We start from the raw sequence: 72089 nt of genomic DNA, 5'->3' as shown, positions 1-72089 counted from the left end.
CTCAGAAAATGTTCCTGGAGCCACTCTGTAGCAATTCTGGACGTGTGGGGTGTCGCATTGTCCTGTTGGAATTGACCAAGTCCGTCGGAGTGCACAATGGACATGAATAGATGCAGGTGATCAGACAGGATGCTTATGTACATGTCACCTTTCAGAATCGTATCTAGACGTATTAGGGGTCTTATATGGCTTCAACTGCACACGCCTCACACCATTACAAAGCCTCCACCAGCTTGAACTGTTCCCTGCTGACATGCAGGGTCCATGGATTCATCAAGTTGTCTCCATACCCGTGCACGACCATCTGCTCGATACAATTTGAAGCGAGACTCGTCCGACTAGGCAACATGTTTCCAGTCCTCGCTCGGGCGAGGCGTAAAGCTTTGTGTCGTGCAGTCATCAAGGACACTCGAGTGGGCCTTCGGCCACGAAAGCTCTTATCTATGATGTTTCGTTGAATGTTTCGCACACTGACACTTGTTGCTGGCCCAGCATTGAAATCTGCAGCAATTTGCGGTAGGGTTGCACTTTCGTCACGTTGAATGATTCTCTTCAGCCGTCGTTGGTCCCATTCTTGCAGGATCTTTTTCCGACCGCAGCAATGTCGGAGATTCGATGTTTTATCAGATTCCTGATATTCATAATGCACTCGTGAAATGGTCGCACGGGAAAATCCCCACTTCATCGCTACCTCGGAGATGCTGTGTACCACCGTTCGTGCGCCGAGTATAACACCACGTTCAAACTCACTTAAGGGGCTCCGGAACGCCCTATACTTGCAATGTTAAAATAACGCTTATAAATTACATCCTTCCTCACAAAGTATTTGAGGTAGGAAGTTGAACTTTTTACAGATTATTTATTGGAATATGGGCTACACCTTAACACAGGGATTTTACAAAATTTTAGTTTAGTTATTGAAGATGATTTTTTTTTCAATTGTAATGAAAATTCACAACATTTTTTTTGCAATTTTTTTATTTATATATTCAAAAATATACAGTTTTTTGGAAAAAGGCTGTGTTAAATTATGCAGAAGGTACTGTGTAACATTTACTGAAAGTTTGAAACAAATATGTTTGGAAGATCCTTAGAAAACATGTAATTAGTATGAGAAAATAAAAGTTTTGGGAATCGAGCGACAAAGATTGGATTAACTTTTTAGTGCATTCCAGGTCCATAGGATGGATTATCTTCATCCTCTGCAAACTCCTCCTCCAGCTTCCTCTTGTTCCTCCTCCTGTTTACTCTTGCTTGTATTTCTAGACTCTTTACAGCCCTGTCTGCAGCCCGAAGGCGTTCCTTGTCTAAAGCAAGCATCGCTCGTACCATGTTGGAACCTATCTTCATTCCCATATTTCTAAATACCTTGCACCTTACAATGTTGCCATCATTGAAAGTCGCAACAGCAACTTTACTTTTACTCATTATTATACTTCAACAAAACAGAGACTCAAGAAACAGAATTAATTACGAATATTTTCGAGATAACGACAGAGTAAATAAACATGAAACAATCGACAATCACACCAGCGATATATATTGAACCATCACAGGTTAGCCACAACACATACTTTATCTCACATCACTAAAATGTACCTGATGAACACGGACGTTAATAACACCATCTGACAGCAGTTTAACAGCGCCACAGTGGGTCACGCCCATGTAGAACACATTTCAAAAAAAATTTAAAAATAGTTGTAGTCTTCGGAATTGAATAAATTATATATCTATTAAAAGGTAATAGTCTGCAGATTCAGAAAACGCAAAAAAGTAAAAATTTAACTTTTCATGATTTTGAGCCTTTCCGGAGCCCCTTAAATCTTGGTAACCTGCCACTGTGGCAGCAGTAACCGATCTAACAACTGCGCCAGACATTTGTTGTCTGCGGCGCGAGATTAGCCGAGCGGTCCAAGGCGCTGCAGTCATGGACTGTGCGGCTGATCCCGGCGGAGGTTCGAGTCGTCCCTCGGGCATGGCCCTGTGTGTTTGTCCTTAGGATAATTTAGGTTAAATAGTGTGTACGCTTAGGGACTGATGACCCTAGCAGTTAAGTCCCATAAGATTAAAAAAAAAAAAAAACCTTGTTGTCTTATATAGGCGTTGCCGACCGCAGCGCCGTATTCTGCGTGTTTACATGTCTCTGTATTTGGATACACATGCCTATACCAGTTTCTTTGTCGTTTCAGTGTATATGTTCACTCGCAGTCTCTGGATACGCCTTCATTACGTTTGGTACCGTAAACGTAATATAAAACACCCTTTACTACAGAGTAGCTTGCCACTGGAAGTTCTTTCTTTGGACACACAGCTGGCGTGAGCGCAGTAGATTGTAACAGTGTCGTGTAGAGAGAGGAGATTTGCAGCGATTTATTGCACGTAGTGACATTTGCACAGATATCTTCGCACGAGAAATAGTAGCGTTTGCACTGGTCTTAATTGCAGTCTGCTGTGTGCAGGTCGAGCGAGGTTTGAGCCCGGAACGTAACAGGTTCTGCGAGAGACTGCCCGCGGGCTGGAGGTGGGCGAGTGCACCGCGCCGAGGAAAGGTCAAGTGATTTTTGGCTGCGCAGGTGAGCCGTGGGCCCGGCGCGACGCTATTTGAAGAGTGTAATGACCATCGATCCGGAAGGAGTCGCCTCGCCTCGCCCGCCGCGCCGTCCCGGCCGGGCTGCAGGGAGAGGCTGCAGCGGCGCGCCCCCAGTCGATAGCCCGGGCCACGCGCCGGCCGGGCGTACTTACACCGGCGGCGGCGGCTGCTGTCCCGTCCTGGAGGTCGGCCGGCACGGCGCAGAGGCGCGCTCCCATTGGCCGGCCGCCTCGGTAACGAGGTCTCCCGAGGCCCGCCTGCAGTCCGCTGCAAGTGCCTCCGCGCTCCTGGGACAGGCGAGCGCGGGCAGCCGCGCTGGGGCCCCGCACTGCGTCCCGCGCGTCGTGTGCTGCTGCCCGGAAGCGGGACGTGGAGTACATGCGGGCAGTCGCGCTGTCACGGACTCACGAGGGTAGGCCGGGAAGTTCTTGGATTGCACATAGATACAGATCCAGAGGGGACACGCCCTACCTTCCGAAAATTCGAAAACGCTGTGCTAACCACTGATGCAAAAATATTACGATTGTATTTAAACATTATATATATATATATATATATTTTATTTTTATTATTATTAACCCATAAGCGTTCATAATATTTTTTGTGAGAAAAGTGATTCGTGTTACTAAGAGTAACTAAAAAGTATGACCACACTGATTTGTATTGTTCTCTGTACACACATTGAAAATATGAACTGGTGCACAAACGCATATGGAATACCACATCATATTTTCTAGAATGAAAGGATAGAAACATTTTTCACGTAAGGTTACATTACATTTTGTGCACCTGCGAGTTGTGTGTGATTAACAGAGCCGGTCGCTGTGGTCGAGCGGTTCTAGGTTCGAATCCTGTCTCGGGCATGGATGTGTGTCATGTCCTTAGGTTAGTTAGGTTTAAGTAGTTCTAAGTCTAGGGGACTGATGACCTCAGATGTTAAGTCCCACAGTGCTCAGAGCCATCATATGATTAACAGAGAGCACATCTCGAACATTTGGTTTGAGGAACAATGTGTGTGTGAAATCTTATGGGAATTAATTGCTAAGGTCATCAGTCCCTAAGCTGACACACTACTTAACCTAAATTATGCTAACGACAAACACACACACACACCCATGCCCGAGGGAGGACTCGAACCTCCGCCGGGACCCGCCGTACAGTCTGTGACTGCAGCGCCCAGACCGCTCGGCGAATCTCGCTCGGCTGAGGGACAATAAAATGACTTTTTTCATCGAAGCGAATCGCCAAAGAAACACTCCTAGCAACTGGAGTGACACTCGATCCCACCTTACATTTCTGTTTCCCATATTTTTGTAAGAGATATCTTGCTACGCACTTAAACCGCGTGAGTGTGAGGCAGACACCTACATGCACATGCGGGGAAGAAGGTTCCCCAGAACACACTGTCTTTTTCTGCGGGAAATACTCGAACAATACACACACACACTACATTTGGACTACACAGATACAGACATAGATATACACACAACAATAAGGGACGAAGAACAATGGGCACAATTAAACGTACTGACAAACAGTATTTCAAAAACGACACATGAAGAGTACATGCGGACACGACGTAACAGACATGCCTACGCGCAACGTAACAACAAGCTCCAGACGGTGGACAGCGATACCCACAGTGACAGCGAAAATAGTGACAATGAGCAGGAAAAGGAGGAGGAAGCCGAGATGTGACAGTAAATAAGCATAAGGTGCTGGCGATCTAGCCAAGAAATTACCAAATAGTACGAAGGCTTGCACGACCGGATGACATATCTTCTGGTAAACCTTCCGGGATGTAAGGTCGTGGTCCATGAAACTCTTCAGCTCCTAACGTTTCGTCCAGAGCTGCGCTGGATATCTTCAGAGGGGTGTTTCTCCTCCGGTGAGTCTTGCCGAGTCTTGCCGACAGTCGGCAAGACTCACCGGAGGGGAAACACCTCTCTGAAGATGTCCAGCGCAGCTCTGGACGAAACGTTAGGAGCTGAAGAGTTTCATGGACCACGACCTTACATCCCGGAAGGTTTACCAGAAAATAAATTACCAAATGCTGTACAGGGATGGGCACCTAAAGTAGTTGATACATACGATTTGTAATAAATAGGATAAGCAATATTATTTCTGTACTAATAACTATTTGTATGTATGTGTGTGTGTGTGTGTGTGTGTGTGTGTGTGTGTGTGTTTCTGTGTGTGTGCGACTGGCGGTCAACGGCTCAGCCGACCGGAGTGCCCGTGCGGTTCAAGGCGCTACAGTCTGGAGCCGAGCGACCGCTACGGTCGCAGGTTCGAATCCTGCCTCGGGCATGGGTGTGTGTGATGTCCTTAGGTTAGTTAGGTTTAATTAGTTCTAAGTTCTAGGCGACTGATGACCTCAGAAGTTTAGTCGCATAATGCTCAGAGCCATTTGAACAATTTTTTTCAACGGCACGAAGAAACCATTCCGAGGTATTAACCGTCAGTCACATTCGGTGATGGTACTAACAAATCTCTCCTCTATACTATCATCTTTTTGTATTCTTCTAAAAAAACAAAAAACAGATTATTTATATTTCAACCTTAAACTATTGTTATTGAAAAGCATCATTCTTTGTAAATGTTGTACATAAAACAAAAGAAAAGAAAACTGTAAAAAGATAAAAAACGAAAATTGTAATATGTGCGATCTGTTTTAAACATCAGGTAACAGGTCTATAATTTGGCAATAAAATACGCTTCTTCTAAACGCGAGATTTCCAGAATGTCTGTACAATAGCCACGCATTTTTACTTGCTACATGTAAACCTGCCCCCCCCCCTGCCAAAAAAAAAAAAAAAAAAAAAAAAAAAACTGGACGCCATCAGTTCTTGGATCTGATAATTGTCTTGCAATAGCTCAATAATTTTCGTCCACTCCGTCTATTCCACCCATATTGTAATTGTAAGGTTTCATTACATGTGATTAAGGAACAACAATTTTCTTTTTGAGTGCAGCAGAATGTTTTTGAACTTTGTAACTGTGATTTACAGCTTTACAGTTTGACACTGCTATGACTACAGAGTTGTCCTTCCAGCGACAAACAAGTTAACTGTGAATTTTCGTCACACATTTCATAAGATCCTCTTTGTTCCTGCTTCGTTGCAGCTACACTTTTCAGTGAGCAATTTTCAGTTCTGTTGCTTCCAAAGGTTCCACTTATAACAGTAACAATTTCAGTAAATTGCTCAATTATTTTCAAGGACATGAGGTAGTTTCCTGCAAAGGAATAATGGGGCAAAGTGATACCACAACCATCTTTACATAGTAATTCGTTGAACTGTAATAGGTTCCCCTGTCCCAAACCACAATCTTCTTTGTATTTATTTCGCGATTCCTTTGATTACTGATAAACCTCAAAATTTACAAGGTATCGTAGTCTGAAGTTATGGCACCATATTTTGTATCCAAACATATAGATTTGTTCCCAGTGAATTGCATGGTGTCATGCCGCCACAGCTTTCTTTCTCCCATACAACACATTCAAGAAAACAGTTTCTGGCGTGGTCTAAGTAGGGCTGAGTCTGTTGTTCTTATTGTCATTTAGTTCCAAATTCCGCTTGATAACTTCAGAATGTTTTCTTCCCACTTCCTGACATAGCATAGTTGGGTAGGGGTCTACTAATCGTCGGCAGTTCAAAAGTATGGCAATTAATGGCACCCCATAGGGAAATAGCAGCAAGGGACAGGACACCAGGTGCACTCAATGTCTATCTCTGGAGGCCTCATTCAACAGTCATTAAGGGAACAGGGTACAACCAACTGCAGACTGTGACGCACGATGCTACAAATGATGCCTGTGGTCTAAGCTCCGAGGTCATACTTGGGTCATTTCAGCGACTAGCAGAGAAGGTTGAGAAGCCCAGCTCACAATTTGCAGCATTTTCCTCAGAGCTGACCGTGCCCTTTGCTTCTGAGTCGAGTGGAAGGTCTTTGAAGGTACGGTGACAAACTAGGTTGCGACTTTCTGGACTTGCGCCATGGAGTTGAGAACTGTAGGGTCCTCCCCCCCCCCCCCCCCTCAATGGGTCAGGTGCACACTACACATCGGAGGCTGCTACAGGTGTCTGACTGTGTGTTAGTTGCACAGAAGGTTGTCTTAGATTAGGCGACTCTCCATCCAAGCTGGACAACATTAGCTGTAGGAAACCCAGAAGCATCAGAGTAAGATTGAAAGAAATACCTCCCACAGATGAAAGTATTAAAATCCTAATGATAAACTGCCACAGCATTCTCAACAAACTGTCAGGGTTTGAAGCGGTCATGAAATCCAAATAATCTCACATTGTACTAGCTACAGAAAGTTGGTTGAAACCTGAAAGTGACAGCAGTGAGATTTTTGGGAAAAATTTAAGTGTATATCGAAAGGATAGGCAAATGGGAATCGGAAGTGGTGTATGTGTCGCTATAGGCAAGAAACTCATATCCATCAAGGTACAAACTGAAGCTGCACGTGAGTTTGTTTGGTCAAGGAGTGGGCATAAAATGATAATTTGATGTTCTATCGTCCACCAGCCTCATCTCCTGATGATGTAACCGAAAACTTCAGAGAAACCTTCCAGTAGTACGTAAATTCCACAGTCATACTGTAAATATTGATGGAGGCTTTAATCTTCCAGCAGTTACTTGGGAAAATTACAGTTTTGTTAGTAGCGAGCGTGATAAACATTACTAAATGCCTTCTCTGACAACTGCCTAGAACGGATAGTAAGGAACACCACTCATGATAGAAATATATTGGATCTAACGGCGTCAAATAGACCTGACCTCTTTGAGGATGTCTACATCGAAATTGGTATCAGTGACCATGCTTCATTTGAGGTAACAATGATTACCAGAGCCGGCTGGTTCGGCCGAGCAGTTCTAGGAGCTTCAGCCTGAAACCGCGCTACCGCTACGGTCGCAGGTTCGAATCCTGCCTCGGGCATGGATGTGTGTAATGTCCTTAGGTTAGTTAGGTTTAAGTAGTTCTACGTTCTAGGGGACTGATGACCTCAGATGTTAAGTCCCATAGCGCTCAGAGCCATTTGAACCATTTTGATTACCAGAGTACAAAGGACAAATAAAACAAACAGAAAGATATATATGTTCAGTAAAACAGATAAAAAATCGGTAGTGTCATATCTTAATGAGGAATTTCCAGCGCAGGGCATGAGCACGTAAAGGAACTAAGACTCAAATTTAAAATAACAGTTAACCTTGAGTATGTACCCAATAGAAGGATTCATAATGGGAGGGAACCTCCGTGATATACATTCACTGTAAAGAACAGAGATTACTGCATAATAAGTGTAAAACGAAGTGTAGGGCTATAGGTAGAGAGATACTGAATGAAACGCGTTTGGCTGTCAAGAGAGCAATGTGTGACACCTTCAATGACTGCCGTAGCAGAACATTGTCACATGATCTTTCATGAAATTTTGGTCATGTGTAAAGGCTGCTAGTGACACCAATGTTGGTGTCCAGTCCCTAACGGATGAGATAGTAGCTGAAAGTGAGGGTAGGAAATCAAAAGCTGAAATGCTTAACTCCGCTTTCAAATGTTCCTTTACAAAGGGAAACCCAGGAGAACTGCCGCCATTTAATCCTCCTACCACTGAAAAGATGAGTCAAATCAATATTAGTGTCAGTGCTGTTGAGAAACGGCTGAAGTCGCTACAATTAAAGAAAGCTCCAGGCGCCGATGGAATCCGTATCAGATTCTATACCGAATCAGCGATTGAGTTAGCCGCTCTTCTACAATCTTACGTCGATCCCTCTAGCAAAAAAACGTGTCCAGTTCTTGGAAAAAGGCACAGGTCACGCCCGTCTACAAGAATGGTAGTAAAAGTGATCCACAAATCTACTGTCCAATATCCTTGACATCGATTTATCGTAGAATCTTACAACATATTCTGAGCTCAACAGAATTGTTCAGAATTACCTCCTCAATGGGAAGCAGTATGGATTCCGGAAACACAGATCATGGAAATCCAACCCGTGCTTTTCTCACATGACTCACTGAAAGCTTTGGATCAAGACCATCAGTTAGATGCAGTATTTCTTAATTTCAGAAAAGCATTTGACTCAATACCACACCCGCGCTTATTGTCAGAAATCCTATCATATGGGATATCAATTGAATTTTGTAACTGGTTTGAGGACTTTTTGGTAGGGAGGACACAGCATGTTATCTTGGATGGAGAATCGTCGTGAGATGTAGAAGTAACTTTGGGTGTGCCCCAGGAAAGTGCGTTGGGACCCGTGCTGTTCATGTTGCATACTGATGGTCTTGCAGACAATATTAATAATGACATCAGGCTTTTACCAGATGATGCAGTTATATATAATGAAGTACTATCTAAAAGGAGCTGCATAAATATTCAAACAGATCTTGATAAGATTTCAAAGTGGTGCAAAGATTGGCAACTTCCTTTAGGTGTTAATAAATATAAAACAGTGCACTTCACAAAACGGAGTAACGTAGGATCCTATAACTATAATATCAGCCAGTTACTGTTGGAATCGGCTAACTCATACAAATACCTGGGCGTAACACTCTGTTGGGATATGAAATGGAATGACCACATAAGTTCAGTCGTGGGTAAAGCAGGTAGTAGACTTGGGTTTATTAGTAGAATACTGGGGAAGTGCAATCAGTCTACAAAGGAGATTGCTTATAAGTCACTAGTACCATCAGTTCTTGAATATTGCTCAAGTGTGTAAGACCCGTACCAATTAGGACTAACCGGTGGTATTGAACGTATACAGAAATGGGCTGCACGAAAGGTCGCACGTTTTTTTAATCCGTGGTAGAATGTCACAGAGGTACTGAAGGAACTGAACTGGGAGACACTTGAAGGTAGACGTAAACTATCCGGAGTAAGTCTGTTAACAAAGATTCCAAAATGATGACTGTAGGAATAAACTACAATCCTCACGTATTGCTCACATAGGGATCGTAAGATTCTTCCAGCAATATATTTACCTTTTGTTGTAATGATGTGCAGCCATTTTTCTCTGTGAAACGAAATAATTGTCTGATCCTTGAAAACAATCACACACTACAACAGTTCACCAGTGCAACCATTCTGATCGCGTAGTGTCATATCTCCGCTATACTGAGACAACAGGAGGAAGTAATACCAACATTAATTTGTTTCCAAGGAGTAAACAACGGAAACAATACAGTATGGTGCATAAAAGCACCATGAAGCGCGAATGGCTGAAACACCGCTTCCATAATCAAATGGTTGGCGTCGCGGATTCGATTCTCGCATCTTCTCAGATTTTTCCGTGTTTTGCAGGTTGGAACGGGGTCCACACAACCTTGTGAGGCCAAATGAGGATCTGCTTGAATAAATAAGTAGTGGCATCGTTCGGTTTCCTTTACTAGCAATAACGGATGGAGGAATCGGCGACTTGCCGACCGCAAGTCTCACGATCATAGAGCGTTCCTCCTACTGTCTTGGCGGCCAGTCGTAATATACTTAAGCCCTAATCCTAGAGTTGCGTGAGTTTTTATTATTATTAAAATCCTAGACACGTGTGGCACATTAAATTAAAGTGTAAGACTAACTTATATTTTGTGAGGAGGATGGAGAAAGAGGGAGTGAGAGAAAGAGAGAGAGAGACTAAAAGACAGTGACAACCCGCCGCCCCCGTCCCTTCTTTCTCCTTACCAAACCCTCACCCCCTAAGAATGGGAACCTGAATCTATACTTGATTGCACAGAGATGGCACTTATGTCAGTTAGACTCATGGCCATTAAAACTGCAACACTACGGAGCAAAGTCAACATAAGCACATATCAAACTGGAATGACGTGTACTACATGGTTGGGTATTCAAATGATCAGCATTTCCGTGCACACAAAGTAAACCCGATCTGTGTTATGTATACATCACGGGGTTTCCCATTCAGAAGTCGCATTTGAATATTTGTTGTTTGTGAGAAGATTGTGATATACCTCGTGTAAAAAGGAGAAACGTCTAACTGCAATGGAAATCGGTAACGACATAGTGTTTGCACGGTCGTGCAGGGCGATGTAGCCAAGCCGCGTTGCTTGAGTCGGGAAATGCGTTTACTTGCGGGAAGACCAGGGTCCACAAGGCCACTGCGACGGCGTAGGAGCAACACGAAACATCAGTACTTTGTTATTTGCTGTCCTTCCTGCTGTTGCAACTTCAATGGCCAGCAGTGTATATTTTGATATTTGTTATCATGGTACATATGACACGGCAACGTAAATGCTAACCTCCACATGGAAACATTTTAACCACCGTAGGCTGTTTTATTCCTTTAATGCAAATACATGTAAATTAAATTACCGGCCAATTTCAGCCTTAGGATATTATCAGGTATCTGCAATATAATACCAAAAACACAGTAAGTAAGTAGGTAAGACATATTACAGGACAACATTAGCTTGGGTCTTAAAATTGTGTTTAACTTACCTACATCATATTGGTGTTTGTGTGTCACGTTTAAAAAATGTTTGTTGCCATCCATCCACCCATACATACGTATTTCGAATGTTGCAGATATAGCCTTTCACATACCAATCAGCTTACAAGAGGAACGTTCACAACACGTCATATAGACAAAAACCTTACAAACAGGTGGCTTACTCATCCTTGTACACTCGTTCAGCACCATACCATCTGCTTTTCTGCACTCATACATACACACAACGGTTACAAATGCATCAGCAAAAGAGGATGCTAAGACCTGTCACTTTGCAAAGTTACTGTCAGAGGGAGTTGCTACTGTAGAAAACAGTCCTTACTTTTCATCACAGACCCATTTCACATCGATCTGTGAACTAACAAAATTATTGAAAATGCTGTTAAAATTGTTTACAATACTGTCAAATACTGAAATGATTTACATCCGTCATTGCTATATAAAAAGTGCTCTCACGCGTTCATTTTCCTAAAATGAAGCATTAAAATTAATAATTTTCGCATTAATAATTTTGATATTTTACTGCAGACATCTCATAATGGCCCAAAGCCGAAATTGGACGGTAATATAATTTATGTGCATGATGCATTAAAGGAATAAAACTGACAGCCTACTGTTGTTAAAATGATTCCATCACTTAGACGAAATAATGAAGCTGTGGACCCGAACATGATGAAATTGTTGGCTACACAGCTTTGTTCACACAGTTTTTGTATGTAGTGAGTTTTGCCTGTGTTAGCGTAGAAAGATAAAGTGTAATATCGTGCTGTCATAAGACTCCTTTAAATATTAATCGCCAAGAAAAATTGCCCTGAAAGTTGAGAAGTGTTTTTAGAAGACTGAAGACATGTTTCATGCAGTTAAGAAATGGATCACACAATTCTAAAGTGGATGCTGATTACAGCAGCATTATAATCTTCTCAAATAAAGTTTTGCATCAGTTGTAAGTCTGCGGACATGCTTGCATTTAGATTAATGGGGAGAAGTGAAAGACAGAATAAGGGTTGTGAATGTAAACGAAATAATTACACTGTGATATAACAACAAAACGATAACAAAAAAGGACAGTCTCTTCGAAAGTGCCCATCTTTGCACGCGTAAACAATCTAAATCTGCTGCTTGGTAATATGCAGTATCGTCATACCTCACGCCTTGCATTAAAGCATGATCTGATTGACAGGGTGAACAGCAATTTACGGCTTTTTGCTGAAGACGCTGTGGTATGCGAGAAAGTATAGTCGTTGAGAGACTGTAAGGGGGTAGAAAATGACTTAGAAAGAATTTGTTGGTGTTGTGAGGAATGGCAGCTTGTTCCAAATGTAGAAAAATGTAAGTTAATGCGGAAGGGAAAAAATCCGTTAACGTTGTTAATGCGGATACGGGAAAAAATCCGTTAACATTCAAATACAGCATTAATAGCGAGTTGCTTCACACAGCTCCGTCGACAAAATAGATAGGGGTAAGATTACAAATCGATATGAAATGGAATTAGCGTGTCAGGTTGATAGTTGGGAAAGCGATTGCTCAACTGAAATTTTTTGGGAGAATTTTGGGGAAACGTAGCTCATCTATAAGAAGAAGGTGTGTAGAACGCTAGTGCTACCCATTTGTGAGCACTGGTCGAGTGTTTTGGACACCCACCAGATGGGATTAAAGAAAGACATCGAAGCAGTACTGAGGCGTGCTGCTAGGTATGTTACCGGTAGGTTCGTTCAGCACGTATGTGTTACGGAAATGCTTCGTGAACTCAAATGGGAATGCCTGGAGGGATTACAGAAATTTAAAGGACCGGCATTTGAGGCCGACTGCAGATCGTTCTAGTGACGCCAACGTAAGGACTACGAAGAGAAGATGACGGAAATTCGTATGGAAGCTTATAGACAATCGTTTTTCCCTTGCTCTATTTAGGAGTGGAACGGGAGAGAAAATGACCAGTAATGGAATGCTTCACTTTCTGCCATGCACCATACGTTGACTTGCGGAGTTTTTATGTAGTTGTAGATGTAAATGTAGCTGGTTCCTCTTTAGAATGCTATCTATAAGGTCCTCGAGATGTTCATGCTAAAGCCTGTTTCACTCTACGACGGGGCGTCGTGTGCCCAGTGTGTGAAGAGGTTTCCTGTGCAGCCGTGAATCCGAATGGGAGGGGAGGGGCCGCGGAAGGGCCTTGAGAATTCAAACCCATCCTACCCAAAAAAAGTAGAAAAAATTACCTAACTTTCGGAGAATAAAGTAGCATGAAAAATAAGTCCAGATACTGGAAAGAAATTACAGAGATCACAAACTATATTTAGTTTTCAGTTGATTGCATGAACATCTGATCACACAGCTGGGCTTGTGGCCTGAGCATACTGCACAGAACATTCCATCCATTCTTCAGGTCTTAGAGTTCATTTGGAAGCTGGCTGATGAGCGAGATGGCGCAGAGGTTAGCACACTGGACTCGCATTCGGGAGCATGACGGTTCAGATTCTCATCCAACCATCCAGGTTTAGGCCTTCCATAATTTCCCTAATTTGATCCCGGCAATTGCCAGGATGTGTCCTCTAACACAAGGACAAGCCTGAGTTCCTTCCTCATCCATCAGTAATCCGAGTTTGCGTTTCGTGTCTAATGACCTCGCTGTTGATGTGACGCTAAACTCTAATCTCACCCCCCACCCCACCCCCCACCCCCTCTGTCGGAAGTTTGTCATACTTACTCTCATTAACAAATCCGCACGGTCCGTTAGGGCACAGCTTAGCATGTTCACTAAGGTGAGGCAGAAAGACCCTTCAGTAGGAATGAATCACAGAAGACTGACTTCCCGAAGATAGGTAGAAAAGATTGAATGAAACAGTATTCCTTTCATATGAAATGCGTGAGCCAATTCTACATGCTACTTGCATCAAAATTAGAGTGCGATTTTGTCTTTCAAAGATTGACAACAAGGTAAATCGGTATGAAAACGTTTACGGATGATATGGAATCATGGTGACTAGGTGTACGGTGCTCTAGGTAATTGTCATTTCTTTCCTTTATTAACACGGTGATGGGTTCAACGGGCTGTGAAACTTTCAGGTGCGCATGTGAATAAAGAGCGCATTGGATTTGATGCGGCAAGCGGGGAACACAATGGCCAAACTGGACCAGCCAGGAGCAGGAACCGGCCACCTGGGTGGTGAATTCTTAGAAGGGAGGCCGGAGCGCCCGTCCCATGGGGCGGCAAGCTATTGTCCACCTAGACGACTGTACAGTCCAATGTCCGGTAGGCGAACAGTGCGGCGCCAAGTGCAGGGGGCGGGGGCAACTTTCCGTGTTTTGTGGACCTCCTTTGAGGTGCTACAGGAAACAAAGTCTAGCCTCGTAGCAGCTCTTTCTTCATTTTTCAACCCTTGAGGCGCGATGTTAATGGCATGGGCGGGACAAAGTGCAGTTGGAGCTATAGTGTGTCAATCAAGAGCTCAGCTCTGAGGTCAGTGTTTTTTGGTAGTAGATGACATGTTCATGCTGAGATTGGCGCCTAAAGGAGACGCGTATTTTGGCGGGATTCTGTAGTTGGAGGGAATCCTCATGATTAGGCTGCAGTCCTTCTTAATTTTGCAGTTGGCAAGTAGCACTAGTAGCCGGGAAGGAGTTAGGAGGGCGTAAGTGAACACCACGAGAGAAGGCGCAAGGCATTTGGACGTAGAGTGTCTGCATGAACTTTAGATTTCGATGTGGAAGTTTCCGCATAGCCTTGTACTTTGGTCATGGAGGTGTCTGGACAGAATCGGTAGACGGTAGCTATCGAGAACGGATCAATTGTGTGTTGCATGGCGATTGGGCCTGCGACAGAGTGCTGGCGACGACGTCTACATGAAGGGCCAGCACTACTGCAGTGCACAGCGCCGTACGGCGCAATGCAAAAGTACTCACGGTGAGACTAATTCACAGCGCCGGTGTAATACGTCAACTCGATTTCACACTTGTGACATCCAAGATGATCGCCTGTCTCAAGTTCATTGATTGTGTATGAATGTATGGACTTCTGCGATAATCACCTACTTCCAGTCACTGTTTCAATCAGGAATTTGCAGGGCTCGTTGCTACTCACTTAAAATTTCACCTGAGTATAGAAATAGAATTGTCACAACTTTCCTAGTTGAATTTATATGTCGTTAATTGATGTGTTTGTGAATAAATTTGAGTATTTAACAACCTAGATGCAATGAACCTGGACTGAGGGAGATACTTTCCATCTAGTAAGTCAAATGCAAATTAATTATTCCAGTCAGATAGCGACAATCACATTTAGATTTATGCAAATTCCTCACTTTAAGATCTATGACGAGGGTTGTAATTTCGCGCTCTCCGCCCACCTGTACGCGAAACTGAAATTTAAAGGTAAGATCTTAATGGAGTGACCTGCCCGCAATTAGTTTTAAGGGGTTTGGAATATAACCACGACCGGTGTTTGGCAATTTACATACCTGTCCAGGCACGAGCTGCAGACTTGGGTTCTCAAATGTACTGTTAAATGTAATACTATAACAATAGTGAGTGCAGACTAATGTCGTACATTTTGTCACTTATGAAATTGTCCAAGTTGTTCGGTTTTGTTGCATCTATTTCTCAAATTTTTGGATGTATGCTTTTCAAACGCCGTATTTATGTAACAAGTGAATCACAAATTCTTGAAAATTATGCTAAAAAGATATGATATGTGCTGATGCAAACAAATTATTGTTTTTATATGAGGGCATGCTGGAAAGTAATGCCTCCGAAATTTTTACGTTAAATGCTTAAAGCCTTTTAAATAAAGGAAATGTTATTAATATTCTACATCTTTTTTCTTGATGCCTACATATTTTCAGCCCTCTTCCGCTAGAGGTCTCTCAACAGCATGCTGTAATCGAGTTTCGAATTCGAATAGTTCGTCCTTCAATATGACAATGCCAGACCGCACTCGTGCACTGCGACATCTATAACGATACAACGCCTTGAGTTCACTGTTACCGATTATCCTGCATGAAGGTCAACTGCCCTTGAAACTTAAAGAACACCTGTAATAAGATTACTTTGATAATGATGAAGCAGTGGAAGGAAAGGTAGGTTGTAGCTCCATCAACACACATTCTGCAGTGATGGTATCAACAAACTGTTCTCTCGTTGGGAGGGATGTGTCTGCTGCCACGTTGAGAAATAAATATGTCGACATGAAGAATAAAGTTCTGCGATGTTAATAACATTTGTTTTATTCAAAACGCCTCAAGAGCTTCCACATTAAAAATTCGGAGGCATTACTTTTGAGTGCACTCCCATACTAATATTATTATTATTATTGTATTACATTCTTACAAATTTTAGTGTAATTAAACAATTATTTTTATTATTACACAAGCCATTTTATATGTTTTATTGTTATTATAATTATTATCGTAGTTGTATTAGGCAGATTAAAAATGGGCGCGACGGCAAGCTATATCGTGACCCCCAAGAGTGAACCTTGGAACCACACCTGTTTCTGCGATGATCCATTGCAGATTTCACCTGATTCGAAGATTGCTCGTTCGGGTTCATTTCAGCAGATTGGCAGACGACTCCATATAGTTCATTCCTGCCTCCTGGCAAAAGTAGATAACGAGTAGATGAGCGGGGACTGATGGTGCATTCTCGTCGTGAAAGACGAATCCAGCACCAAAATGGTGACCACAAGACTGGACAGTAGTGATACTGCACACATCGAAAATTACCCTCGACAACGAAAGTATGAAGCATTAAAGCTGTAATATTTTCATTTCACATCTTTCCCGACTTGGATGCGTCTATCACAAGATTTTCTGCGTAGAAAATTGTGCTTTTGGCACATGGTTCAAAATGTCAGGTTGATTCTTGAAGATATACATATAGTTCAGGCAGCAATGAACCATCCAGACTAATTATGGGAATTATAATGCATGAAATTGTGAGTAGTGTTGTGGACTGTACAGTCCCCTCTGTATGGTTTTCCCCTTTGAATGGCAGTGTTCTTTTAGCACCGGACTGATCTGCTTTGTAAACGTAAGATTCACTAAAACTAGCGACCATACGCTTTGGATTCTTAATAAAAGTTTCTATCATTTCGGTTAGAGTCACTTCATTTTCCACCCGTTTCTCAATACAAATTTTGCTGTTTTTCTTGCCAAAATTTTATGTGATTATTTGAAGTGAATAATTCAACTTTGAGAAGTGGTTAATTCTTTAGCACCTATCGCGTTGGTAATATCTAATGCCCAATGACGAAAAGTTGTATCACTGACAGTAAATTACTTTTGTCTATGAGAGAGAACGAGTGATCCTCTCACTATTCTTCATATTCAAGGCTACTCTTTAATGTTGATTTTACACCCAAGACAACAATTTTGTGAGACGCCAGGAAGTTATCAGTATGAGCAGGCATTGATGGGAGCATGTACATTGTTAATGCATGCAGGATACTTATGGTGGATCTCCTTCAAATAGCATTTTCCTGGAGTTGAGAACGAGCAGGCAGTTTGGTCGTTTAACAGTATCTTGCAGTGGACGTTTGGGTGTTCGAAGCCATGTGCAGCTATTAGGTAAAGGAACATCTCACAGCACTTACCGGGGAAAGAATGCTGGTCCAAGAATTTCTCGCACTGGTGTGTAAACAATGCTTTTGGCTGAAGAGGCGGAAAAGCAACCTACCTGGACGTACCTGTTATAAACGTAAGTGCCTCTAGCCACTGCAGCGGCAGGGGTGAGAGGGAAATCTAGGTCACTTGACCAGGACGTTCTGTAGGTGTCATAAACGCACTTTCTGTAAAGGGAAGGCTGCCATAAGAACTAGCGAGTTTCCATGTTCACTGTGGACCAGACACTATCAAGGGAGCCACCAAACAATGTCGTCCCTCTGCCTGCACAGTTTTTTGGGGAAGCTTCAGGCCTTTGAAACAATTTTAGAATGAACGCAACATCTATGGCTGCTCTGAAATGGTCTTTATTAGGACACAAAACCACTTAGTTTAAACGAGGCCCCTGGTCGGATGCGCTATAATGTTCAGGCTGTCCAGCTAATGATCTCTGTGATAAATCTGTAGTTCACTTTAGTGCTAAACAGAAACTCAAAAACTGTCTAAAGTGACTGAGGGGAAAAAAACGTTGGGAGCACAACGACTTCTCTCTGCGAGGGAATTTGCGAGTCAGGGGTTGGCTGCTCCTCCAGAAAAGAGAAGAATATTCTTAACTCTGATTAGGATTGACTGTTGGGTAGAGCAGACGAGTTGGGAGACATGGAATTCGTGGAGCCCTATGACTAGCACGAATCCCTTCTGGGGACATTTGAGTGAGTGCTTTGATGGAGTTCACCAAGGTTTGATGGAAAGTGAGAAGTGGAGAAACTTGGTCTTCTGATTCAGACTCTGGTCTGGAAGTATCCTGGTCGTGACTCTTGTTGTAAGAGGGTTGTACTTGGGACAGTTGTCCTGAGCGTGACTTTGCACTAGCATTGGATTTGACTGGGGAGCCTGTGGTGAGAACGTAGCTGTACCAATAGTTTAGACCTCAGTCATCTCGGACAAGTCGCTGTGCTGAGGGCAGTTTTATTCGTGGCAGATTTGTCGCCTTGACGTTTGATCTAATTGTGGGCGCTAACTTATAAGTGAATCAAATTGGTACATGGTATGACCAGCGAACAGGAGTATCACAGGCTGGAATCTGCCAAGATTTCAGGGTTCCATTAGAAAGTAATTCCGATTTGTCTAACAGATCGCCAGCCATGACTTTGCATATTTCGTACCCGCGATAACGAACTGAAGACACAGCACATCGCTGCTCTGCAGACGTTTGAACCACGATTGTCATCTAAGACAGCACTGCACTTCGAGAAAGGAGTATAGTATTGCTGCTCCTGATTATTGGGGCAAACAATATCACAGTCTCATCACTTGTTCTCAGCTGCATCAGTGTAGTACAATTTGTGGATAGAATACATCCATCAAAATCTCTTCAGTGTTACATAATTTCAGATTGCGCTGTCCATGTTTTGAGCCAGAGTAAATAGTTCAATTAGACAAACCTTAGTCTCTGCCGTCCAGTCGCCACCCAGTGGTGTGTTCACTGTTTCTTGCATCTATTTGTGTTGCCAAAGTACATGTTTTATTTGTCGTCAGCATAACGTGTATTGTTTTCCCAATTTTTAATCAAGAAACGTGTGACATAGCTTTTATAAAAGATTAATCCTTTGTTGATATATTCATCAGCCATCAGCGATTGACTACAATACTGACAGGACCACCATTTCATTAATACTATTTCAGGATTCAAGTTCATTTAGATTCTGATAAATGTGTTAACCTCTACTGTAACCTAACAACAAACACAGTCAATCGCAAAATCAGTTTAGTAGATGCATGGTACAGGTAGTCAAGTGGAAGACTTACTAGTTAAAGTGATTGCTATCAGGGTGTAAACTCACAATAGCCGTAGCCTTTCAAATCATACCGCAAGTGCAGTGTAGTCTTGCACCTGACTTCGATAAGTAGATCTAAAATTCGCTAATTAACTCTCTCTTAATTTCAAGTCGACTCTTACGTCGTTCAACGTCTTCCTGGTCTCACATACGCAATTCACATTTATTTTGAACAGTACGGAAACGTATCTTTCTTACCACTTTCATTGAGCCAACACATCATCGCTTTTTCTTTGTCTGATAAGGTAAATTTAGTTTCTGGTGTTGCTTTCGGCGATAATTGATGATTATACGCGACACTCTCACTCGATGAGTCTTCACGAGTACAACTTTCTTATTATCTTCATCGTCTGTGGATTCTTAGTCTGTGATATCAAGTGTTTCAGTCGTTTGTAGCCCAATGTCTGCGCTATTTACATGCCCGTCTAGAAGTTTAACTACCATTTCACTCATCATTTAGTCTTAAGCGTGTTGCCTGTTGATTGCTTCATTTGGGGTCTGTTGTGTATCTCCGTAAGAAGCAGGAAAACATTTACAGGTTTCGCCATCACCGTTGAGGGGAGACCGAATGTTTAGCGTAAAGTGGCTTGCGGAGTATACAGGGTGTTACAAAAAGGTACGGCCAGACTTTCAGGAAACATTCCTCACACGCAAAGAAAGAAAATATGTTATGTGGACGTGTGTACGGAAACGCTTACTTTCCATGTTAGAGCTCATTTTATTGCTTCTCTTCAAATCACATTAATCATGGAATGGAAACACACAGCAACAGAACGTACCAGCGTGGCTTCAAACACTTTGTTACAGGAAATGTTCAAAATGTCCTTCTTTAGCGAGGATACATGCATCCATCCTCCGTTGCATGGAATCCCTGATGCGCTGATGCAGCCCTGGAGAATGGCGTATTGTATCACAGCCGTCCACAATACGAGCACGAAGAGTCTCTACATTTGGTACCGGGGTTGCGTAGACAAGAGCTTTCAAATGTCCTCGTAAATGAAAGTCAAGAGGGTTGAGGTCAGGAGAGAGTGGAGGCCATGGAATTGGTCCGCCTCTACCAATTCATCGGTCACCGAATCTTTTGATGAGAAGCGTACGAACACTTCGACTGAAATGTGCAGGAGATCCATCGTGCATGAACCACATGTTGTGTCGTACTTGTAAAGGCACATGTTCTGGCAGCACAGGTAGAGTATCCCGTATGATATCATGGCGGTGAATCGAGGAAGTACAGTACATACTGACGAAACTAAAATGAGCTCTAACATGGAAATTAAGCGTTTCCGGACACATTTCCACATAACATCTTTTCTTTATTTGTGTTTGAGGAAAAGTTTCCTGAAAGTTTGGCCGTACCTTTTTGTAACACCCTGTAGATGCAAATGTACAGAATATCTTTCACAACTCGAACTAGCGTCAGGATGATATGTTCCGAAATGCGTACCAGAAATTAAAAGAAAGAGCTTCCCAAAGAAGCGAATATTAGTCTACCTTTTTCACCGAAACCTTGCAGCGATATTTTTCTTTAGTGAACGTTGCGACAAGGCGGCCGCACGTCTCGACCATGCCCGCAACGCTCACCAGACCAACTGCTGACGACTCACTGCAAGCGCCAAGCTAGAAAAATACCCGTTTAGGTGATTGCCAGATCATGTCAGCAGCTACAATTCTGCATGCTGACCTTTTTCACAGTTATTTAACAGCGGCAAAAAGAAAAATCAGTGTGTGTTTCGGCATGAGAAGTCTGTCCATTCCCTTGTTAGTCCCTGTTTTATTAGACTGTCAGCACGTCTGTGTCATTGTAGTTTACACGTCTTCTCGCTTTCAAATTTTACCTATTAAGTGTCATTCAGTTTGTGGCCAGTAATAGCAAACAAACGATGCCGTTAAATTCATTTTTGAAAGCATGTTCTAGAAATTTGCAGTTTAGTAGGCAGTTCTGATGGTATTAATGGGCTTATAAACTAATGCCTCCTACATTAGTTAATGAAAAAGACCGCATTGTGAATACCGGATTGATCTCCATAGCCTACACCGTGTAAAATGGAAATATATTTAATAATGATATCCCAACCTCTGTAACATGTAGACGCGTCTTAAACAGCCATTTCACATATACACTCCTGGAAATTGAAATAAGAACACCGTGAATTCATTGTCCCAGGAAGGGGAAACTTTATTGACACATTCCTGGGGTCAGATACATCACATGATCACACTGACAGAACCACAGGCACATAGACGCAGGCAACAGAGCGTGCACAATGTCGGCACTAGTACAGTGTATATCCACCTTTCGCAGCAATGCAGGCTGCTATTCTCCCATGGAGACGATCGTAGAGATGCTGGATGTAGTCCTGTGGAACGGCTTGCCATGCCATTTCCACCTGGCGCCTCAGTTGGACCAGCGTTCGTGCTGGACGTGCAGACCGCGTGAGACGACGCTTCATCCAGTCCCAAACATGCTCAATGGGGGACAGATCCGGAGATCTTGCTGGCCAGGGTAGTTGACTTACACCTTCTAGAGCACGTTGGGTGGCACGGGATACATGCGGACGTGCATTGTCCTGCTGGAACAGCAAGTTCCCTTGCCGGTCTAGGAATGGTAGAACGATGGGTTCGATGACGGTTTGGATGTACCGTGCACTATTCAGTGTCCCCTCGACGATCACCAGTGGTGTACGGCCAGTGTAGGAGATCGCTCCCCACACCATGATGCCGGGTGTTGGCCCTGTGTGCCTCGGTCGTATGCAGTCCTGGTTGTGGTGCTCACCTGCACGGCGCCAAACACGCATACGACCATCATTGGCACCAAGGCAGAAGCGACTCTCATCGCTGAAGACGACACGTCTCCATTCGTCCCTCCATTCACGCCTGTCGCGACACCACTGGAGGCGGGCTGCACGATGTTGGGGCGTGAGCGGAAGACAGCCTAACGGTGTGCGGGACCGTAGCCCAACTTCATGGAGACGGTTGCGAATGGTCCTCGCCGATACCCCAGGAGCAACAGCGTCCCTAATTTGCTAGGAAGTGGCGGTGCGGTCCCCTACGGCACTGCGTAGGATCCTACGGTCTTGGCGTGCATCCGTGCGTCGCTGCGGTCCGGTCCCAGATCGACGGGCACGTGCACCTTCCGCCGACCACTGGCGACAACATCGATGTACTGTGGAGACCTCACGCCCCACGTGTTGAGCAATTCGGCGGTACGTCCACCCGGCCTCCCGCATGCCCACTATACGCCCTCGCTCAAAGTCCGTCAACTGCACATACGGTTCACGTCCACGCTGTCGCGGCATGCTACCAGTGTTAAAGACTGCGATGGAGCTCCGTATGCCACGGCAAACTGGCTGACACTGACGGCGGCGGTGCACAAATGCTGCGCAGCTAGCGCCATTCGACGGCCAACACCGCGGTTCCTGGTGTGTCCGCTGTGCCGTGCGTGTGATAGTTGCTTGTACAGCCCTCTCGCAGTGTCCGGAGCAAGTATGGTGGGTCTGACACACCGGTGTCAATGTGTTCTTTTTTCCATTTCCAGGAGTGTATTTTAATAATGCTTTAATTAACAGCATTTGGTTTTACACTTGGCGTTGACACTAAATTATTTAATATTTTCGCCACGCGGGTTTAGCCGAGCGGTCTTGGCGCTGCAGTCATGGACTGTACGGCTGGTCCCGGCGGAGGTTCGAGTCATCCCTCGGGCATGGGTGTGTGTGTTTGTCATTAGGATAATTTAGGTTAAGTAGTGTGTACGCTTAGGGACTGATGACCTTAGCAGTTAAGTCCCATAAGATTTCACACTCATTTGAACATTTTTTTTTTCAATACTAGCCTATTTCCTGCATTTCCCAGATTATCTCTTGCCAGGACCTCTCTGTGTCAGTTTTCCAGGAATAACTGGTGTCATTTTATTTTTGAATTTGTGAGATACCATTAATAATACTAGGGTGCCATGCAACAAGTGCTTTTATTTATTCATTCACCCATCATACAGGAGATGAAATGATTTCACATACAGTCATGCACGTAACTGTGCATAATAAGGAAAATTATGTATGAACAGAGGGTACATAAGTATAATAATCAAGGTCCATCAAAATTTAAAACCTTGTAGAATGGAAGTGTTGTAATGTGGTAAGATTTGTGTTTTTCAAAAACCATCAAGTTTACGGAATATCTGTGCCAAAGTTTTAATGTAATTGAGGAAAACGATGAAGGTCTACTCGCTGGTGAGAAACAACCATCGCGATCCATTTTCTATCTTGAGCCTTTTTCTTCTCCTTTCATCTTTCATCTTACGATGCTGCAGCTTCACGTTTATAGCTTTCCAGCAATGCTTGCCAGAGTCATTCATCCGCAGACCTCTTATATTGTTTAGTAATTAAGCAAAAACTGATATAAAATTGAGCCATACTGTACATCCAAGCAGGCTGGAAAGATTTGTTCTCTGTGAGTTGAGTAGAAATACCCATGTGTTACTGTCACTGACATGGGCTTAACGTTATTTCTTAAATGAAATGAATGAATCATAAACATCAGAGAATGAAGATTAATATTCCAGTCCCGTGCAAAATACAAATGCAAGGAAAAGGAAAGTGTTGGAGGGTATTTCTGATTCTTCAAAAAGATTAATGGCCTTGAGTCACGTTAGAGGTGACAATTGTAAGTGCTTACGATTGAGATGTTTTACATTTATAGAAAGGAACAGATTAATGAAAGAATTCAACCAAATGTCTTCCTGTGACACACAAAACTCACCTGACTGGCTTTATTAGCGTAAGTCCTGTGATGCGAAGAAAATCAAAGAATAGTCCAGATGAAGCTACATGTCATGATTTTTCCTATGTCTATACGGCATTTAATGATGGAGAAATTCTGGATGCACAGGCATGTCAGTCAGCATTCTTGACATTATATGACTACTACGATGAACGTACATGTGGAGACCAGAAGTAAACATAACTCTAGACCAAACAAACTTAAAGGAAAAACAGTATCTAAAGTGCACCCTAAAATACAACCACTGAGGGGCTGCAAATCACATTATAGCATTCATGATGGTAAATGTTTATATTTACAAGAAGAACATATCATTCGGAAATTACACCTGTTACAGAGTAAACGCTTATATTTTCTAGAAGAACTTATTCCCCTTTGTCATACAAATAATATCGACTGATTTTTGTGACTGACCACAACATATATTTTGTGCACCTCACAACTGACACATGTTCAGTGAGTTGCAAATGCAGAGCCGACTGTTATAAACTTGATTTATAGATAAACAACGAGAAAAGTTCAACTCAGATACGAACTTTAAACAAGCAGCAACAACATTCACGACATAAAATGAACTAATTAAGAGGAAAGCAGACAAGTTTTGCGAGATTAAACATTCCGAAGTCTGACGTACGGAAAACTTGTGATTAAGAAAGCAATCTGTATGCATTACAAAAAGAATCTTTGGCTACTTAATATTTCAACCAATGAAGCGTATTACCACAGGTAGCTGTCATTTTGTTCATTCACTATTCATTTACTTTATTCTGGAAAATAAACTATCTGAAGTTAATGTTTTGGGACAAAGAAGAAGACGGATGTCAGCTTCACGTTTTTGACGTCATGACACTCCCCACCCCGCGTATTTTTACCTCAGTGTATAGCACTTTACATTTCAAAGATTGAATTTAAGTTTATCGTGAGTTTTTATCAGAATCTTAAAGAAAGGAAAATATTGAATATTTGAAACTTTTACCTGTAAAAGGAACCATTATAAAAAGTAAGTAAATAAAAGAAAGTACACAACGTAAAAAACACTTACCTTGTTTGATAATATAGCAGAGTCGTGAAATTATATCGCTGACTTTGCAATTAGGTAGATATTTGCCTTCTTGATAGATAAATCGTAGAGCAAAAGATAGGGAATAATGTGTTTAATTTATGTAAATGAAGAAAGTAAGTAACAAGTTAATTTCTGTATCAAACTTCTGTCTAGGATAATAATATCGTTTGACAACAATGTTCTAAAGCGCTTATTGCGGAAAGATTGAGCGAAAGTAAATACGAGTAAAAGTCGTAGATATAATTATTCATATGGTTAAGCGTAAGTGACGTAAAATATCGGTTTTATGAGATGTAAATGATTTATAAATTCATTTATTTGGCCATTACATGGGAATTCTAAGCTCATAGTCGAGCATATGTATTAGTGAATCTGTTATTTGATTTCTGCATGTGAAGTGTACAGCAATCAACTAAGAGTTGTGATCTCTTGAACTATGTAGACTATTGGACAGCGTATTTCAGAATTGTTGTAACCTACTGGTTCATTAGAATTATCAACCAGTGTAGGTAATACTACAATTTTAAAATATAAATTCAGATGAATATGCAGTCTGTGCTTATAGGATTTACGACATTTGCCTAAACTGTGTCAGCCCATATTACATTTACTCATTAGACACAGAATGTAAGCACCTCAGAGTTATTTTGTAGTATACGCGCAAGCAATCTCGTAAAAGCAACCTGGAATTTCTTTAATATACGTATAAGTCAGACGTTTGTATGCTTAAGATTGCCTGTACTTGCAGTAATTACAGTTTGTATTGGGAAGAAGGGTTTTCGACAGGAACAGGACTTACTACTCTTCTCAACGGTACCCCTTATATCATATAATCTTGAGGCAGTGTGGTAGCATGAATTTTATTGAAGCCTCCGTATTCGTTGACATGTATCGCGAAGTTGAGAAACGATACACACTTAGATCCATAGCTGCAAGTTTAATACGTCAATAACCCCTGCTTAAGGCAGAGTATTTCATCCCAGCTTTGAATCGGAATAAAATGAACGGGATAAGTTTCGATAATATGGTTCTTGAGTTAACCCAAAGAAAGGTAAAAGACAACAGAGGAAGAGGATAATAATTCGTAAAAGGTCAGATATACTCAAACGTAATATTATGAGCTCTATACTAATACAAGACAACATAAGGGGCATTCAATAAGTGAGGCAACACATTTTTTTCTGAAAACAGGTTGGTTTTATTCAGGATTCTAGTACACCATATTAATCCCCACTCACTTGGCTACAAAACCATATTTTTCTACACAATCTTCATTCAATGAGATGGCCTCAAGTCGCCTTACCAGGAGAGCCTGTATTCCAGCGAGGTACCGCCTTACTGGTAGACGTCGGATCCAAGGTCTTTCTGCATCAATACCTCCCCATCATCAATGTACTGCTTCCAGCGGAGTGCGTTCTTCATTGCACCAAATAGATGGAACTCGGAAATGCGAGATCCAGGGTGTAGTGTGGATGAGGAAGAACAGTTCAGTGAACTTCTCACGGGTGCGTAGACTTGTGTAAGCCCTTGCGTTGTCATGGAGAAGTCTATTTGTTATTTTTGTGCCAGCGAGCACACTGAAGCCGTTTCTTCAGTTTCCTGAAGGTATCACAATACACTTCAGAGTTTATCGTTGCACCTTGAGGAAAGACATCAAACAGAATAACCTTTCTAGAGTCCTAGAAGACCGTTGCTATGACTTTACTGAGGGCTTTGAACTTTTTCTTCGGAGGATGGGTGGTGTAGCGCCACTCCATGGATTACCGTTTTGTTTACAATTAGAAGTGATGAACCCATGTTTCCTCTCCTGTGACGATGTTAGGCGTAAAACTTTCACGATCAGCCTCTTAACGCACAAGCAATTTCGCACACATGGTTCTTAGTTACTATTAACGGTCTTCTGTTTGGTGGCAAGGAAACCAGCAGGCACACAACTTTGAGTACCCCAACTGGTGGACGAATGTGGCAGCACCACCAACACAGACGTCCAGTTGAGCAGCGAGGTATTTGTGATCCTACGACCTCCGTGAATGAGTGCGTCCGGTGCAGATAGCCGGCACGCAAGAGATCGGACAGGTTTCGATGATAACAGACGCGTCGCCCAATAACTCACCGTGCTTTTGTTCACTGCCAAGTCTCTGTAGACATTCTGCAAGCACCCACATATATCTACGATTCTTTGGCTTTCCGCCGAAAGAAACTCAATGACAGCTCTGCTCGGAATGCACCTCCGTTAAAGGCTAACTACAGCGTTGTCACCGATCGGAAATTCATGGAAGTATAGGGGTTGAAAAGGGAATATTCCGCGATATCCCACAATAAATTTCACATTTTTTCAACCGAAATCGACGGAGAAAATATGTGTTCATTACTTATTCAACACCCGTCGTACTTCGGTACACCAAAATGTAATGCAACGGACATTATGTTCCCTTTTGATATAACAGATAAAAAAGGATCACAGCATACTATACACTGAGCTACAAAGTTCATGGGATACTTCCTGAAATCGTGTCAGATCTTCTTTTGCCCGGCATAGTGAAGCACCTCAGGGTGGCTTGTACTGAACAAGTCGTTGGAAGTCCCCTGCAGAACTTTTGAGTCCTACCGCCTCTATAGCGGTCCAACAAATGCGAAAGAGTTGCCGGCACGGGATTTTATGCTCGAACTGACCCGTTGTTTATGTTCCATAAATGTTCGATGCGATCCATTTTGGGCCATCTGGGTGGCCGAATCATTGGCTCATTGTCGAGAATGTTCTTCAAATCAATCGTTAACAATTATGTCCCAGTGAAATCGCGCATTGTCATCCACAAAAGTTCAATCGTTATTTAGGAACATCAAGTCCATGAACTGCTGCAAATTGTCAACGACCGGTTCAGTTGGACGACAGGACCCAGTCCATTCCATGTAAACTCAGTCCACACCATTATGAAACCACCATCGTCTTGAACATTACCTTGTTCACAACTTGGCTCATGACTTCATCGAGTCTACGCCACTCTCTAACCCTACAGTCAGCTCTTACCAACTGAAATCGGGACTCATTTGACCACGCTACGATTCTTCAGTCGTCTTGGGTCCAACTGATATGGTCACGAGCCCAGGAGAGACGCTGCGGGCGATATCGTGCTGTTAGCAAAGGTACTCGCGTAGTTCGTCTGCTGCCACAGCTCATTAACGACAAATTTCACCGCACTGCGCTAACAGATACGTTCGTCGTACGTCCCACACAGATTTCTGTCGTTATTTCACGCAGTGTCGCTTATATGTTAGCAGTGACAATTCTACGCAAACGCCGCTGCTCTTGGTCGTTAAGTGAAGGTCATCGGCCACTGCATTGAACGTGGTGAGATGTAATGCCTGAAATTTGGTATTCTCCGCACACTCTTGACACTGTGAATATCGAAATATTGAATTCCCTAACGATTTCCGAAATGGAATGTCCTATGCGTCTAGCTCCAACTATCAACATGAGTTCAAAGTCTGTGGCCGTGCGGTTCTAGGCGCTTCAGTCTGGAATCGCGTGACCGCTACGGTCGCAGGTTCGAATCCTACGTCGGGCATGGACGTGTGTTCTAAGGGAACTGATGACCACAGATGTTAAGTCCCATAGTGCTCAGAGCCAGCCAATTCCCGGCCATAATCACGTCGGACACTTTTTCACATGTATCACCTGAGTACAAACGACGGCTCAGCTAATACAATGACCTTTTATACCTAGTGTACACGATACTACCACCATCTGTATACGTGCATGTCGTTATCCCATGACTTTTGTCACTATAGCGTAATTTATTTCCGGAACGTAGATTTATGAGTGGAAGAACATTGAGATAATTCACTTGAAATCTTAGGTAACTGAAAAAGCGCATAATTAATCACCATGTGTTCTAATTAACTTGAAAGTGCTTTGCGTAGCAGAATAATTTAATTGTTCAAAAATGGTTCAAATGGCTCTAAGCACTACGGGACTTGAACATCTGAGGTCATCAGTCCCCTAGACTTAGAACTACATAAACGTAGGATTCGAACCTACCACCGTAGCAGTCGCGTGGTTCCGAACTGAAGCGCCTAGAACCACTAGACCACAGCGGCCGGCATTTTATTGTTCATTTTTAAATTTTTTAAAAGTTCTTCCAGGCTAGCTCAGAACAGAGGTGGTTGTCTCTGGGCCGGTGTCCCAAAAGGAATGTCAACAAGACGTAGCGCCAATGAACATATACCAAGGCAAGAGGCGAGCATTGCCATACAACCTCAGGCCGACGAAGGCAGAAATGCAATCGTTGCCGTGCTACATAACAAGTCACTGTGAAGAAACGCTACATAGCTTCATCACCCGACCACCACTCAAACGCAGGCAGAAAGAAAGGAGCTCGGCGACCCAGAATAATTACCACAGCGAAGCAAAGAGTGCTTACGGGTCCGACACACGGGCGAAAATGTGCTCATACATCCGTAGCCGCAGTCATAGGCTCGGGTCCGGCCCTTTAAATAACAAGGCTTTCGGAGCTCAAAGGCACATTCAGTCGTGTTGCCATTCTATCCATGTCACTAGAACCAGAGTTTCAGTGAAACCACGAAAGCTGATCAGTGATGGTCTGCATGCTACTTTCTTGCAGAATTTAACCGTCTTTACGTAGAAGCTGAAATAAATTGAATGCTAAACATTTGTTGATACACTTTAAGTGGTAATGTAAGATCTTGTTAGAAGTATTTGTGATCATTAATGGACGATACGTCTCTCGAATACAGCAGTAGCAAATAACTACCAGTGGTACTTTGTGTAACGCACGCACACACAGGGAGAAAGACAGAGAGAATAACGGTAGCACTGTTTGTATTCTTTGAGCGATGTGGTAGTCACTGCAGTGTCGTCCACTCTGTTAGCTCACGACAGCACAATAGCGAAATACAGTAAATTTGTATTTATACCGCTCTCTTGATCTGACGTAAACACATTGCTGTTTATATACTGGTGAGGCCAACAATTCGTCTTATCCAGTAAGAGCTAGGCTAGTCAGATATAATGTGTAATCATGTTAAAAATTCTTAGGTTATTCGTTGTAGAATGTAAAGAACAATCATATCGAGACGGAGCTATTCATACCACATATAATATTTAACACCTGTATAGTTTTCTGCAAATCTTTTACCTTTGGTCCTACCAATTGCTACAATTTTATGCCATCTGTGAGGTGATTTCGTGAGAGAGTTGGCCTACCTAGCTTCCAAACCCGTACCAACAGTGCGAGAGTGTACCAATGTTTGCAGGCCAGAGCCGTACCGATAGTCGTTACTAGAGACCAGATCATATGCATTCGCATGTTGCATATGCATTTGCATAATGGTTCTGTTTCACCGGTTATTGCATATTTTAACGATGCATATTTTCGCCCTATGTTTCCAATACTTTCAAAATTTAGACAGACGGTCTCTAGCTCTATCTAGTTTTGATGTCTCACAGATTGACAGCGACCTAGAACTGCGTGCAATCACTAACCGAGAGGCCACTGCGCAGCGAAACCACCCTGCGGCCGTGCCCCCGGTTAATTCCCTACGCTGTCATTTCGTACACGTCGGCAACAATGAAATATGCTACGCTAACTTTTAGTTGCACGTCCATTGTTCCAGTTTAGCTTTATATTTACTTGTACACAGTTGAACGTGTTCACAACGTGTAGTGAATAATGTGTTGCGCGCCATGCCGCCCAAAAAAAAAAAAGAAACGTCGTTCCGTGGATAGCTGAGCATCCTGGACCATTTACATGTGACGAAATTGTTTTATACTGTCGAGTTCGCTAGAAAAGAGTTTCGTGCAAAAAAAAAAAAAAAGTTTCAAGTAGACCAGCATGTCAATACAAGTCTTCATATCGCAGGAATGCAGAAGAAAGGACCACGACAACTTCTGACAACAGCAAATTGCAGTAGCAGGGATTTGTGCAAAGGCAACTAAAAAAGTCGGTTTAACATAGATCTATTTGAAGAATTCATTGCAAGCAATATTCTCTTCACAAGCTTATAAACCCTATCCTCAAAGGCTTCCTGCGAAAATATTGCTTAATCAAAATATAATTGATGAAGCAACATCGCGTAAAAACTACGTACCGACAATTTACGTAAATTTTCTGGAAGAAATACGCAATGAATTCAAGGACAGCATTATCTGGATTTCAGTTGATGAAACTACAGACACTTGCGGGCGTTAGCTTGCAAATGTAATTTTTGGTGCTTTAAGAGCCTTCTTCTTCCTATTTAGCGGCCTGCAAAGAACTTGAAAAAGTAAATCATTCTACGATCGCCAGATTTGTGAATGAGGGTATTAGAAAAATATTTGCAGAATCTTTTCCAGATGGAAGGGTGTTTGTGTTTATTCTAGATGCTGCTCCCTATATGATCAAAGCAGGAAAGGCCCTCCAGGAAAGGCCTTCCAGTATTTTATCCCAATTTGATTGATGTGATGTGCTTTGGTCATGGAGTACATCGCCTTACTGAAGAAGTACGTTCCACGTTTGTGAATGTAAATAAACTGATTTCATCCACAAAGAAAGTGTTTTTAAAGGCTCCTGCTCGCATCAAGACCGACAAAGAAAAGCTACCAGACGTGCCTTTATCTCCCGAACCAGTGGTAACTCGTTGGGGTACATGGGTCGAAGCTGTGTTGTTTTACAATGAACGTTTCGAGGCCTTAGGAGGTGTAATAAACGACTTCGATAATGTGGAGGGTTTGTCAGTTTTCCAATGCAAGGAAGCTTTTAATGATTCTGGTATTAAAAAAGACATTACTGTGTTTGGCACTAATTTTTCCCATATACCTGCAAGTACTAAAAAGTTTGAAACTAAAGGTTTGACGTTGAATGAATCTATTCGTTAATGAATAAAACTATTCTAGTGAACTCCTCATTGCCGGAGGTATTCCCAAGAAAACTTAAAGAAAAGTTTGAAAACATTTCAAACAATAACTTTGAACCGTTGTGCCAAATTGATAGTTTTATTAATGAGGTGGGTGAACTTTAACCAGAAACCATAAGTGCCAAAATAGCACTCAAATTCAAATACTGCCCAGTTACCTCAGTTGATGTGGAACGGTCCTTTTCTGCTTATAAAAATGTTTTGAGTGATGAAGACACAATCTTACTATCGAAAAGTTGGATCAGTACTTGGTCGTTTATGTTTACAATAGTAGAGAAATGTAAAATAGATTGTAAATGATGTTTTTGTCCAATAGTATTAATTAAAAGTTAATGCTGTTAAAAAAATTAGTGATAGTATGTTGTTTTTTAAATAAAATATTACGGAGTTTTTTAACGTGCCCCTCTGTGCAATATATCTCGAAGTTGGTCCTGTACATATCGATTGTTTCGCTGCTTCTCACTCGCATCGCATCCGTTTGTTACCGACAACAACAGCAAAGAAGGAACAATTCTAGAAACATGGTATGCGTCCCCATTGTGGGAAGTTTTAGAAAGTAATCCGAGAAAGGTCCCCTTCCTAACCTGTACCAGAAAGTATTCAGAAAATGATATCAGGGAGGGCGGTCTCCCTCGTAATTGATACGCTCAGGTTCGACTTTGAGATACAGTACACACAATAAGTAGCATGATTTTTTTAATTATTTGATCTCTAATATTTCGTCACTTTTCGTACATTTTTAAAGTATTTTTCATGCATATTTGCTTGCATGTTTTAAGATTTTTATTATGTACACAATCCGGTCTCTAGTCATTACAAATTCTCCTTCTGAAACAAAACGCGTCCATAGAGGACAGCTGACAAAGATGCATTTTATTACACGTAGTATTTTCGATATTTTGTAAATAGATTTAACAATGGTAGACTATCTATCTAAGCAACGAAACTGGTCAAGTGTTGAACATCGCTCACGGTGATTTCTAATGTAAAATTTCGCGTTGGAACGTATCAGTCGGCATCTAGACCTCGATGGAGTCACATCTCCTATAGTTCGGGAGTGATTCGTAAAGCATGATTTATGATTTGAACAGGGCAATGTTTCTGTATGTCTTAAGGGCGTATTAAATGCCACAATAAAAAAAACGGCACCATGTAATTTCTTGATGAGGTGCTTTGAAAAAGACACGACAGATTCTCTTTCCACTTTTCGTCCGATCCATTCTTAGGCTCCGCTCCCATGACTTTGTCGTTGACGATATTTTAAGTTTTAATCTTGTTTGGTTCCTACAGTTTGTTACGTAACAATGATCACCACCATGCTACAAAGCCACGTTGAGTGTTTCATGCAAGTGCTATTCTGTGCGTAGCAAGCCTATGAAAATTAAACGAAGAAGGAGTATAAAATGAGGGTTGATTGATTTCCTTGGCACACAAACTTAAATTTCTCAATTTAACCACAAAACATAGTGCAACATTCACAGATATTCTAGACAGAGATTAGGCAACTACGTAACGTAGAACATAAGATATGGTCTTTAACACACCATTTTCGTTGTGAAACTTCTCCTGGGATATGTTTGTCAACTGAGGTAGCACCGTGAAGTTCCATTTCACCAAAATGGATAAAGTGGGACACAAATCACACAAGTTTTGCTCTTTCGACGAAATTCAAATCGCATAAGTGGTGAGAACAGCGAGATGGCACCTGTCCACAACTTTCTTGCCTGTTCTAACGGGATTGATCATATTGGTTCAAATGGCTCTAAGCACTATGGGACTTAACTTCTGAGGTCTTCTGAGGTCATCAGTCCCCTAGAACTACTTAAACCTAACTAACCTAAGGACATCACACACATCGTTGCCCGAGGCAGGATTCGAACCTGCGACCGTAGCGGTCTCGTGGTTCCGGACTGTAGCGCCTAGAACCGCTTGACCACTCCGGCCGGCTTGATCGTATTCTGAGGAAGCACAGTGCGATGTAAATTTTTCGATCAGCTTAAGATTAGGGCTCTTGGAACTGTAAAGTATGACATTTGTGTATGTAAGGCTGGCGTATACGGTGTGCAGCTGTGGCATGTAAAACGAAGGTCAAACCATCAGGACGAAGGCAGACCGGTGAACAGCACATAGGCGTCACACATATCTGCAATTGCAGAACATTGCCTTCGTATCGGTTGTCTGGTGGAGTATAACAACAAAGAGATTCTGGCGTGGACTTCACTTACTGGTACAGTGTTGTTAAGGAAGCTGGTGAGATTAATTTAGCAAGTAACCTTACCAATAGAGCTGGAGGTTTTTCCTCAAATTCTACCTGAAATCCCACTGTCTCGTTGGTCGAACAACAAAGAGAGAAGAGTTAGGGCTACTTGCCATTTTTTCAATCCAGTCTTCTAACTGGTTTCATGCGCCCCGCCGCGAATTTGTTTCGTCCGTCATAGGTTACATCGATTCCAAGGCAGCAAAATTGGATTACTTGTCACGTACTTTGCGATCACCAATTTTGATATTAAGTTTGTCGGTACTCTCATCTCTGCTACTTGTATCTGCTTTTTTCTATTTTACTCCCAGTCCATATTTTGTGCTCATTAAACTGTTCATTCAGTTAAAAAAATTACGTAATTCTTCATTTTAAGTGAGGATAGCAATGTCATCAGCGAATCTTATTTATAATAGCCTTTCACCGCGAATTCTTATTTCACTTTTGAATCGTCCTTTATTTCCGTCATTACTTCTTCGATGTATTCATTGAACAGCAAGGGCAAAAGTCTGCACCCTTCTCTTACCATCTTTTTAATCCGAGTACTACCTTCTGAAAACAAGGGGAAACTACAGCCGTAATTTTTCCCAAGGGCTTGCAGCTTTACTGCATGGCTATATGATGATGGCGCCTTCTTGGGTAAAATGTTCCGGAGGTAAAATAGTCCCCCATTCGGATCTCCGGGCGGGGACTACTCAAGAGGACGTCGTTATCAGGAGAAAGAAAAATTGTGTAACCTATCAATAATAAAATGTGACTAATCTCTCAATAATAAAAAATGTGACTCACTTATAATCTTTCAATAATTGACTGTGTGAATTTAAACTGGTAAATTTTAGACGTCAGCAGCGCTGCGTCATGGCCCTGAAAGATCATTCTGAATAAAAAATGAAAATTCTTACCTCAGTAAGGTCGTCGGATAACGCATATATATATATATATATATATATATATATATATATATATATATATATATATATCTGCTACTATAAGAAATTTTTCTGGCCCAGCCCAGTGCAATGCTGGCCGATAGATTTGTCATGTATAAAAAGAAACAACTGATTTTTCTTTACAATAATCGGGATGGCCATGGATGGAGAAATTAGTGAATTCTTTAAATTGAGATGAATGATTGTCAAAAGTTACTTTTCATGAGAAAGATTATTATTAACAGATTCTTTTTTAAAACATTTACATGGGACTTGATATAACAATACTACATATGCGCGACGCTGCTTTTACCTTATACTACAACGCTCAGGTTCCGCCATCGCTCCACACGACCGGCCCAGCCAACTTCACACACCAGACTGCTCGCTACTACTACTACTACTAACACAGTTCCTACTGCAGTCAACACTGCTCTTTGGTCTGAGATTCTCTTATAGCTTACATATCGCAGGCAGTGTGTGAGCAATCCATCGAAATTACATCTGCTCGAGTGCACTAGCAACAAATTCCTTAATCATGGACCTCTTACATAACCCTCCACTGGGGGGGGGGGGGGGGGGGCAAAAATTTGGCAGCGATGGCGAGTCAATTGGACTTGCCATGAGCAACAAATTTTTTTATAGTCTATTTAGTTACTAATTCTACAGTCACAGAAGTATATACATTATTGATAAGTGCAGAACATATTAAGAAAACACAAAATGTATACGCAATGAGTACAAAATATAATAACAAATATCATAAAGTGCACACACACTGTAAAAGTCTTTAGCATTTTACAAGAACTGGATACATTAAGAAAAGAAATAAAGTGCACACACACTGTATATGTCTTTATCACTTTACAAGAATTTAAATGCACTGTATAAGTCTTTACCATTTTACAAGAACTAGGAAAGGAATGGGAAGGATTGCATCATGGTTATAGCACAGTAGGTTGCACGTAGCTGTAATGAAAGTCCATATCTTTCTACAGAAGCACAACACCAAGTGAGGCAATCTGAATTTCTCTTCCCTGAAGTATTTATCAGTGTAGCCAAGACACTGATATGTTGTATTAACATTCAATGTTATCATTTTGGTAGTACATTAGGTACACCAAACAGTAAGACCATAATAACATCTCCATCGCTCAAGGTGGTGGACAGCTTGATATGTCAACACCACATTCTTGTAGAATCCATACTCTTACAGCAACGTAGAATTAGTGTGAAAACCAAATATAGTGCTCCATGATCATGAGGATGGACAGGACAAACGGATATTGCAGTAATTACTGGTAATTAGGTCAGAAGGTGAAGTACACATTAAGTCTTATGCTAGTCATCATTCAGAATTACACTAGTGTATCAACCGATCTGAATAATTATTGGCATTCATTGGCTATTTACACAGCATTTAAGTAGTATATATATGGAGTATTACAGAACATTATTCATAAGACATCTCATTACAGTAATCATTGGCATTCATTGGCTACTTACTAAAAATGTAGTAAGTATTGAGTATTACTAAACACTATTCATAACTCATCTCTTTGCAGTAATTAATGGCATTCATTTATGGAGTATAACAAAATATTATTAAGAAATCATATCATTGCAGTAATTATTGGCATTGCATTAATGAATAAGTCATCTCATTAAAAGCATTTTTTAAGCATTATTCGGAAGTCATCATTCAAAACAAGAGTTAAATATTGGCGTAGCATTTATGAATAAGTCATCTCATTACAGTAATCAGTGGCATTCATTGTCCACTTACAAAGCATTTTTTGTGCATTATTCAGAAGTCATCATTCAAAACAAGAGTTAATTATTGGCATAGCATTTATGCACAAGTCATCATACTACAGTAATTCATTGTCATCATAAGTCATCTCGTTACAGTAATTATTCGCATCATGTCATCTCATTACAGTGACCATTGGCACAGCATTTATGCATTATTACAAAACATCATTCAGTATTACTCAGAACTCATCATTCAAGTGACATAGGAAATATTTAAAATGTAACACACTGTAACTATTACTAAAGGTCTGTAGTCCAATAATACATAGATATAATGGATTCAATACATCAGAGAAATTCGCATTATATTTAGGACTAGAAATATATCTTAAACTGGTAGCATTATTTAGTTGTATACTAGTAATAGTTGGGACTGGTAATATTTTTTTTATAGCAATGCATTGCGTTGGGATCGATAGTAAATTGCTGGGGCATGAAAATATTTGCTTTTGACTTATTGCTGGAAATAAGGATTAATAACGTCATTCAGCATGAGTCAGCTGTAGCAAGGTTATGAAACAAGTACAGTATATGTCATCACATTCATAAATGATAGACACAACTGGTTAAAAAATGCAAGTACTAGAACAGGTTTAATAACTAACTGCTTATGGCATATTAATATCATGAAAAGCTGCTCCTGGAAAAATTACAAATGGGTTATTGAGCTGAAAGAAAAAATGTATATTATGCTGAAAAGTAGTGAACTTCAAATTAACAGGTAATGAAACGTGTACTCAATATGTATGTACTTTAGCTGTCTTTCCCAAAACATTCACTCATTGTACAATGCGACATAAAACATACTGTCAAAAGGAACTACAACACATACTTAAATAACTACTTAGCATATCTTAACTAACAGAAAATATATAAACTTCATGATCATCTTCATCTGCAAAGAAAAACTTCATTATTCATCATCATATTACCATTCTCCTCATACAACTATTCATTATCATTCAGTACTTCATATAGTGAAACGTCCCCTTTGAAAAATTGTACGCGACTGTGCTTAAACTGACACACAATATTTTTTAGCGCAACGCAATCTGACTTTCAAAAATCCCTACAAAAGAATGGCCCTGACTAACATTAACCTATACCTTTCACAAATCACTTACCTCACAAAAATCTTCGTCACTCGAACTACTGCAATACGGCGAGCGCCACTACTGCCAGCTAAATAAAAGATTCAAACTACTGAAGGCTCTAACTACTGATAGGCATAGTTAGCAAATGAAAGATTTTAATAGAGAACAAACAATGTATTTACCTTAATAATCATAATATATATGCCATCCAGTGATACAAATTTCACATCTCCGCCATTTCTCTCCCCACATCCACCACTGCTGGCGGCTCACCTCCAACTGCGCAACACTACGCGCTGTTCACATCCAGCTGCCGCTGCCCAACACTACAATGCCAGACAACAATGCAAACTAGCTACAGACTGCACACAGCACAGCCAGTGATTTTCATACCGAGCGCTACGTAACGTTGCCGATAAGAAAACATAAACAGCCTACTTACATAGCCCCCATGCTCCCCACAAAAAATTTTACAAATTGTTTTGGGCAGTGGCCAATAATGATTTGATAAAATTTTTCATAATTACAATAACAAAGAAATCAAATGCACACACTTATTGATACAATGTTGGTCAAAAGCTAAAATTTTCTCACAGTCCATAAAGATAGTCCTGATCATTCATCATAATAGGAATTACAGTTTTTTTCACAAAGTCTCATTAGTAAAAGAAATTGCACACAGAAGTAGTGGATTTCCATGCAGTCTTGAAGAAGTAGTGTTGTCCTTCCAACAGAAAGACAGTGCTGACTCTTGACATGCAGACAGGTAATGGGCCACAACAGAGCAAACCCACAGCAGTGTCAGTCGAAGTTTTGAAGAATATTGGTAGGTAGGTCATCACAGAGTAGACCCACTGTAGTCCTGGTAGAGATTACGGTATTGGTGGGCCACCAGAGGTGCAGACCCACTGCAGTCCTTGTAGAAATAATGGTACTGGTGGGCCATCAAAGATGTAGACGCACTGTAGTCCATGTAGAGACGGCCAGCAGCCATCTGTTGTGACTGTGCAGGTTCACATTCACCATCGAAGAGTCTTGTGGACAATATAGCAAGTCCATGAACCAACACTTGTGCACTCACAAAAATTTTTTTGAAATGTCCTTCGAACCAGCAACGCTGTTATCCAGTCCCTTGCTGAATTATTAACACACGTGCAAACACTATCAGTCCCTACTTCTCACATATTGTCCATATAGTATGACCAACAGAAACGTGAGCAGTGAAACGTAACTTACAAGTTACTTAATTTGATGAACTGGTGTCAATTACAATATTATAACATCAGAATACAATAACAAAGGTACAAAATACATCATTAAAGAACATAACAATACAGATAACATTCATAGTACAAGCTTTACAAAAGATTCGAAATAACATATACATCAGCGTTACAGGAATTATGACATGAGTACATACATAAAAGATCAGAATAACTTTTGAAACATCAACGTTACACATGAGCATTAAAACAAAACAGAATAAATAATGTCTAAGCAGATTTACAAGGTAAATAACATATTATTAATGCCAATTATATTTGAGGATAACAGTATTCCTCAACATAGTGAATATAGCTTAGTATTAGAAGAAGAAAAACTTCTATGAAACTACACAGAGACAGGAAGAAAACAAATACACAAGGGTACACAAACACATAGTGGGGTAACACAAAAGGAAAGGACAGAGTTCGTTTTCAGTGTAACATTTGGTACTGCAGTCCAACCCAAAACTTCATTCCAAAGATCTTTTTTTTCTTATTTCAACATTTGTTTCCCCCAAAAAAATCCTATCCAAGCATGCTTTCTGTATTTATTTCACATATTTCTTACCTCATTATTTATTTCCAAGAAAATCCTACCTATACCTGTACTTTGTTCGTATAACTTCTCAGTGCATTTCTTCAAATTCATTGCAACTCATTCTCTTATAGGCTACCCCTCTTAAGCTAACTTAAATCTACTGAGCTCAGATGCTAAACTAAGGGACGAGGCAATGCAGCAGCACAAAACAATTAACGCAAACAGCAATAAAAAAAATGCAGATTTGCGAAGCAAGCAGCATTATAGAAATTAGCAAAGCAATTGCAATATTACAACTAATATAAGGCAATGAGCAGCAAAGAAGAAAAATAAATCAGTAATAAACTGGCTTAGCAGAGTAACACAAAGTCAAATTCAGTAACACTATGCCTGGCAAACAGCAGCAGCAAATGAAAATACTTATATCTAAACATGACATAGCTCAAGCAGAAAAAAACATTACACTAAAGACAATTATGCAGACAAGGGAAATGTATATTCACATCTTAATGTCTATGTAATTAAAGTGGTGCACCACAAATTATTCTACAAAAGAAATTACCAATTACTTGAAAAGAAAATTCTGTATGCAATTCCTGTGAAGGGAAATGTGTTTTTGTGCTCCTTCGTTTTTTTTGAAGTACATCAAAGTTATTCTTTTTTTCTGGATCTGTAGGCATAAAATATTTATATTAGTACATCTATAAAATTTTATTTTAACCAATGCTGCAGTGCAGCTAGGAACTAGATATTAAAGAAAATGAACAAATATGTACAAAGGAAGGCATGAAACATCATTCATTAGCCATATGGCATTTCACAAGGTAGTAAAAAAATCTCGCAACTCTCATAGAAAGATACTTGTCATAATCAGGTGTGCAGATGTAAGAATGTTTCCAAGTAATGAGCGTGTCGTATTTGCGATGCTTTCTACAAAGGAATGTCAATAGCGAGGATAATGGCCTCCCTTTTTTTCTACCTGTGCCTCTGAAAAGGCACACCCTAATGGCTTGTTCTCCAGGCGTCTGACACAGCTGGGTGCCCACGACACATTACGTGCAGGTGGTCACTTAACTTTCTTACGGAAATATTTACGACAGCAGTTTCTGCTACAGTGACAGTCTCATATACAAAATTTCACGGGTCGAGAATTTGCGTTGCAAATGTGTAGAAACAAAATCTTATGAATATAGCAGTGTCCAAAACATTTTCGCCGGCATTGTGATATATTCACGCATTTACACACATTTCATAACTCTTAAAGTATGATTCTTGGTTTCCAACATCCTTTTTCACAAGTTAGAGTCCCTAACCACTATTCATTACTCCTTACCTTATTACACATATATATATATTCGTCGACACACCAATCTTGCGACGACACTTCAATATTTCATCATAATAAATACATAGCATAATCAAATTCCTCATATAGCACCAGCTTATTGATCATAAACATACCGCAACAGCATAATACACATAGTCATCGTAATAATAACACCATAACACCTCAGTCAACTCTCAAAATCGTCGTAGCTTCCTCCAATAATTTCAAAACCTAAAAAAATTCTCTGCTCATGTCAAAAGTGTCATCTGCCTCAAACGTACTTTAAAATCGTGATCCCATACCAAATATATCATTCAAAGCTCTCATAACATCACAATGGGTCCGAAAAAATATGAACAGTTCACAAAGTACAGACAGAATACAATTTCATAAGTGTGAAGTTACCCAACTGTGTAATTGCGTAAACATTTGTCACTGATATAGTAAAAAAGTTTGTCTCTCTCAGTTAAATGGTCAGATAGCTGTGTAATTTGTGTTAGAGAAATATGGTACCGATGTGTAAAGTTGTATAAGCAAATACCATATTAGCTAGGGCTCCTTGTGCTTGCCAAACACATGATACACAAAGTAAGCGTGTACCCCCCTGAGGATTTTTCATGAACAATAGTTTGGAGTTCTTTTATGGCTGCTTCGTGATTCTGTAATGCATTTTCATGCCGCGAAAAAATAGGTTGAAAATGCTCACAAATTTGTGTTTTTACATTATTACAGACTGTTTGACATTTCGATTCAATGTTATGTAACACAGTAGTTAAATCTCCACGTATTTGTTCAAGCTTATGTTCCACTGAGTCTAACTTTTGAAGCTTTTGTTCCATTGTGTCTAACTTTTGAAGATTTTGTTCCATTGTGTCTAACTGTTGCTGTGTTTGTCTCTGATTTTGTTCCATTGTGTCTAACTGTTGCTGTGTTTGTCTCTGATTTTGTTCCATTGTGTCTAACATTTGAAGCTTTTGTCCCATTTGTTGCATTAATTGTAATAACAATGCAATGGTGTCTGAAACATGTTCCTCAGTGCTTTTCGGCAGTGAATTTGCACCGGCAACATTCACATTTTGACAAGCGGAAAATGTGTCTTGACTCATTTGAGAAAACGGTGAGAACCCAAAACCGGAGTCTACAGTATTTACAATATTGTGTTCTGTCATTCCCGATTCCTGAGGCGAGATGTTGCCGACCGATCGATCGATAATGCTTTTCTGTTTACTACCTGTTTCACTGTCTACACCATTATTTGACGCCTGCTCCATTTCCCTATGCACAGTTACCAAATTACTACTTTGAATATTAGTTAATTCATTACATGGTGGCGTTAACACACTGCTTTCGTCTTCACTGTCATTTCTCAGTTTACTTTGGATCCTAGTATTACGTTTTTCACACGCCATTATTGTCACAATATTTCACACAACAACACAGAAAAACACAATTTGAAGAGCAAAAATAGGGGAACACATTAACATAGCACTGAAAATAATATCTAGTTAATTGCAAGCGCAGCTGCGAAATACTTGGTGCAAATCTACATGCATGCCGCAACTGTTTTACTGTACAACAATGAAAGACTGCAACTACAAAGGAGATTCTCTCTACAATTACGCAATAGCAATAAACAAAATCTACAGTAATTACACAAACTACAAGAAAAAATCAGAAGATTGCAGTGAGGTATCCTGGCAGGGTCGCCATATGAAACGTCCCCTTTGAAAAATTGTACACAACTATGTTTAAACTGACACACAATATCTTTTAGCGCAACGCAATCTGACTTTCAAAAATCCCTACAAAAGAATGGCCCTGACTAACATTAACCTATACCTTTCACAAATCACTTACCTCACAAAAATCTTCATCACTCGAACTACTGCAATACGGCGAGCGCCACTACTGCCAGCTAAATAAAAGATTCAAACTACTGAAGGCACTAACTACTGATAGGCATAGTTAGCAAATGAAAGATTTTAATAGAGAACAAACAATGTATTTACCTTAATAATCATAATATATATGCCATCCAGTCTTACAAATTTCAGGTCTCCGCCATTTCTCTCCCCACATCCACCACTGCTGGCGGCTCACCTCCAACTGTGCAACGCTACGCGCTGTTCACATCCAGCTGCCGCTGCCCAACACTACAATGGCAGACAACAATGCAAACTAGCTACAGACTGCACACAGCACAGCCAGTGATTTTCATACCGAGCGCTACGTAACATTGCCGATAAGAAAACATAAACAGCCTACTTACAATAGTATAGAGTTTTCTTACTTCTAGCATATTTCATCACTAAAATTAACATGTGTACTTCTGTCTGACAGCTTGCATCAATCGCCTCGTATTCATAAAGAAAAATAATTAGTTAAGACTGCTATTATACAGTGTGTATAGTATATTCTGGTTAATGCTTGCTAATTCTGATCCATTTACTCTTCATGACAAGGTATTGCATTTTCTTTCTTTTATTCCAGTTGTGAAATTTCCATTTCATAGTAAACCACTGTGGTTGTATAATTTATTTCATTTACATGGTATTGCTTTCTGAAAATGATGAATATGGATTAATATCTTGCATTTAATTCATATACCCATTAAATAAAAACTTGTTTCTAGTGATATAACTAAGCATACAGCATAGCATGACCGAAAACGTATTATGTCAAAAACATAGACAGTTTTCAAGTGCAAAAAATGTACACAGAGTATCATAATGTAGTAGCAAAAAGAATGTAGAATAGTCAAGATATTGAGATATCATAAGGAAAAACGTCAAAGTCAACTGGTGTTTGTTACATCTTAAAGATTTCATAGTGCATACAGAGAAAAATTCTACTTTCGATAGGAAAACAATCATACATACACAAAAAAAATGGAAAATATGCACGGTCTGATGTCTAACGACAAGAAAAGCGACCTGCTAACCTTACCTTGCCGGGCACTTGCCAAGAAAAAATACAATCATCACCAGTAAGTGGTCATATAAATATCTGGAAATGGCATTACAGTGTGATAAATCATAAAGTTTGTTCATTCAATAAAGGGTTTAATATTGGAGGCATGGTGATTGCCTTTGCTTTTTCTGGTTCTCCATGTTTCGACATGTACTACATTGGGGTGAGGAATGCTGCGAATTCTATATAGACCTGCGTATAGAAGCTCAAATTTACTGCATCTACTTTTTCCTCTGCTGGATAAATAATGTGTGCGTACTAATATCTTCTGTCCAATGTGAAAGTCACGGCGTGTACAAACCCGTTTCTGCTGTCGTCTCCGGCGCTCTGCGGCACGTTTGATGTTGTTGAGCGCAATGTCAATTATTTCATGGTGGCGTAGTCGACGAGATGTAGGAAAAGTTACTAATTCTTTAATTTTGTTAGGTGGTTCAACATAGTAGATTCATTTGGCATGGAGTTAATTACATCCTGGAATGAGTGTATGTGTGTCCCCCAATCAATATGTCTTTTATGGCAGTATATTCTACATAGTTTACCAATTTCTTTCAACATTCGTTCAGAAGGGTTCGAAGAAGCGTGATACCTGGATATATAGATCGGAGAAATGTTTCTAGCTCGTAACATACGTGTCCATATTACAGATCGAAATCGTGGTCCATTGTCGGAAATTACTTTCAATACATGCCCTACATGAAATAGAAAATGTTTTACAAATGCATTCGAAATAGACTTAGCAGTAGCTTTGCGTAACGGAGTGAAGGTAACAAATTTCGAAATGAGTTCAACAGCGACAAAAGTGTAACAAAAACCTCTATTAGTTCTGGGAATCGGACCAAAAATGTCTACAGCGGCCATGTGTCTCAATTTAACGGGTACAATGGGATGTAACGGAGGAATATGTGAAGTCGTGTCTGATTTAGATTTCTGGCAGATTTTACATGACGCTAAAACTCGTCGAATACGTTTCTCCATGTTGGCAAAAAACAGTTCTGTCTCAGTATAAGAAAACATTTTTTGGCTCCATAATGTGCGTAACTTAAATGAGTATATCAAATTAATTTGTTAACAAGCTCGCCAGGAATACATAATAACCAGTTGTTGCTGTCAGGGTGAGAGCGGCGAAACAGAATATTCTTGCGTACAATATAATGGTTTCTAATGGTAACATTATTCCTATCTTGCCAAAGGTGTTTAATTTCTTTCCATACGTGGTCTTTGCTCTGCTCTTGTGCTATGTCTCGTAATGATGACGAAATGAAATTTTCAAATGCAACTTGTTGCATATACATGACGCTAAAATTTGCTTGGCAAAAGTTGGTTGCGGTGTCTTGCTGATTGCTGCTGAGAGAACGGGATAGTGCGTCTGCTACAACATTTTGTGTACCGGGAATGTGAACAATTGTAAAATTAAATTCCTGTAAATCAAGTTTCCATCTACTTACCCTGTCGTGTGTAAATTTTGTGGAAAGTAAAAACTGTATAGCTCTATGATCTGTGTAAACGGTCGTATGTCTTCCATAAAGAAAATGCCTAAATCTGGTAAATGCCCATACAACACATAATGTTTCAAGTTCTGTAACAGAATAATTGCGTTCAGCAGGTGACAGAATGCGACTTGCAAAGGCGATGTTTTTAATTACTGTATTACCGTCTTCTTCAATTTCCTGAAAAATGTGTACGCCTAAAGCTGTGTTAGAACTGTCGGAGGCAATTGAAAAATTTCTGGTAGGATCAGGGTGTGATAAAAGTGGTGCGTTCAACAAACCTTGTTTTAGATTGACAAATTCAGACGGTGCTTGGCTATGCCACGACCAAATAGCATTTTTACCCGTCAACTAGCATAATATAGGGGTGTCTAAAGCAGAGTAATGAATAAATTTACGGAAAAAGTTAATTAAACCCAAAAAGTTGCGTAGTTGTTTCTTCGTCGTAGGAACAGTAATGTCATGTAAAGCTTGAAGTTTTTCCGGGTCAGGCGCAATGCCTTCTGTTGAAATTACATGTCCAAGAAATTTTATGGAAGTTTTGCCAGAGTGTGATTTGCTAAGATTAACTGTGAGTCCTTGTGCACGAAAAGTTTGCAACAGTTGTTCAAGAATCAGATTGTGTTCAGACCAGTTAGCTTCTGCGATAAGGATGTCGTCTACATAGGTTGTGATTCTGTCTTTAAGTTCTGTCGGAAGTATAGTATTTAAACCGCGAATAAATGCCGCTGAAGAAATTTTTAAACCGAACGGTAATTTGCAAAATTGATAACAATCACCAAAACAGAGAAATGCTGTGTACTTTCTGCAGTTTGGATGGAGCTGAATTTGCCAAAATCCCGATTTCAAATCTAATGTGGAATAAACAGCAGTACCATGAAATTTCTGTAGAAGTTCTTCTAGTGTCTGTGGGCGATCTGTTTCATTAATAATAATGTCGTTGATGTGACGCGAATCAAGTACAAGGCGAAGTGAACCATCCTTTTTCTTAACAATATGGATCGGGTTTATGTATGGACTAACTGCCTTGGTCTAGCATAGCTTGTAATTCTTTCTTAACTTGTTCTCTGTAGATATACGGAATAGGATAATGTTTGGCTTTAAATGTGTCATGCTGTTTAACTTGAAATTCATACATAAAACCAGACATAGTACCAGGGATATTGTCAAAAACTGGAGCTTGCTGTAAAAGAATATTGCGTAGTTGCGTACGTTCGTCGTCTGTATTTGCGCTGCTTTGTTTTACTTTATCAAAAATCATTTGCATAACGTCATAGTCCGTCTGGTGTATTATAGTTGTGTACGTACGTATCTGTGAACAATGTGGAATGACAGGCCGTGTTACGCGATGTAGAGATGACCTCTGTTCGATTAATTGCCTGTTCATCTGCAGATAAAGCGTGCCGAAATTCTAATGCCAGTTGTACATTCCCATCCTTTAACATTACATAGGAATTTTGAAAGTCAATAATTGCGTCATGTTGTACCAGAAAATTCGTACCTAAAATAACGTCTGTTGTCAATAAGGGAACAATCCAAAAATTGAGTGGAACGTATGACGTGCAATACAAAATGATAAGTGTGTCTGTAATTTTACATCTACTCCTTTACTAGATACTGCTCCTTTTACTTTAGTTTTGCCTAATGGTAACATAGGATAAATATTCTCTTTGTTACATTCGTTGAAGGTTTCTTCATTTATAACTGACATAGGTGATCCAGAATCGATTACTGCTGAAAATGTGGATGCCCCAATCTTTACTTCAATTACAGGGTGGGAAATGGCTTTTTGAATAACTGGTTTTCCATTCAAAAGTGTGTCTCGGATGACGTCAAAAGTAATAACATTTTCGTGAACAATATTCTGTGTATCAAAAGTATTGCATACGTCGCTGGAAGGTTCAATTTGTACTGTATCTAGTCAAATTCTATCTGACGTGCTGTTATTTGCGGGAGGATACTGTGGCATTTCGACTATTTGTACTGTTCTGTTATTTCTTCGTGAGGTATGAGGTTCGGGATGATATCTACTGTCTGGTTCATTCATGATAATCTGTTGTTGTGGATGATTCTGCTGCTGGTAAGACCGATTGTTACGCTGAAAACTGTGCTCATTACTCTTACGTCTGTCATGATAATCATTGCTATACGGCGCGTTGCGATAGGAATTGAAATGATGTGTCTTCTGTACGTAGTGATTTCCTTGTTGTTGTGCGTTACTATTTAGCGGAGCCGACGCTATGTGTGTAGGCGGCGAAACATTAAGACTTGGTTGACCTTGCAGACTACATTGTTGGTTAGGTATGCTAACCGAGTGGTTTTGTTGATGTTGTGGGGAAAAGCCTCTATTGTTGCCAAACAGTCTTTGCTGTTGCTGATGACTATGAGGATACTGATAATTAAAATTTTGTCTGTTATTAAAGTTTTGGTGGTTGTCATTCCTGGAGCGTCTATCACCTTTGCTATTAAAATAGCGTGGCTGATCGTAATTGCCGTATGCTTGTCGGCCTTGGTTATGATGTGAAAAATTTTTGTTCGTGAAAGAATAGTCTGATTGCTGAGCTTCCAAAAGCTGTAACAGATCTCTAAATGCCGAAATATTTTCTTTCTGCTGTCCTGTTAAAAGAGATACTCTTAACGATCGTGGTAATTTAGAAATACACAATTGGATGAGTGCTGATTCACTGTACGGCTCACTTAAGTAATGGTTTTGTTGGACATGTGTTAAAAAAATTGTGTGACAGTGGGAAAATTTGAGTTCTCATAATTCGGTAAGCTAATTAATTGATCCTTGATTCCGCGCTGTGTCGTCTTCGATCAATACACTGACAGAAAAGCACTCTGAAATTCTTCGACCGAGTAGCATTGTCTCACGATCGGTCTCATACGAGTTACCGGTTCGCCTTCCAAAAAACTGCAAATAAATTCAAGTTTGTGTGTTACGGGCCAAGTTGGTGGAAAAGCAAAGCTAAATTGTTGTATCCAATCCAAAGGATGAATCTGTGATCTGTCATTTTTAAATATCTTAAATTTCCTAACGGATAGAAAGTGCTTGTAAACAAAATTATCGTCTCTGAATGTCTGAGCAGGCTCAGGATTGTATGATAATCTGTTTGTCTGTGGCTGTTCGGAATCTAAGTCACGTACTCTCTGTAAATTACCTAAATTGTACTGGCTGTGAGAGCGTGAGAAATGTTTGGAAAGTGGTGTGTGCTGTGACGTGTTAAAGGCTGTAACATTTTTCATTTCAGTCATTTCTTGCTGTAAAGATGACAATTTTCTACGTAATGTATTATTGGACGAACCTATCTCACTGTCTGCTGTAAGTTTTGGAATTCGGGTGTTTGATTGAACGAAATTGGTGACGTATCGTCTGATTTGGTGTCATTGTTATTTTCGATAACATCAATACGACTGGCCAATTCATCGATTTTCTCAGTCAGTGCTTTTACCTGATCGTCATTTTTAGTGTCACAAACATTAACTTGATTTTGGATTTTGCGGGTGATTTTGTTCAATTTTTTAACGTCTGCTTTAATGGCATCGGGATCCTGTATTAATTCCAATTGTTCAAGTCTGCTGGTCATTGTCTGAAAGTCTACTGTGTGTGTGTCTGTTTTTGTTTTAAGAGCGGAGATTTCATGATGCAATTCAGTGTTCAACTGTTTGATAGTATTAATTTCGTCTGATACTGTAGCAATGTTGTTGTCTACATATGTTTTTGCTTTCGTAAACAATTTACGCTTATCTTCCTGTTCCTGTGTAGTAATTGTTTCCATGGCTTGTTTCTTTACTTTGTTCTGTTCCTGTATTTATTTATGGTAACGCGTTTCACTGTTTTGTAGGTGGTGATTAAAACGTTCGTCAATTTGGCTGTTTTGTTCATCAAATTTCTTATCTACTTTCGCATCCAGTGTGCGTGAAAGTTCTGCTGACATTAATTAAAACTCGTCGCGTAACTGTGTTGCGTTTTCTGAACATTGTTTAGCAACTGCACTAATTTCATCTCTAAGTAAATTTGTTGTGTCTGCATGCGTATTATGTAATTCCTGTGCAACGGATCTAATTTCTTCACTACTATTCCTAGCACAAGCCTTAATTTCCTCACGTAATTGTTCTTTAGTATCATGACATTGCACGGCAACGGCTGCAATCTGTTCATTAATCTGTTTAAAGTTCTCATTAATTTGTTTGATCGAGCTGTCGTGTTTTTCATTCGACTGTTTGAAACTTTCATTAAGTTATTTGTTCAATTCATTAAGGTTGTCGTGTTTTTCATTCAACTGTTTGAAATTTTCATTTCGAGATTTTCATTAAGTTGTTTGTTCGATTCATTAGGGTTGTCGTGTTTTTCATTCAACTGTTTGAAATTTTCATTAATTTGTTGTTTGAGATTTTCATTAAGTTGTAGCAATAATGCAATAACTTGATCCATGCCAAAATTAGCGACTCTATTTTCAGTGCTGTGTGATGGTGTATCTGCAAGTGTCTCGTTTTGTGTAACCATTTGGTCATTGTCTGATTCACGAAAAGGTTTGCTAATTGGATGTGCACTGTTGGTCACTACATCGGAATCAAATAAATCTGACGTACTTTGAGTATATTGTTCACCTTCGTTAGAAACAATTATCTGTTCGCTACATAAATTTTGCAAATCAGGCGTGTCAAACTGGACAGCGTTCATTGTAACGGAAAGTGCCGCGTCATCAATTGTCGTTAAATTTACAGTGGACACAATTGCATTTGTTTGCTCATCATTTAGATTAGAATCATTACTGGTGGTCGGTACGCACTGATTGTCTGTAACTGGAGGATTATCATCAAGACACTGAGTGTCGCTAGTACTATCAGTCAAATTATTCAAGTCAGCTTTTTCTCTCATTACGGATCGCGATGTACTGTTAGCAGTTTTTCGCGGCATTTTCACAACTCAAAGTTAAGCACAAAATCAAACAAAGACAAAGCAAAAACGGAACAAATACTATTACAACAAAGATCAATAAGTTGCCGATGATCTGTGAAAGAAAGTGACAAGTTAGTAAATGCGTTGCGCCAGATGCAAACCCCATTTAACATTAAGTAAATAAGAGCAGATATATAACTGACTACTTCTCAGAAATTCACAAAAATACGATCCTGGCCGGTTGTCGACAAGTGTAACCTCCCACAAAATGAAATAATATAAATAATATTCACATTTAGTATAACCTCCTAAAAGAAAAATTCCTAAGCCTCCCAACAGTAAAAAATATAATTATGTCGTTCACATTCAGTATAACCTACCAACAGAAAAATTGCGTAACCTATCAATAATAAAATGTGACTAATCTCACAATAATAAAAAATGTGACTCACTTATAACCTTTCAATAATTGACTGTGTGAATTTAAACTGGTAAATTTTAGACGTCAGCAGCGCTGCGTCATGGCCCTGAAAGATCATTCTGAATAAAAAATGAAAATTCTTACCTCAATAAGGTCGCCGGATAACGCATATATATATCTGCTCCTATAAGAAATTTTTCTGGCCCAGCCCAGTGCAATGCTGGCCGATAGATTTGTCATGTATAAAAAGAAACAACTGATTTTTCTTTACAAATATCGGGATGGTCATGGATGGAGAAATCAGTGAATTCTTTAAATTGAGATGAATGATTGTCAAAAGTTACTTTTCATGAGAAAGATTATTATTAACAGATTCTGTTTTAAAACATTTACATGGGACTTGATATAACAATACTACATATGTGCGACGCTGCTTTTACCTTACACTACAACGCTCAGGCTCCGCCATCGCTCCACACAACCGGCCCAGCCAACTTCACACACCAGACTGCTCGCTACTACTACTACTACTACTACCACTAGCACACAGTTCCTACTGCAGTCAACACTACTCTTTGGTCTGAGATTCTCCTATAGCTTACATATCGCAGGCAGCGCGTGAGCAATCCATTGACATTACATCTGCTCGAGTGCGCTAGCAACAAATTCCTTAATCATGGACCTCTTACAAACTGCCATTCTACGGATCGGAGCGTGGAATGTCAGATTCCTTAATCGGGCATGTAGCTTAGAAAATTTAAAAAGGGAAATGGATAGGTTAAAGTTAGATATAGTGGGATATAGTGAAGTTCGGTGGCAGGAGGAACAAGACTTCTGGTCAGGTGAATACAGGGTTATAAATACAAAATCAAATAGGGGTAATGCAGCAGTAGGTTTAATAATGAATAAAAAAATAGGAGTGCGGGTAAGCTACTACAAACAGCATAGTGAACGCATTATAGTGGCTAAGATAGACACGAAGCCCATGCCTACTTCAGTAGTACAAGTTTATATGCCAACTAGCTCTGCAGATGACGAAGAAATGGAAGAAATATATGATGAGATAATAGAAATTATTCAGGTAGTGAAGGGAGACGAAATTTTAATAGTCATGGGTGACTGGAATTCGACAGTAGGAAAAGGGAGAGAAGGAAACATAGTAGGTGAATATGGATTGGGGCTAAGAAATGAAAGAGGAAGCCGTCTGTTAGAATTTTGCACAGAGCATAACTTAATCATAGCTAACACTTGGTTGAAGAATCATAAAAGAAGGTTGTATACATGGAAGAATCCTGGAGATTCTAAAAGGTGCCAGATAGATTATATAATGATAAGACAGAAATTTAGGAAACAGGTTTGCAAAAAGGTGGGAATTTAAGGAGATGGGACCTGGATAAACTGACTAAACCAGAGGTTCTACAGAGTTTCAGGGATAGCATAAGGGAACAATTGACAGGAATGGGGGAAAGAAACACAGTAGAAGGCCAATGGGTAGCTCTGTGGGATGAAGTAGTGAAGGCAGCAGAGGATCAAGTAGGTAAAAAGACGAGGGCTAGTAGAAATCCTTGGGTAACAGAAGAAATATTGAATTTAATTGATGAAAGGAGAAAATATAAAAATGCAGTAAATGAAGCAGCCAAAAAGGAATACAAACATCTCAAAAATGAGATCGACAGGAAGTGCAAAATGGCTAAGCAGGGATGGCTAGAGGACAAATGTAAGGATATAGAGGTTTATCTCACTAGGGGTAAGATAGATACAGCCTACAGGAAAATTAAAGAGACCTTTGGAGAAAAGAGAACCACTTGTATGAATATCAAGAGCTCAGATGGAAACCCAGTTCTAAGCAAATAGGGGAAAGCAGAAAGGTGGAAGGAGTGTATAGAGGATCTATACAAGGGCGATGTACTTGAGGACAATATTATGGAAGTGGAAGAGGATGCAGATGAAGATGAAATTGGAGATACGATACTGCGTGAAGAGTTTGACAGAGCACTGAAAGACCTGAGTCGAAACAAGGTCCCGGGAGTAGACAACATTCCATTAGAACTACTGACGGCCTTGGGAGAGCCAGTCCTGACAAAACTCTACCATCTGGTGAGCAAGATCTACGAGACAGGCGAAATACCCTCAGACTTCAAGAAGAATTTAATATTTCCAATCCCAAAGAAAGCAGTGTTGACAGATGCGAAAATTACCGAACTATCAGTTTAATAAGTCACAGCTGCAAAATACTAACACGAATTATTTACAGACGAATGGAAAAACTGGTATAAGCCGACCTCGGCGAAGATCAGTTTGGATTCCGTAGAAATGTAGGAACACGTGAGGCAATACTGACCGTACGACTTATTTTAGAAGCTAGGTTAAGAAAAGGCAAACCTACGTTTCTAGCATTTGTAGACTTAGAGAAAGCTTTTGACAATGTTGAGTGGAATACTCTCTTTCAAATTCTAAAGATGACAGGGGTAAAATACAGGGAGCGAAAGGCTATTTACAATTTGTACAGAAAGCAGATGGCAGTTGTAAGAGTCGAGGGGCATGAAAGGGAAGCAGTGGTTGGGAAGGAGTGAGGGGGTTGTAACCTGTTCCCGATGTTATTCAATCTGTATATTGAGCAAGCAGTAAAGAAAACAAAAGAAAATTTGGAGAAGGTATTAAAATCCAGGGAGAAGAAATAAAAACTTTGAGGTTCGCCGATGACATTGTAATTCTGTCAGAGACAGCAAAGGACTTGGAAGACCAGTTGAACGGAATGGACAGTGTCTTGAAAGGAGGATATAAGATGAACATCAACAAAAGCAAAACGAGGATAATGGAATGTAGTCGAATTAAGTCGGGTGATACTGAGGAAATTAGATTAGGAAATGAGACACTTAAAGCAGTAAAGGAGTTTTGCTATTTGGGGAGCAAAATAACTGATGATGGACGAAGTAGAGAGGATATAAAATGTAGACTGGCAATGGCAAGGAAAGCGTTTCTGAAGAAGAGAAATTTGTTAACATCGAGTATAGATTTAAGTATCAGGAAGTTGTTTCTGAAAGTATTTGTATGGAGTGTAGCCATGTATGGAAGTGAAACATGGACAATAAATAGTCTGGATAAGAAGAGAATAGAAGCTTTCGAAATGTGGTGCTACAGAAGAATGTTGAAGATTAGATGGGTAGATCACATAACTAATGAGGAGGTATTGAATAGGATTGGGGAGAAGAAAAGTTTGTGGCGCAACTTGACTAGAAGAAGGGATCGGTTGGTAGGACATATTCTGAGGCATCAAGGGATCACAAATTTAGCATTGGAGGGCAGCGTGGAGGGTAAAAATCGTAGAGGGCGACTAAGAGATGAATACACTAAGCAGATTCAGAAGGATGTAGGTTGCAGTAGGTACTGGGAGATGAAGGAGCTTGCACAGGATAGATTGGTATGGAGAACTGCATCAAACCAGTCTCAGGACTGAAGACCACAACAACAACAACTACCTTCTTTGTCTTCCCATCTTACTGTTCCTTTTTGGTTGCTGTACCTACCGTGTATTACCCGTCTTTCCCTTTAGCTTATTTCGATTTCTCTTAGAATTTCGAACATCGTGTACCATTTCGCGTAGTCGAACGATTTTTATGGGTCGACAAATCAGGTTACTGTGTTTTCAGTCTTCTTCAATGCTGCTTCAATTTTAACCGGGACGTCAGAAATGCTGCTCTGGTGTCTTTACCTTTCCTAAAGCCAAACTGATCATCATCTAATGCATCCTCATTTTTCTTTTCCTCTCTTCTGTATACCAGTGTTGTCAGCAACTTGGATACACAATCTGTTAAGCGACAGGTCTTTCTCGTATATGCCCTTGTTACCTTCGGAATTGTGTGGATGACATTTTTCCGAAAATCTGATGGTAAGTCGCCGGTGTCATACATTCTACACACCAACTTGAACAGTCGTTTGGTTGCCACGTTCTCCAATGGTTTTTGATATTTCAACGGAATGTTATGTGTCGTTGCTGCCTTATTTGATGCCAGTCCTTCTGTCTCTAATACTGGATCCTCTACGTCTTTCACATCGATTCCAATTTCTTATTCTACGATGCTCTCAGACAAGACCTCCCCCTCACAGAGGCTTTCAGTATACTCTTTCCGGCTATCCGCTCTCTCCGCTGCGTTTAACAGGAATTCCCATTGAAGTCTTATATTACTACGCTTGCTTTTATTTCATCGAAGGTTGTTCTGACTTTCATGTATGCTCAGTCAGTCCTTGCGACGATCTTTTTTTTCGATTTGTTCACATTTTTTCTGCAGCGACTTCGTTCAGTCTTCCTTGCCCTTCCTATTTATTTCATTCCTAAGTTATTTCTATAGGATGTTCAAAAAATTCCCCTTACAAACTAAGAGGACATAAAGCGGGGAGTGAGAACATCATATTTTAAAAAAGAACCCATGTCTGGAAACGTACCATTTCCGTGCTGCAGCCATCTGAAAACGTGTTTGCTTGGCAGGTATGCAACATGGTAGTTGGGGGGGGGGGGGGGGGGAGGGTGGTTACGTCGGATCGACTGATGTGAGTGTTTGAGCAACATGGTTGAATACACGTTGCAGAGTACAGCGACATGATCCTTCTGAATGGCGAAGCTCACAGTAATGGAAGAGTTGCTCGTTGCGTTTATCAAGATCGTTCTCTACAACGTCCGACTTCATCGCATACCATTTTCGCCACAATTGCGCAGCGGCTTCTGGAAAGGGTACGTTCATCATCAACAGGAGTGATTGTGGTGCTCCAAGGAGATGAAGCACTCCTTAATTGCGAGAGGACGTACTGAATCACGTTGAGGAGCAATTTCTTTGGCCATTAATAAGTGGAACTGTAAAACAAGTGACGTACTGTGTCGCGCCTGATCAAGTACTTGTAAAAGTGGTCCTGTTACCCTCATGTTTCAAGTGATTGTATCACGAAACGGTACGTTTCCGGGCATGGGTTCCAATTCAAATTATTATCTACTCACTCCCATCTACAAGTTTAGAAGTTTATGATGGGAATTTCCGAACACCTAGTAGTACTGCATTCCTATCTTTCACGGAAATTTTGTACTTCCTCCTTCCGTCGATCAGATGAGCTATTTTTTCTGTTACCCGATGTCCACCCCTCTTCAGATAAACTGCCGACTGTGACGTTCCTTATCAAAGTAACCACATTCTTAACGAACTTTAAATGCAGGTCTTCACTCGTGAGTGCTTCAGTATTCTACTTCCTTCCATACTGACTCTTTCGGATGATTCTCTTGAACTTCAGTCTATTCTTCGTCGTCATTAGATTACGATCTGAGTCTATATCTGCTTCGTCGTACACCTTACAATTCAGTATCTGGTTTTGAAATGTAACCCATCTGGAATCTTTCCATACCTACAGGTCTTTTTCAAGTACATCTCCCCCTTTCTGATTCCTAAACAGAGTATTCGCTGTGACAATTTGAAATTTCAGAACTCAAAAATTAGTCTTTCTCCTTTCTCATTCCTACTGCCAAGCCAATGTATTCTCCCAATCCTCTCTTCCTTCCCCTAGAACCACATTCCAGTCCCCAATGCTTATTAGATTTTTACCTACTGGATGAGCCGTTCAATCGTTGTCGGCGTTGGTTTGCTGTCGAACCTGACGCGAGCAACCCTGTCGCTGAACTGTCCACAGTGACTCACTCTCTGCTAATACTGTATTAATAAGAAATTCTGTACTCTTTATACCGTTTTCTACTGCTGTTGATATTACACACTTGCTCATCCGTTGCTAATAAATATTTAGCTATCGATAACGTACGGCATTGGCTATCTTTGGTTCTGTGGTGGTGCTAGTTGGTTACAGTGTGTGTTGTATTTAGGTACAGATCTTTTGTCTCTGGTCGACCTAACCGCCACCCCCCCCCCCCCGCCCTCCACTCACACACACAAGGGATTTAAGCTGCCATGACGGGTTGTTGACCAGTCGAAATATCGGTGGTCAATTTCCCTTACCCGCCCACATTCCTGTAAGTTATCTGAACATACCATTTTAGTTTGTGGCAAAGAGTTAGCTGATTAACTAAGTACTAAACTGCGAAAGGACTGTTATTACGCCACTATTAACCAGGTACGTTGGTATTCCGATGTATATGCAGTATACACCAGGGCTACGCGACAGTAACATATGTTTTGGTCTCTCGCGGCGGTGGGAGAGCTAAAGCCGCCGCCCTCTTGGTGTCACAACGTTTCTGCACTCAGTACGCATCCAGCGATGGTAGACTGTGGTCTGAGTCTCTGCTACTTAGTTTTCTGTGGAGTGTTAAAATGTGCGCTGCAAATAGAAAATGACGCCACTTGTGAGGTGCATTCTGCTGATTAAGTTTGTGTTGGCAAAAAATTGCAGACCAATTGAAGTTTATCGCGACTTTTGTGATGTGTACGTTAAAGGAATAATGAGTGAAACCCGAGTGAGGCAATAGTGCATTGATTTTAAAAATGGCCGTACCAGTGTTCACAATGAGGACCGCAGTGGTAGATCTAGCCATGTGGCTGACGAACTGATGATGAAAATCAACGACAAAATTCGTGAAAATCGCCGTTTTACGATTACGGAACTTTCGCATGTACCACCTCTTTCCAGCAATGAAGACATAGCTCGCTACACAATGCTTTAATAATGACGCCGAACTGCATGCCGGTATAAACCGTGACTGCAATCGCAGGCGGCAGATCTCTACATAGATGCTGTTGAAAAACTTGTGGCACAGTATGATAAGTGCCTCAATTTGAATGGCGATTATGCAGGAAAATAGTTTAAGAGTGTACCTTTAAAATGAATATAATAGAATTTTGTTTTTCATATTGTTAATATTTTTATATCAAGATGCCTGTTGCTTTCTGGGTAGCCGTCATGGAAAATCAGCCAACACCGTGTGTGTGTGTGGGGCTGGGGGGGGGGGGGGCTCAAGTTTTTATTGTGAACAGATTTCTTTCTATTATGAATATGAATACAATAAAAAATATAGGGAATTTCCAGCTTAGCGATCCAATAATCAAGAGCGGTTTGCGTATTGGAACTGCGTGTGCTTGAAACTTATTATTTTGTGACTTGCAAAGAAAAATAAATGCCACGTTTCACAAATGTGTTGAAACATTTTTTTTGTCTTGGTTTTCATGTGTGTGTTAACAACAGGCTGTCGTTAATTCGCGCAGAACCGCTAGTACTTACGGACTAGTACCACGGCTCATAAACTAGCGTCGTAATGCTGCGATGTAGTTCCCGCGTGCGCCTCCGAGGGCGCTACTGGAGGCTTGTGCTGTGAAGCTTCTGCTAGTTATATCCGCCCCTTATCCCGATCCTTGAAGGAAATTTTCCATCGCTGCTAGTAGTTGGTAAGGACTTGCGAGTTGTTGGCTTGAAGTTCTGAATCACAAAGCTATGCGCTAACATTCTGCGTAAAAACTGTTAGGCGACACCCGACTGTGTGGCCTTTAGCGCCTGTACTACTCTCTAAGACAAGCGCTCTTTCCTTGCATTATCAAGACTACTAAGTTCATCTGCAATGCCATTGTCTCCATTTCTATCAAATTGTTCATATGGGTGTACACAGCTCTCATCCCACTTCGGGACGTATTCTCTCCTATATCCACGAGGAATATGAACTGAAGAGGCAAAGAACTGGTTCATCTGCCTAATGTCGTGTAGAGCCCCCGGAAGCACGCAGAAGTGGCGCAATATGAGCTGGTGTGGACAACTAATGTCTGAAGTAGTGCTAGACGAAGATGACACCATGACTCCTACAGGGCTGTCCATAACTCCGTAAGGGTACGAGGGAGTGGAGATCAGTTCTGAACAGTACGTTGCAAGGCGTCCCAGATATGTTCAATAGTGTTCATGTCTGGGGATTTGTGTTTAATCTCAAAAGAGCGTTCCTACAGCTACTCTGTCGCAATTCTGGACGTGTGCGGTGTCGCATTGTCCTACTGGAATTGCCCAAGTCTGTCGGAATGCACAATAGAGATGAATGGATGCAGGTGATCAGACAGGATGCTTACGTACTGGTCACCTGTCAGAGTCGTATCTGGACGTATCACTCAACTGCAAACGCCCCACACCATACAAAGTCTCCATAAAGTTGAACTGTCCCTTGCTGCCATGAAGGGTCCATGGATTCGAGCTACCGTCACACGTCCATCTGCTCGAAGCAATTTTAAACGAGACTCTTCCGATCAGGCAAAATGTTTCTATTCATCAACAGCCTAACATCGGTGTTGCCGGGTCCAGGTGAGGCGTACAGCTTTGTGTCGTGCAGTTATCAAGGGTACAACTGTAACATCACACAAAAGGGAAATTCAATATTAAAGCTGATGCAAGAAGACGATAAAACAGTTTTCTTTTTATCAATGTAACACGCACATTGGACTGCTGATCTTGGTGTCTGTAATATTAGCAAAATGCATAATTAAAATGAAAATAATACTGAGGAGATAATAGGAATGAGCACTGCTAAATGATTCAGTATTCCCAGAACAAATATTTATTATAACTAAAACCTATATCGTACCTTAAGCTTAGTACTACAATGACGGTAGATTTTTATGTCCGTATCATGTCCATTGGGCGCTCTTTTATATAGCCATTGTCTTCTTTGAGTCGCTCGTGCGTCGTCACGGTAAGTTATAACAGTTCTTTACACTTCACTCAAACTTAGACATAACACGTTTTTATACATTTAGTAAAAATTAGATCAGACTGCCACAAATCTGCGTCCGTCTTACTTGAGAAAAACAGTACCAGTCTTTTGCGCTCAAGGCTTCATTTGTTCTCCAGCGAACAAAATAGTGAAGGATCGCATATCTATCCGTATTTTTCTGTTTATATTGCCGCCCAAAGGCGACGAATTACATTATTTAGAAAATTCCACCGTCGCCATGCAACGCCTCATTATACATTAATCATTATTTATAAACAAGTATTTGCCTTCTGGCTGAAAGTATTAACTACTCGTATTTGCTGTTTTAATGAAGTCAAAAATAGCGAATATCACATTGCCTCCCATGAGGAGAGAGGGAATGCCGAAGGATTACCTCGATCCTCATGTCCTCATGCGATATTCGTGATTTTTGGTGACATTTACATAATGTTACTGGCGTACTATGTACATAAATTGAAATTACATTTATAAACATATATCAGATATTTATCATTTTTCAAAATAAAGTTTTTCCTTCTTTGTTCATCAGTCACTTCATTCCTAATACCAAGATTAACATTTATGTGCATATTTAAGTTTGGTTCATATTTGCTTATAACAATAAGTGAACGTTCATTTCGCACTTCAGGGGATAGAATTCAGAAATTACTTTCTCTTGAGCTTAACAACTAATACATGAGTACAGTGAGTGCTTATTTTCACTAAACTAGAGTGGACAATGTTCAAGCATCTGTTGACTCATTGTGGTTCAATTACAGTTTAATAACGTAGCACTACACTTCGTGATGCTTTCACTTTCTATGTTAACTGTCTACGGCGTTCATCATGCAGTACATCTGTCCTTTCCACTGTGGTGCCAGGAATTCAAGTGGCTTCCCGGGTTTTTGTTTACAATATGAAACAGAAGTGAAAAATTATTAGTATAACTTACAACCTATTGGATACCTTTATTAAGGATCGGGACTGGTCTGGAGTTTAGGGTCTTCCTATAGTGCACATTCATTTTCTTTGTCCATCAAGAGACAGGATTATAATTCATTTTAGCAGTGTTCAGGAGTGCCGGTATTAATGGCTTTAAGGCCTGAGTAATCTAACAATCTACTTCTCACTCAACTTCAACTCAAGAAAATTGCTTAATTTACGTATGAAAATGTAGTCACACAAGTGTACAAATGTCTTTCCTCCAGTATGTACGATGGAAGTCATGGCGGTTAGCAGTTTAAAGTTTGGATTGTTTCGTCATCCACCCGTCAGCCACTCACAGCGGCTGCACAGTGTTGCGTGAGCTCCAATACTCAGTATCCGTTCGCGCTCAGGCTGTAACAGAGCTGCTGGTCGTCGATTGCTCCTTTTTTTTTGTGAACTTCGTATCACACGAGTGCATCGATACAAACACCTCGCGCGCGTTTTCCATCGGAGGAGCCGGGCACTGAAGCTACCTCCATACTTCTCTGTCAACTGCCTCCCATGAGGCTCACAGGTAAGTGACGACGAATGTTTTAGCTGTCGCTGCACTTAGAACAACATTGAACTTTGCGTTGCACCTGTTGTCGTAGCCTTGACTTCTTTTTACACTTGCAGTACAACACTACCACTAATATACAGCGAACAGTTATTTTTATTATGCACGTCGCACTTTAGTGTGCATCTTCACACAGCATTCGTGCTTAGTTCCTCCGCCGATAGAGTTCATTTACAAAACAATCAATTTTGCAGGTTTCCTCCATTGGTACAGAAAGACTTATATTCTGCTATTTACAAAAGATCACTTACGAGCTAATATTTACAATTAATGGTCACTCCTTTAGTTAAGTCCAGTGAACAACTGCTTTATGAATAGACTCTTTATATCTCAAGGTTTACTTTCACTAGTGAACCTAAAAATATTCTTTCAAACTTTCTTTTAAGGGCTCATCTCCTCATTATGAAAACTACAGGTTTCGCAACACTTGTTGCATTTATTCTTTAGTGCACCCAAGACCATTTTCTACTGCCAGGCAGCATATCTACTACTTAACGAGTACGCATTTAACGCCGAATCTTTTTTTTTTGTGCTTTCCTTTGTGCTTGCCAATTTTTTTTTATATATTTGAGGGCAGACTGGATAACAATAGGTCTCCCTCTTCGCTTCATGCACTCAGCAATCGTTCTCTGTTAAAAAAAAAATAGGGTAACGCGTGTCTACTATTTTTCGCATGAATGGAATTACCGACAGTTCACTGGGTTTACACAACCGGTCCATAACAAACATTACCAAAGCTAGCGAAGTTCATCACGCTACGTGTCTCATTTCTCATAAGCACTGCTTTGGCTCGAAGCACACGTGCCTTTTACAAGTCGACCCTTGGTCTGGGTTAATGAACCAGGATCAAAAGGAACGGGCACAAGGAAAATGGATTTCATAAGAGGAGTGTCTTAGGAGACATTTTTGCAATAAAATCTGCATGTAAATAAAATTATCATAATAAACATAGGCACGTATATAAATTTGAACCTCTTTCATTACAGCATGCTTTGCTACTTCTACGTCTTACTCTGGTTATAGTCAGTATTAAGTTTAAATATCACTGCATTGCTTGTTCTTTAGATTAGCCTTCAATTAGGGTATTGAATGGTCGCTAGATTACACTACAAATCTTCTGAAGATCTTTACTTGGACTTATTTATGATACAGGGGGCTTGCTGTGTGGTTATTTAGTACCTCGATTCTACTGAAATCAATTCGTCAGCTAACATTCCTCATACACTCTTTACATTGGGCTCAGATCACAGGGAAATAGTTTACTTTCATAGCAATTAATGGCCTCGTGGAGTACTTACGCTACGTTATTGATGCTTCATGGTTTGCCTCTATTTGTACTGTATTTCACCTAACTTAGTTTACTACAGCTTATTGTCTCCTTGCGTGAACACATGTGGGTTACCACTTGTTTTTCCATTTAACAGCACGCTTTAACTGAACTTTAAGCTATTTCTTCTACTCCTGTCCACTGTCTGGACTGTTTGAACATGTACCTTTTTTTTAAGCAGGTAATTTGGGCTTTTACAACAGAACTTCAAGTACTTACATTACTAAAAATAAATCTATAAATCTTCTTGTACCTTGAGAGAAGTGCTTATTTACGCATCCTCCTCCATTTCTCACCTTTACATATTTATATAGATCCTGGCAATCACCTCGCAAGCACATTTTTTTTTATACTAACTTAAAGCTAAATTGAAATTCTTTCTGCAACCTTAATTTCCTGCTTCAGCTTGTTGAAGAAATATCAGTTCATGTCCATCACAATAAACAATTTTTCCATACATAGCATTTAATGCTTAAAGTTTACATGTAGTAGCCGTTACCATGTAGTCAGTGCGCTATTCAACACAATACTTATCATTAACAGTTCACACAAGGAAATTTCCAGTACGCAAGAAGTAAGAAACGAAAACAGATTCTATCTGCAGTTGAGGCTGTGTCTGTAAACTAACTCTGTTTCAATGGACCAATCGCTCCCGATATGGAGCAACCCTGAATCGGCAATGATAAAACTTTTGAAACAGAAGACACCTGTCTGAAGAGACATGATGACATGACATCGATGTTTGCTCCTGTATCAACAATGGCTGTGACAGGAATGTTGGCAATAGAAATCTTAATCGAAGCCTGGATCTGTTCATCATAAATGTCATTAATGTCTTGAGCTTCTTTGTCAGGTGCAAGGTCATCTCGTAAGTCGGTCTCATGGTCGTACCGTATCGCATTAACATACTCAGAATCAGAGTATTCGTTAGTATCCCTACTCGAACCGGCAGCGACCTCTAGGAAGCTGAAAGGCGCTGCCTCTAATTTTCCGCAGGATGTTTAACCTGTTTGTCATTCATGGCCTTAAGTGTTTGTTGCGTTTCATATTGGTGCTGGTTATGTGGTACAAATGCCGGTGTAAAGGGGTAAAATCCACTGGGTGCATTCACTTGTGAATAGAATACTTGAGACGGCTGCTGTCGCCCGATCTCTTGGTTGCCGGCAGAACCATTTCCTTGTAAAGGAAAGTTCGCATTTGGTGCCGTTTGAAATTTGTTCCGCGGTCCTCTATCCCGTGAAAAGTTGTTCTGATGTTGTGCTGGGTGGCCTCCGCCTTGCCCATGCCACTTGCTATTTTTCGACCTATAACTTTGATTGTACACTGGCCCATTTGAAAAATTACCAATCGTTTGTGGAGAATTTCCATACTGCTCAGGTGCAGAATTAAAGGGTGGGTTTCCGTACTGATGTTGTACCTGGCGGTTGTAAATTGGGTGGTATCTCTGCTGATTACTGTAATTGGTTTTCTGCTTCCATTTAAAGTTATTGCCGTTTGCGTTTTCATAACGGCTGGCAGGTTGGTACCCGCGATCACAGTAGCGCACTCTCTCCTTCGGCGCATTGTTGTCCGCGTGCGATGCATTTTGCTGGCTGCCAGGGAAGAATTTGCCGCTGCCAACCTTGGAGCGCACATCCTCGCTAATTAAATCTAAGGAATCCAGCACAGAAAGGAATACATCCGTGTCTTCTTCGGACACATTTACTAGTTTCTCTCTAATAGACACAGGGAGTTTGCTTTTGAGAATCATAATTACGTCCTTGGAGGAAATCGGAGAATCCCAGAATTTAATTTTTGCTAGATACTTCTCGAAGTATCGCCGGAGACTTCCATGCTTCTCATTGAAAATTTCCGCACCATACACCTCCTTCCTTAATCTTTGCTGTACCCCATTACTCCAAAATTTTGCCAAGAATATTTTCTCAAACTCTTCGTAATTCCTACACGTGTCTACCATTTCCGTTCCCCATAATGCTGCATCACCAGAAATAAAGCCAGTGACGAACTGAATACGCTGTCTGTCTGTCAAGCTCCTGGGAAATATGCCGGAAAAATTCTTTAGGAACACGATGGGGTGTATTTCTCGCTTCTGCGGATGAAAAACAGGAAAAGTGCGATGCTTAATCACACTTTCCTCTTGCATTAAACTCACAATTGTGGGCGGATCATTTATTTTCCCTACTCGGGACTCAACAGGACTGTTGTTTTGCATGTAATCAGGCGGTGAACGATGAGGAAATGACTGACATTCGTCACCGTCTAAAGAGTTGTTCCCTATAGTTTGCGTACGCGTGTGCGGATTTTCTACCCAGTTTCTCAGCATTCTGACTTCGTCCACTACTTGCTGCTTCCACTCGGGAAGATCCCGTGTAAGTGTCCTCCGAAAATGTCCCAATTCAGAAACCACTGTGTCTCCCGACTTACCAGGAGCAGCTAAGATTTCATAAGTTACATCCTTGACAGTCTCCCTAAGCTCCTCCCTGACCTTCTTTTCGATAAAAATATCTTTACCCTTTATCCATTCACCGTAGTGTTCCGACAATACCTCCGCGTGTGCTTTCACGGTGCTCTTAACCTGTTCTTCAATATTGATTGAGTCTATCTGCCTCGACAGATCCTCCACTACACCTTCAATGTCAGATACTGCATTTCTAACTGAGTTTATTTCTTTGGTAGCTGCCTGAATTTTTGTGTTTAATGTTCCAGATACTTCAGCTATTTCACTTTTCACCTGTTTCTGCATTTTCTGAATTTGATCACTGATCTTAGTTTGCACCTCACCCAAATAGGTATTTAATTCAGCCGTAATTTCTTTATGCAGATCTGTTTTGATTGTGCCTAGATGTGTTTTTAATGATTCGCTTACAGCATCTAATCGGACGTTAACAGCCTCAATTTATGTTTTTACTGATTCGCTTACAGCATCGAATCGGGCGTTAACAGTCTCATTTTGTGTTTTTACTGATTCGATTACAGCATCTAATCGGGCGTTAACAGCCTCATTTTGTGTTTTTATAGTCTCATTTACTGCGTCAAACTGTTGTTTCAGTATTTACATTAACGCACCGAGGTCATTTGTAGCTGCAGCGGGAAGAGTTTGGACTTTAGGGTCACTTTCCCCTGTTACAGTTCAGTTTCCACACGGGAACCTACCGTTCGCGATCGTAAAGGGTATGGAATACTATTAACGTCTTCACTCCCGTCTCATGTTGTCACCTGTCTCTGTTTACTATCTGCCATTTTCGTCAGTAAATCACGTGCTACGCAAGGCTTTCGTCGTTTGTCAGTGACGTGGTGAGTCCGCTAAGAGCACCGCTCTCGCGTGAGCAACAAATGAAATTCTATCTGGCGAGAAGACAAGATGGAACCTAAACGTTTCAGACAAATGAATGAAGATGCTCTTCACTGCAAATTGCACACACTATCCACCATGTTGAAAATGTAATACAGCTATACTAACAATGGAGAGAAATAATTTCTATTATCAGACTACGAAGAATTTTACTTTGAAAGATAAAATAAAGCAGATTTTCTATAGCGGGAAGGAGATAGAAAAGATGTGGATCGACTTGGAAAAGCAACGTTGCTACTGAAGCACTACACTGCGTATGCAAAATTCTGACTTACTTTTTGATGGCTTGATTACCGCTATGTTGTCTCAGCAAATTCACGTCTCTTTTCTTTTCTTTTCTCTCGGTAATTAAACTGCATTATTGACCAGCATATTTTCCGTCATTCTCACAGAGAGATGATGTGTACATGAAACGATAGAACATTTATTAACACAAGCACATAGAAAATTTTCCAAGAATTTGAACTAATTTTTGGTCAAGTCCCTATTCGGGCGCCAAGTGTGATGTTACAAAATAAAAGTGATGTTGTTATTCAGTGGAAAGTTGGAAATTGAGATTTAGCTTACTGTTTTATCAACCACAATTGGCGTAAGAATCATGGATTGACCATTGTCATAAAATATTGCATTATGAGATATGAATAGTTTTTACTTGACGTTTCGTGTGGCTTGAGACAGTCACAACTAGCGTGCTATTGATTAAGAAATTGCGTTATCGTCTTTCTAATTACTTCATGATCGTAGATACGATCATACCCGGTTGTGAAGTTATTGTTATGACACAACAATTTCCTAAGGGACCAGAAAGTTCTTAAGGGCGCTTAAACAACTGTAACATCACACAAAAGGGAAATTCAATATTAAAGCTGATGCAAGAAGACGATAAAACAGTTTTCTTTTTATCAATGTAACACGCACATTGGACTGCTGATCTTGGTGTCTATAATATTAGCAAAATGCATAATTAAAATGAAAATAATACTGAGGAGATAATAAGAATGAGCACTGCTAAATGATTCAGTATTCCGAGAACAAATATTTATTATAACTAAAACCTATATCGTCCCTTAAGCTTAGTAATACAATGACGGTAGATTTTTATGTCCGTATCATGTCCATTGAGCGCTCTTTTATATAGCCATTGTCTTCTTTGAGTCGCTCGTGCGTCGTCACGGTAAGTTATAACAGTTCTTTACACTTCACTCAAACTTAGACATAACACGTTTTTATACATTTAGTAAAAATTAGATCAGACTGCCACAAATCTGCGTCCGTCTTACTTGAGAAAAACAGTACAAGTCTTTAGCGCTCAATGCTTCATTTGTTCTCCAGCGAACAAAATAGTGAAGGATCGCATAACTATTCGTATTTTCCTGTTTATATTGCCGCCCAAAGACGACGAATTACATTATTTAGAAAATTCCACCGTCGCTATGCGACGCCTTATTATATATTAATCATTCTTTATAAGCAAGTATTTGCCTTCTGGCTGAATTTGCTATTTTAATTAAGCCAAAAATAGCGAATATCACAAGGTTCACGTCTATATGTAGGAAGATAATAAACTAGTGGATGCTACTAAAGTTGAAATACGTGTTCCGAGAATTTATTTATGAAGAATTATGTTACGTAATTTATTTGACAAGATTATTAATTGCCGGCCGAAGTGGCCGTGCGGTTAAAGGCGCTGCAGTCTGGAACCGCAAGGCCGCTGCGGTCGCAGGTTCGAATCCTGCCTCGGGCTTGGATGTTTGTGATGTCCTTAGGTTAGTTAGGTTTAACTAGTTCTAAGTTCTAGGGGACTAATGACCTCCGAAGTTGAGTCCCATAGTGCTCAGAGCCATTTTTGATTATTAATTTTTGACAACGTCCATCGCGAGTTTGAATCTCGAAAATTTATTCAATGTGGTTCTAATATTTATTAAATCAGATAACGTGCATTAATATAATTTCTGAGGAGAAGCAAACGACATCTAAATTGAAAAAGTTTGCGCAAACCAATTGGACTGAGTGACGTAATTCTGCGCATACGACTCAAATGATGTTTTACAGTTTCGTTCAAGAACCATTCTGAGACAATTTAAAAAGAATATAAATAATTTTGAAGTGTGTTGTAACTGACATAGGTGACGAAGTCTACACATGGTCATATGTCAAAAGAAAATCATTTATAAAAAACTTACGTCGTTACGCTACACCGTGGCGACATTAAAAACAGGACTTGTGTGCAACTAAGACACACAGGTACGAAACAATTAAAACATCAAGAGTCCTTCGGAAGTCAACTCGAGTTTTCGTGGAGCCTTCACCAGCCAGCGGCGACTTCGCGGGTGTGGGCATCTGACGGAGCGCAGCCAAGCAGTACGGTCACGCAGTTATTCCACGAGAAGGCGCATCCGTTGGGCAGCAGCCGAACGCTGCAAACCTCGACAACCTTTTTTCTCCCTAAACTAACAGGCCCAGTACGTCAGCTGGGGGGCGTTCCTCCGGCTGGTATTAGAGGTGTTGCTGAGGGCTTCGCCTGTCTACGGTGGGGCCGGGCGTGGTTGCAGCCAGTGACGTCTCCGGTGTTCGACTCAGCGTCCTGCCGGTTGCGGAAGCGGGGTTGCAGCACCTCAGCGGCTGCATAGACGGCTGTTATTTCTGCAGCCCATAGCAGCACACTGATCATCGAGAACTACAAACTAAAATATTAGTGTCCGCTGAGTCTGTTTTAAGTTGGAAGTGGAGTGTTGCACATAGGGAGTGTGCTTTTACAGGATTGTTAATTACAAGTCTGCGTGTGTAACTAGTTAATATCTTACAATAATGTCGGGAAGTGAAATGTCAGAAGAAGAGCAATCTATGTCCGATAGGAGCATGAGATCCCTTTTTAGGGCGTTCGCTAAATTGAAACAATCTAACGAAGAATCTACTGTTAGATTGAAAGAGGAACTAAAACAGGAATTAAAACAGTCTAACGAAGAATCTACCGCTAAATTAAAACACTCTAACGAAGAATCTATTGGTAGATTAAAAGAGGAACTAAAACAGGAATTAAAACAATCTAACGAAGAATCTACGACTAGATTAAAAGAGGAACTTAAAGGGGAGCTAACAAAATCGACAGACAGGTTACAGGAACATCTTAATGAAACCAGTCGAGAATTAAGTGATAAAATAGAGGCTTCTAAAGTTGAAATGCAGGAAAAACTAGTAGGACTTAGTAATAAGATTGCTGATAATTGTAAAAGGTTAGAACATATCCAGGAATCGCGTGAGGAAAAAGCTCGCATGCGAAATGATATTACTGACTTAACCAAGAGACTGGATAATGTCAATGTCTTAGTTGTAAATGAAATAGAGAAAAATAACGATAAGTTACGAGATGAATTTTCTATGCAAACAGAAACTGTTCGTAGAGAATTATTAGAATCTATTAAAGAGGTTTCTACCAAACCTGTAGAGATTTCTTCAATAGATAATGTAGAATTAGAGACATTAACTCATCGAGTAGAAAAAGATTATACTGAAATAGAAAAAATGAAATTTTTAATTACCGAAATATGCAGTAACCTTGAGACTTCCAAAGATAATGACATTGACGAAGGTAGTACAGAGCGTTCACATCGTGAACACAGTGAAGAATCGATATTGGCTAATCGCGTATCCAATACAGAAATGCGAATACAGAAAATTACTAAACGGTTATCGGAATTAGATAATAATGAAAACATTTCAAGTAGTAGAAGTAATAACGTAATCAGAGACAACAGTCGCATCGTGTTTGCTAGCTCGGACGACAACAATACAAGTAAAGAAATCACAGCAAGCCAATCCGATGCAACTCCGTCTCTGCAATCTAAACAAAATCCAACTATGTCTCGCAGAATGTTGGGATGATATAACGACAATTTCAAATGTAGCAAGTCGATTTCCTGTATTCAAACCAGGAGGCGAACTTCACCCTATAATCTTTATAAAAGCTTTTGAAACTTCATTATCTCCTAAATGGAGTAATGAAAAACGGATTCAATTTGTAATAGGACATTTAGAAGCAGAAGCTGCGGAATGGGGAGTACTGCATAGAACTGAATTTAGGGACTGGGATGATTTTGTTAAGAAGTTTAAACAAAATTATTGCTCAAGAGAAAAACAACAACACTTAACTTTAGAGTTGTTAGACCCTCCTCTATATTCTAAACGGTGGGGAGGTTATAGGAATTATTTCAAATGGCATTTAAACCGTGTTAAATTAATTGGAGAACCAATTATTGAAAGTCATCTAATACGAATCCTAATTAGTAGGTTACCGTATTATGTAAAGGAAAGAAAAATGTTATTCTACGAATTGTCCATCCGAACGAGAAAAGGAGATCGTGTATTAGTACGATCTCATCCTAACAGTTCGAAGATCAATAAGGAATGTAGAAAATTCTTCTTTATCTTTGAAGGTCCATATGTTGTACATAAGATTGTACATCCCAAAGCGTTACTTCTTATGGAACCTTCATCAGGTGTAATTAAAGGATTATATAGTGTCGATCAAATGAAACCCTTCATTCCTAAATAAGTTAATATTTAGTATATGTTACATATGGACGAGCGTTCATAGTTTATTCATGTGAAGTTTTTCGTGATAGGTACGGGTTATTTTAAAAAAATGACAGGAAGTTTAAACAAGTGTTCTACAATAATCTACCGGTACTTCAAAAAGTGAAAGATAACTGAAAGAGGATTTATATGGAAGAAAGTTTCGTAATTAGGTCAGAAGGAATTTTGTATATATTATATTTACTCGGATAGTAGGAACCAAATGGGGTGGTTAATAATTTTAGGGACCATGGGCGTCCAGAGGTATATGGCACACGAGAACATAGCAAAGTGCCTTTAATAGAGATTTGTAATAGTGTTAATGTGGAACACACCAAACGGGGCTCTCTCGCTTGTTTCTCCTAAATAAATTGCCATTACCCAACAAAGTGTCCGAAGGTAAAGAAAGCCGTGCCGAGATTCTAAAGAAAGGTTTGCTTGATTTCTTCATGACCTCAGGCATAAATAAAGCATTAGGGAAAAGAACGACGTAAAGTAAATAGTACTATTAGTTATTGTGAGAAACTTATTAGTAATACACATTTTGGAAAGAATAACTCTAGTAAATGAATAAAACTGAAACTAATCTATCACAATTTGAACGCTCTGTCCTAATGTAATAACGTTAAAGAACGTACTAAATTATTATTTACTAGCAACTATTAAATGAAAAGGACTAATTTCCATATATTCGGTTGTGAATTACCACAATAGTCACAACAATATTGTCATAAAAGGATTAAATCTATCTAAGAGCAAGGACTTTAGATTACGGAAAATGTGAGAAAAATGTATAATATTAACAGTTAAATATTGTATATACATGAAATTTTATTTTCGGTTAAAACCTGACAAACTGAGCTTGGGGGTGGGGTATGTAGTGGGACGCGAAATTGAAGCGTCACCCATCCACCAGTGTCAGCCCAGTTTGCAGGTGAATATAAGTTTAATTTAGTGTTTTCTCTTATGTATTTTTGTAATATTTGTAATGGTTGTGAATTGTCTAAAGTTTTGTATTTATTTTTTATGTTTCATATACGGAGAGGGCTGCGCGACGAACGGAGACAGCATCTTCACTGCCGGGACCAGAGAGAAAATTGCTGGCCACTATACGTCGCGGGTCGACAGCCAAAGAGCAACAGAAGATCCTGAAACCGAGTTGTTGCGTCGTGCTTCTAAAAAATGGAAAAAATAAGAATTTGTAATGTTTGTACAACAATGACGTCATAGAAAGTTAATCATGTTGAAAATATTCAGTTCTGTCTTGTCAAGGCTCAGGTTCACGTCTATATGTAGGAAGATAATAAACTAGTGGATGCTACTAAAGTTGAAATACGTGTTCCGAGAATTTATTTATGAAGAATTATGTTACGTAATTTATTT

Source organism: Schistocerca cancellata, chromosome 2 (assembly GCF_023864275.1).
Source record: "Schistocerca cancellata isolate TAMUIC-IGC-003103 chromosome 2, iqSchCanc2.1, whole genome shotgun sequence".
In the NCBI taxonomy this organism is placed as follows: Eukaryota; Metazoa; Arthropoda; class Insecta; order Orthoptera; family Acrididae; genus Schistocerca; species Schistocerca cancellata.
This window is presented reverse-complemented; position numbering follows the sequence as displayed.